The 60,000-nt window shown below is 42.8% G+C and overlaps 4 protein-coding genes, 1 long non-coding RNA gene and 1 pseudogene across 5 annotated transcripts; 4 read left to right on the forward strand and 2 right to left on the reverse strand.

Moving 5' to 3' along the window:
• The first annotated feature begins 8,705 nt into the window (after nucleotides 1–8,705).
• LOC136532595 (uncharacterized) lies at nucleotides 8,706–10,244 on the forward strand. The gene is made up of 3 exons (XR_010778261.1): nucleotides 8,706–8,778; nucleotides 9,801–9,864; nucleotides 10,231–10,244. It is a non-coding gene; the product is annotated as an uncharacterized lncRNA (long non-coding RNA).
• A 2,624-nt stretch (nucleotides 10,245–12,868) lies between these two features.
• LOC136532596 (E3 ubiquitin-protein ligase IPI1-like) lies at nucleotides 12,869–20,348 on the forward strand. The gene is made up of 6 exons (XM_066525184.1): nucleotides 12,869–13,317; nucleotides 16,204–16,373; nucleotides 16,930–16,988; nucleotides 17,865–17,893; nucleotides 17,971–18,364; nucleotides 19,586–20,348. The coding sequence occupies exons 1-6, from the start codon at nucleotides 13,128–13,130 to the stop codon at nucleotides 20,049–20,051; spliced, it is 1,308 nt and encodes a 435-aa protein (XP_066381281.1). The 5' UTR covers nucleotides 12,869–13,127; the 3' UTR covers nucleotides 20,052–20,348.
• Nucleotides 18,371–19,579, reverse strand: LOC136532598 (uncharacterized). The gene has a single exon (XM_066525186.1). It carries the CDS (start codon nucleotides 19,226–19,228, stop codon nucleotides 18,674–18,676), a length of 555 nt encoding a protein of 184 aa, XP_066381283.1. The 5' UTR covers nucleotides 19,229–19,579; the 3' UTR covers nucleotides 18,371–18,673.
• Nucleotides 20,349–21,452: 1,104 nt separating the features above from the next.
• On the forward strand, nucleotides 21,453–27,239 carry LOC136532597 (gamma-tubulin complex component 4-like). Its single transcript, XM_066525185.1, has 16 exons — nucleotides 21,453–21,708; nucleotides 22,387–22,678; nucleotides 22,852–22,988; nucleotides 23,194–23,292; nucleotides 23,731–23,851; nucleotides 23,948–24,220; nucleotides 24,382–24,462; nucleotides 24,544–24,627; nucleotides 24,764–24,850; nucleotides 25,043–25,098; nucleotides 25,193–25,378; nucleotides 25,573–25,798; nucleotides 26,021–26,109; nucleotides 26,502–26,655; nucleotides 26,781–26,903; nucleotides 26,993–27,239. Exons 1-16 carry the CDS (start codon nucleotides 21,536–21,538, stop codon nucleotides 27,056–27,058), a joined length of 2,247 nt encoding a protein of 748 aa, XP_066381282.1. The 5' UTR covers nucleotides 21,453–21,535; the 3' UTR covers nucleotides 27,059–27,239.
• Nucleotides 27,240–29,205: 1,966 nt separating this feature from the next.
• LOC136532599 (uncharacterized) lies at nucleotides 29,206–31,984 on the reverse strand. Its single transcript, XM_066525187.1, has 4 exons — nucleotides 31,385–31,984; nucleotides 30,207–30,403; nucleotides 30,021–30,101; nucleotides 29,206–29,770 (listed from the first exon to the last, which is right to left on the reverse strand). The coding sequence occupies exons 1-4, from the start codon at nucleotides 31,497–31,499 to the stop codon at nucleotides 29,600–29,602; spliced, it is 564 nt and encodes a 187-aa protein (XP_066381284.1). The 5' UTR covers nucleotides 31,500–31,984; the 3' UTR covers nucleotides 29,206–29,599.
• A 7,926-nt stretch (nucleotides 31,985–39,910) lies between these two features.
• On the forward strand, nucleotides 39,911–52,920 carry LOC136532600 (uncharacterized; annotated as a pseudogene).
• Nucleotides 52,921–60,000: the final 7,080 nt, after the last annotated feature.

Consider the following 60,000-nt stretch of genomic DNA (forward strand, 5'->3'; position numbering starts at 1 on the left):
AGCAGCTCAAGTTGTTTCTAATGAAGCCTCCGATCATGACGGCGCCTCAACCAGACAAAACCCTACTGATCTACATCACCACCACTTCTCGCGTTGTTAGCACAGCTATCGTCGTTGAACACGAGGAAGCCGGGCATGCCTACAAGGTACAATGTCCGGTCTACTTCATCAGCGTGGTCCTTAATGAGTCCAAAACTCATTATCCTCAAGTCTAGAAGCTACTATATGCTATTCTGATCACGTCGCGCAAGCTTTGCCATTACTTCGAGTACTACAAGATCGTCGTGGTCACCGAGTTCCCTCTGGGGGACATTCTCCGCAACAAAGAGGCCAACGGCCGCATCATCAAGTGGGATGTCGAGCTCGGCACCTACTCCATTGAATTCAGAAGCAGGCCTACCATCAAGTCATAGGCACTCGCTGACTTCATCGCTGAGTGGACCAAGATTAAAGTGCCCATCCCCGCTACTTGCCCTGAGCATTAGGTGATGTACTTCGATGGCGCCCTCAACATCAATGGTGTCGGTGCGTGTGTTTTATTCATTACGCCGACCAAGGACAAGCTCCGATACGTTCTCCGAATACATTTTTCAGCCTCCAACAATGCCGCCAAATATAAAGCATGTCTCCACAGACTCTGTATAGCCGTCGAGCTCGGCATCAAACACCTCATGGTGTATGGAGACTCCGCGCTGGTCATCAACTAGCTCAACAAAGACTGGTCCTATTCTAGTGAGAAGATGGACGCATACTACGCCAAAATCAAGAAACTCGAAGGGAAGTTCTACGGTATCGAGTACCACCACGTGGTACGAGATCAAAATCAGCTCGCCGACCACCTATCCAAGATAGGCTATTCTTGCTCCGTGATTTCGCCTGGGGTCTTCGTTCAAGATCACTTTATGCCATCCATTAAGGAAGAGAAGGAAGTTTAAGAAATCCCCCTTGCCGAGCAGTTGGTACTTACAGTACCTTCGCTGGCCGCCGACTGGAGGGAACAGTTTATCAAGTACCTCACCAGCGCTGACGTACCCGCCGACAAGACCGAAACCGAACGCCTAATCCGTCGAAGCAAGCATTACGTACTGGTGGATGGGAACTTGATGAGGAAAAGCAGCAAAGAAGGGATACTGCAGAAATGCATCACCCAAGAAGAGGGAGTGAAGCTACTTCTCAAAATTCACACTGGTTCCTGTGGTAATCACGCGGCCTCAAGAAACCTGGTCGACAAGGCTTTTCGAGCTGGTTTTTATTGGACCACGGCCATCGCCGATGTAGAAGACCTCGTCCGACGATGTGAAGGATGTCAATTTTTCACCAAGCAGATACACGTGTCGGCGCAGGAGTTGCAGACCATCCCAGCTTCTTGGCCTTTCACATGCTGGGGACTAGACATGATCGGCCCTTTCAAGCTAGCGCTAAGTGGTTTCCGGTACATGCACATCGTCATTGACAAGTCTCTAAGTGGATCAAATACAAACCGCTTGTTTTGGCTACCGCAAAGAAGGCAGCCGAGCTCTTTGAAGATATCATCCATAGATTTGGTCTCCCGAACTCCCGAACAGCATTATCACTTACCTTGGAACTACATTCATGGGTCATCATTTTTGGGACTTCTGCGAAGACTGATGCATCTCCGTCAAATACGTCTCCGTTGTCCATCCTAGAGCCAACAGCCAGGTCGAACGGGCGAACGGCATCATCCTTGATGCCCTCAAAAAGAGACTATATCAGAAAGAGGAAAAACATCTGGGCAGATGGCTCAAAGAGCTCCTAGCTGTGGTCTAGGGACTGCGCACTCAAGCTAGTCGTAGCACCGGTGTGTCTCCATATTTCTTGGTCTACGGTTCAGAAGCCATACTTCCAGTGGACATTACCTTCCAAGCACCTAGGGTAGAACATTATAATGAAGAGCAAGCCACAGCTGTTCGGACAGAGGACGTCGACAGGGCCGTGGAAGAACACCTGATCACTTGCATCCGCATAGCCAAATACTTAGAAGGCTTGCGATGATACTACAATCGCAACATCAAAGGTCGTTTATTTGCTGTCGGTGACCTCGTTCTCCGTAGAAAATAGAAAACCGAAGGGATGCATAAGCTCTCCTCCCCCTAGGAAGGGCCTTATGTGGTCAAAGAGGTTACTCGACCAGGGTCTTACCGGCTATGTGACTTAGATGGAATTGATATCCCCAACTCATGGCACATCGAGCACCTCATACGTTTTTATCCTTGAAATGCTCTATATATGTACTCTCCACTCCATGATGAACAAAGTTTTTGTCGCCATAATTTGTCTCTGTTATTTCTCCATTATGGTTTAATCTCCATTTGCGGTCGCCAGCTCTAAGCTACTCCTTAACGAACTCCACTATGTGATCTCCATAAATGCTCCATCACTTTTCTCCAAATCTCCAAGATATTTCACCAACCACCGAGCAGCACATGCTCTGCACTGTGTTCTTTGGAGAAGACCCAGTCTCCGATCTCTCCCTACACGTGCTACGGGCTCCGTGCTCTACGTTATGGGTGGTCCGCTATGGTTCCTTAGTCACGCCTGTTCCTCCTACACGTGCACGGGCTCCGCACTCGACATTATAGAATATGGGCTAGCTAAGGCCAGGGGCACAGTAAAGAACAAACTGCTCGGATGCTACTTATACTATGTATAATCGCGTTAGGGTTAACACTACATCTATTTTTCACCGAAAAGTGCTGGCAAACTGCTTAAACATGCACACATCACTTTACAACATTTATACACATGCATAAATGATTTTCTGCGCCCTCGTGCATTTTAACTGTCCTCTCCAGCTGGTACAATTCACTCTCCGAGCAGGTCATTATGTCTGGCCCTCTCCATCCATCTCGCCGAACAGGTCGATGTCGCCGACTAGTTTCTTCACCACGTCTTCCACCTCATCTTCCAGCTGCTGATGCTCCATCACGCCTGTCCCTCTAGCGAATCCAGCCCCTATTGCTTGAAGGTCAATGGTAGGGTAATGGGTCCGGACCACCGCTAGGGCATGGGTCATGGCAGAAATAGTGGCGTCACGTTTATAGCTCTTGAAGCTCTCCCATACCGCCTTGCACCTGTCGACGAAGGTGTCCGAACAGGGCAGCCTGTCGTTGGGCTGAGGAGCTGCCTCCATGTCGACGCAGTTGAGCGCCGGCTTGATTCCAGCAACTACGGCATCGAGCTTACTCCTCTGGGTTCTGGCCTCCTGCTCTAGCACGTTGAACTATGCCTTGGTCCTCCGATGATAGTCTACATGCATCACAAGGATCCATCAAACAAAAGAAATCACTCCAGCAACAACTCTGACCATGAACTACTCACCTTTTAGCTCCTCGGTTAGCTTCTCCGCTCGCCCTGACTCCTTTGCCTTCTCCTCTCGGAGTTGCCCAACGGTTTGGCGCAGCTGGCCGAGCTCCACATCTTGCTCTACAAGCATAATGGTCATCAACAACAATATGACTATTCAACAATGCAAAGCAAATTCGCTGATACACCGTACCTTTTCTCTGCTCGGAGATGTTTTTGAGCTACTCGGATGTGCATTCCAGCTGCTCAGAAACACTCGTCAGCTGCTCTAAGATGATGGCCAGCTACTCGGACCTACCCCACAACTGCTCGGACATAGTCACCAGCTGCTCGGATAGGATGCCCTTCTGGTACTCTAGATCCCACGCGTTGGATTCGACAAGATCACGCTCGCACTGGGCCCTATGGACGTTTTTCTCCATTATCTTCACTGCCTCCATCAGTTTTTCATTCTCCTCGATGAGGGGCTCCATCCACTTGATCAGCTATCACCGTTGTTCGGCAGTTCGAGCTATCCCCTGCAAAAGCAACAAGATTATGAAGAACTCTAATATCCAATGTCAAACACGAACATTGATGATGCCATGCTAACCTTGATCTGCTTCACCACTGTGGAAAGGGTGGATTCCAGCCTCCTGAGCTCCCTGGTGGTGTCCTCCTCCTCAATGACCACCACTTCATTGCCCCGCTTGAGGAGGATTTAGATGGCTTGAGGTCGTGGCTCCTCATGTTCAATCTCTTCCACCTCGTCCTCTTCCTCTGCAGCTGGTGGTGCCACCTGGGGGCTTGGTGGCCGCACAACACATTCGACCACACCCTCCGATGCCTCAGGGAGCACCGTCTGCTCCTTTGGCACCACCGACTTCTCCGCTTCATACTCTGGCGCGGCATCGACAACTCTAGCATCCGCCTCCAAAGACCCGGTGGCTTCTGCCGTCGCCCCGGGCATCGCTGCCAACCCGTCTGCCATCGGCGCCAACCATTCACCGCCGCCAAGTCCACCAGCAGTGGTGGTTGACTCCTTAGGCCGCCGAGCGCCCGGGGACTCCAGGACAGGATCTGTCGGCATCGCCTCCACGCTAGGACCAGCCACCGTCTACTCGCCAATCTAGATGAACGGATTCAATTCCTCTATATGCCTCGCTCTACATCAGATCAGCTCATCAATCGCCAAAAGAGATAAGGATATGACAACAAAATAACTCCAAGGCAAGGATACTTACGTGTTGGCCTGCCGGTACACTTTTCTAAATCGGCGCTGCCTACCCGAGCCCCTAGGTGCAGCCCTAGGGTCGACTCTCGTGCCCTAGGGTGGAGGTCTCGTGGTCTCCGCCGGTGGCCTATCCTCCGCCCGTCGCTCCGAGACTCCCCTCGCCTGCTGCTCGGGGACTCCCTCTGCCCGCTGCTCAAGGACTCCCTTCCCTCCCTTCGATTGCTCCTCCGCGCGGGTGTTGCGCGGAGGCGCTTTAGTGCTTAGAGGAGGAGCTGTTGGAGCCCCATTGTCATATGACCACTTGGACATCGCCGCACTCTGCGTCCGAGTGGTCCGGTCATCGCCAAGCGAGATGCCGCTCGGTTTGCACGGAGCGGCACCCGCCATCTTCCTCTTCTTTCGGGCCAGCTCATCTACCGCTGCCCTCTTCCCCCGGACTTTCTCCGACACCAGGGGAGGACTCTCCGTCCAACCAGCATCCACGCCTCTAGACTTCGATGAGGCACTGACGACACCTTCCTCAGGCTGAGTTGGTGGCTAGGCATCTACCGCCTATGGCCAATCGCCCCTCGGCACGCCCGAGAAGTACACCGCTTGCTCCTACGAATGGATTTTTCCATAAGTGAATCAGTTCACTGCTCGGCAATGGTATAGGATAAAAAAGGATCAGGAACAAACAATTGAGATGTTTACCTGAGGAGGCGGGTTCGTGCAGTTAAAGGGTCTCGTCTGCCCTGACACGCTGAATGAGGCAAATGGAGCGAATAGCTCTACGGCCGCTCTAGCACATCGTCCCTCGATAGCATATCCGTCCTCTCTCGGGTGCCGTCGGTGTCCCCCTTGAAGTCAAAGCCCACGTGGGCCCTCTCCTTGCAGGGCTGGACTCGGCGCATTATGAAGCTCGCCGCCACCGGTCCGTCGTTTGTCTTTATGCCCTTTATCAGGCTGAGGAGCTCCCTCACCTGCTCCATGTCAGCACTGCTCGACTTCTCCGACCAGCTCCTCTGGCTCTCTGGGACGTGGTCGACGTCGCAACAGATGGCAGGATGGCTCTGCTTCATGTAGAACCACCTGGTGTTCCACCCCTTCAGCGACGTGTTCAGCGGTACAGTGAGGTACTCGCCTGTCATCCCGTCGCGGAGTTGTAGATAAACGCCACCAGCCACCTTGGAACCGCCGCCACCCTTCTTCTTCAGCTAGAACCAATGTTTTCCTAAACGGTAAACGGTCTTTACATGGTCGCCCTTCGTTTAGCGTTTAGGCTGTTTACACAGTGTTTAAACGAAGTTAAACGGTCTAAACGGTTTTGTACTTTAAAAAAAATACATATAATTATATATGTGCATGTAAAAAATCAAGTATTCTAGCATTTATACATATTTATCCGAGTAAAAATTAATTATTTTGGTATGTATATATATATTTATGCATGTGAAAAGAACCAAATATAGATATTTATGCATGTAACATATCAAGTGTACACATTTATAAATATAATAAACTTAAGTATACAAATTTATCCATACAAAACTGAACTAGATTTACCTCGTGTTCACCTAAACAGCCGTTTAAACAGCTGTTTAGCCCGTTTAATGTTGTTTATCTCCGTTTCGTTTAGGCCGTTTAGACCGTTTTTTCCGTTTTTTGACCGTTTAAACAGTCAACCATTTAATTTCCGTTTACCCCCTAAACAAAATAGTTTACCCCCATTTACCGTTTACTAGCCGTTTAATTGGCCATTTAGGCGAACACTGGCTAGAACAAATGACGGAAGATGTTGAAGTGGGGAAAGACTCCGAGATACGCCTCACAGAAATGGATAAAGATAGATATGTGCAATATGGTGTTTGGGTGAAGATTGCACAGACTAACTCTCCAAAACTCCAACAGGTCCCTCAAGAAAGGATGGACGGGAAATCCTAACCCGCGCCAGAAATAATCCTAAAAAACTACAGCTTCATCGGCATGAGGCATTGGGTAGGGCTCACCGCTGGCTGGTTGCCATCTGGCGGTGACACGGTCCAGGAGAACGCCCGCCTCCACCATCCTGTTGAGCTTCGCCTCCCCCGTACGCGATGGCACCCACTCATCGTCATGGTTGACTCTGGTGCTCGCCTTCTTCGGGTTACCAGCTCTCTTTTTCGGCGCCATCTCTCAGATCTGGTTTGGGATTGGCGGTGGATGTGCGTGTGAATATGAGTTGGGAAGCGCGAGAGTTAAGGAGGAAGATGAAATGGCAAAGTGGCAAAGGTGGGAGCACGGAGTACGGCGACACAATTATAAAGCACTCCCCCACTCTCCGTATTCAAGGGTTTTTGGGAAATCGCTCCACGATTTGTGCCTCTCCGAATTCTCCGAAGTGGTATAATGGGCCGTTGCCTGGGCTGTCGTGCAACTGCAAGCCCATATCGCCCATTTATCTCCGTAATTTGTTACTGCTCACCAAATATTCGCCGACTTCTTCACCATTAATTAAGGCTCAGTAACCGCTACTGTACAACCATTACTCCGTTTTTTTTCTCCACGGTTTGATTTCTTCGATATTTTCACTTGTGGCTCGGGGACTACGTCATCAATATGACTTGGTACCTCACCACACTGGGGACTTTCTTCTGGCTGCTGTTGTTTCTGACCCTAGCACCACGTGACTACGTCACCTACTGTCAGGCTCGGAGAATGGGCACACTTCACCTTGAGGTGAATGTACGTTTTTCTATTCAAGGCTCCGCCCGGGGACTGGCTACCTGCTTGGCTGATCTTCTGCTTTTCTTCTACTTTGGAGCCTGGCACCACGTGACTACGTCACCTACTGTTAGGCTCGGGAACTAAGTGGGCACACTTTACCTCGCGGTGAATGTGTTTGCTTTAATCTAAAAGACTCCGCGCCTTCTGAAGTTGAAGAAGACTATCTCCCTTTCTCGTGGTCAAACTCTAAGTGGGCACACTTGGTCCACTACGAGAAATTTTTTAATTTTAAACTTGAGCTCCTTATATCCTTATGGCAAGCCTTACTTGGGATACACTGCTCGGCGACGGTTCATGCTGCTCGGCGATGGTTCACGCTGCTCGGCGACGGTTCACGACTGCTTGGCAACTCATCACAGTGGTCGGATCATGAGTCTGACTACTCAGCTTTGTTCCTACCTGCTCTGATAAGCTCAAGACGGCGTTGCATAACGGATATAAGGTGCTCGGGGACTAGCTGTGGGAGGTACGACCCTATATACCCACGGCAGACCACATGGGCTACGCCCCAGGGTGGCCCAACCCATGAGACGAAGCCTTGCGGACGAAGCCTTGCGGAGCACGACACTGCTCAGCGTGTCCCGTAAGACACTGGAAATATATCATGAAGATACTACAAGATCTGTTAGGATACGTATGATCCCATGATTCCTGTAATTTGTTATTACTTTTCGGTTATCTATCTAACCGACTTGTAACCCTGCCCCTAGACTATATAAGGCGGGCAGGGACTCCCTCCAAACGTACGCAATATCATACTATAGCCAATACAATCCAACAGACCACAGGAGTAGGGTATTACGTCATACTGACGGCCTGAACCTGTCTAACTCGTGTGTCTCTGTTGCCTTCTTGTTCTCAATTACATGCATATCTGCCGATCAATCTACCTTTGTGGCATACCCCTCGGAGGACTGCCGATGATATTCTATCGACAAAGGGTGTCAGTGGCAAGCCTTACCCTCGCCTGTGTAATGCGAGGAGACCGCGACTCGAACCCGGGACCTTCCGGTCACACGCGGTAGCAATCTATTTCAGAATGTTTCAATTAGTAACATATTATGTATATAAATGGTTGGCTCCACTAGAGAGGCTACATTTTGAAATATGGTTCTTTATTCCTTGCATTTCAAACATGGTCGCTCGATTTGGTGTCCTGGACAGACCAGGTTCATTCAGTTCATTGCTCGATTCATGTAACAGTGGAGTTGTGCATATGAGTCTATCTGTTTTGGCGTATGAAAGCCAGCTTTGATTTCTCAAACATAGCATGCATGAATTCTAGCATCTGGACCCTTGATTTAGTCAATTTTTTGTGTAGTAGTTTACATTACCTTTGCTTTACTGCAATTAATCCTTTTGTGGATCTGTAAATTTCTTCTCAATAAAGCCAAAGCATTCTCTATTGACTAATAATCCTACGACAGAGAGGCGCGGACCGCGGAGGATCAGCCCACCAGCCGAGGAGCGGACATGGGCAGGGGTGGCGCGCGTTGGTATGTCAATCTCACGTCTGTTCGTTTTCTGCTAGCTGATACACATGGGCATGCTAGGTGCTGGCTGGATCAAAGCCTGGCGCAGCTCCGTACTTGACTATGAGATAGAGGAAGGATCTCTCGTGTGTTTGACTGCTTGGATAATTTAACGTTTTAGGCTGCACCTTTGATTTCCAAGTTTGACTGAGAAAAATAACTCTGCAAGTCAACAGATTCATAGACTTAGATAGGAACTTGTAAGTGAAATATTGTGTTTTAATTATCTTCATATTCTATTGTGTCGCAACTTCATATTGCGCGGTGGTTAAAATCAAGGAACTTATCTAGAATGAGCTGCTTCCAATTCTGTTGTATCGCAGCTTTGTATTGCTTCCTATTCTATTGTGTCGCAGCTTTAATTATATTGCGAGCGTGGTTAGCTTTAATTATGAAGAGTACTGTGTGTTTGGCTTTGTCCTCTGTAGATTAGCCAACTATTGAGATGAGCCGTCAGAGATTTGGAGTGCATGTTCGTGGAACTAATGAATTGTGATATAATTAATGGTCAAATCACCATGTTGTGTATTGTGCCCATGGATCTTCTCTTTTAGCTCTACAATCTCATGCACTCCGATACTCCTACTGCCTTCATACTTTTTATTTGTTCTAGCTGTTACCCATATTACTCCCCAGTAGAAACAGTTGATTAGAATATCCCCTGGTACCTTCATGCAGTGCAGGGACCTCCAGGATTATTCCTAACCTACACAAATGCTTTCTCTGAATATATCATGTAGTTTTTTTTAACGCAATATATCATGTAGTTACCTTTCTGAATTTCTCTATGTGGCTGACAAATCTTTCAAACAGACGCTCGTACAATGTTGTTTTCTTGCCACCTTGAAATAAAATATTATGCGTTTCACCGCCTAAATATACTTGTTGTTGGCTTCTAGAGATTATTAAAGTTTATTTGTTTCAGCTAATTTACATATAGCAGTTCGTGTCTCTTTAGCCCTTCCTGAATTTTACAACACTCAAAGGTATAGATTGATGCAATCTTGTGGGCTTTGGCATCATGGAGATGCAGGAAATCGCCCTCACAAGGTGTCTTTGTGTTGTATCCTTGAAATAAAAAGGTCAATGAAGGATGGAATGTCTTTTGAAGTGTTCTGACACAAGTGTTGAACTGTTGATGTAATGGGAATGGTAGCCAACGCTTGTCCATCCTGTTATTTCAAACACATCATTTAACACTCCCATGTTGATCCTGGTACAACTGTACTCCTGCATCTTATAGTTAATCAAAGAACCTGAACTTTTTAGTAATCAGCTTAGGTTTCCACTACCTTGTTCAATTGTGAGTTTATGACACCCACAGAGGATGGCTACTAGCCCTATGTGCCTCCAAAACTCAGTTACATATGTGCTCATATATGATATATCATGTCTACAGTGTTGATTGCCCTGCAGGGAAATAGCAGCTGAATCTGTCTACAAGGAGAGATGTATCACTGTAGACCATGAGGATAGTTGGACCAAGTACATGGCCATCTACAAGGAGAGATGTATCACTGTAGACAATGAGGATAGTTGGACCAAGTACATGTCGATTTCTGGTTCTGCAGAGGATGAGCACAACATTATCGCCCTGCAGGGTAGAAGAGTAATATTGGCCCTGATCAGAAGTGCTACTTACAGGTGGCCCGCTGCAGCCACCGCCGCTGTGCTGCTCTGTACCTCTCTGTTGTTTGCTCCTGCTGTGATTATTTGGTTTGCATCAATACAATTGCTTAATAGATGCCCCTATTCCTTCTGATTATAAGACGCAAGGGGTCTACTATTACTCTTTCCCCTCTCAGTTCTTTGTTGATGCTTGGCTTATTGCTCAGCAACTAACTAAATGAAATATTACTGAGAAGGGACTGATGTTTCCCCAGGATGTCATGAATTATTGCGCGATTGAGTAGTGCAAAAAGTCTAGGGATTCTAATTATTAGCTTGGTGTATGTGTATTAAAATTTTCCGTCGTAACGCATAGGGATTTAACTAGTAATGCTAACAAAATGTGATATGGATATCGTGTGAGGCGTGGAAGACGGAGCTACCAGCCAGGGGGTGGCCTTAGAGGGTGGTGTTTGGATTCAAGGGGCTAAAGTTTAATCCGTGTCACATCGGACGTTCGATGCTAACTAGGAGGACTAAACATAGCTAATTATAAAACTAATTGCACAGGAGTAGACTAATTAGCGAGACGAATCTATTAAGCCTAATTAATACATGATTAGCACATGTTTACTGTAGCATCATATTGTCAAATCTTGGACTAATTAAACTTAATAGATTCGTCTCGTAAATTACCTTTAATTTGTGTAATTAGTTTTATAGTTAGTCTATATTTAATATATCATATTAGTGTCAAACATTCGATGTGACCGAGCTAAATTTTAGCGTGTTCTGTATTCGGGTTCAGCTCCTCCGCCTCCTTGGGACGCAAGTCAAATCCATGACAATCGCTCAGTTCGCTGGTCTGAACTGAAAAGTTCAGCCGGCTGGTTCCCCTCCCATTGCACTGTTTATCAAACCAGCCAACCGTGTTTCTCTCTCACAACAATTCAGCCGGAACAGTGTTTTCAGCTAAGTTTCAGACCAGCGAACGGGGCCAATGCCGAGACCTTTTCTTTTCTTGAAACAGTATCCCTCGTTTGACCGTGCCGGTTATACTTTGGGCATCTTTCATGTGCGTGCTTCTGAAATCCGAGCCTACTGTTGTCCTACAATTTTAGCCAGCTAATTTTAGCTGCTAGGTATCCAAATAGCCTAGTTAAAAGACCAGCTAAAGCTACTTCAATCCAACTAAAATTTAGCTAAGTCTATTAGCTGAAGGATCCAAACACCCCAACTAAAATTTAGCTGAGAGAACTTTTAGCTGGCTAAAATTTAGCTTTAAAACTTTAGCTAGCTATATCCAAACGAGCTCTAGGTTAGGAGTATACATTCCATTCCGATTAAATTAACTCGCATATTATATATATATTCTTCACGTATCTAGAAGGCTAAGGCATAAAGTGTGCCAGCCTCAGCAAATATACATATATTGTTACATGTATAAAAGAATCGTATATTCTATCAAGTAGATATAGTTCTCGCAGGTTACTTCGACTCTAAATCATGGCTCACTTCAGTTTTTTCATAAGTTGTATTTTCTCCAATTTTAGTCGAGTTTACAAAAAATGTATATATTAACATCTCTACATGCTTAAATAAATGCACCATCTAAATAAATTTCATTGATACAAAATAATAAAGATGTCTTCAATTGCAAAAATAAGTGGTCACCGGTCAGACTGTTTATTGAGCCATTCTATGGCCTAAACCGAAGAGTAACCATGGTTTACCGTTAAACATTGTTGAAATACTGGCCAAAAACACTCGTTTAGGCTAATAGTACTATTCAAAGCTAATAACAAAAACTGATCATGTCTTTTGCAAGACATAAAGTAGATATAGAAAACCCAATTATTAGTACATATATCAATCTTAAAATGTTTTTTTCTAAATGACACTTCACACTTGATAGATGTCATTTTTTTTAAAACAAAATTTAGAATGTGAAAACCAGAGGCCGGTTGCTACCTTATTGCACCAAATTTCAAGCCATTGGTAAAAAGGCCAAGGCAAACACTTTTTTCTTTGGTAAAAGGATATCACTAATTGATTTAACAATGTATACATATTTTCCCCCATTTTTCAGTTCAAACAGAATTTGGTTTTTGCATGCAACACATATATGTAATAAAAGTAAAATTCAGTTAAATATAAACCATGACAGCCATACGTCTGCAGCTAATATTCGGTTATACGAGCTTATACAAATTACAAAACACAAATACTCCTGAGTTGGTTTACGTAATTTTTTTTTTCTGAAGTAAGAAACGGTACCAAGTAAAAAAATAGTCCGTAGTACTGTACAACCAACCGTTAGAGTTGTCATAATACCAAACTATACGAGGTGTTCATCGCAAAATATCCGTCTTATTCCCCTGCGCCGCCCCCTGTTTTTTTCCAGCCCCCCTTTTTTTTTCTCTCTCTATCTAATTTCTCGTGGAGGCGAGCAGATAGACAGGAGAGAGAAAGCAACGCAAGAAAGAGAGAGAGGGACACAGGAGGCGCTCTCGCGATTGGACAGGGCGCGAGCACCCCGACGGCGCGCGCGATCCCCGAGGCACGGGGGTGACAACCTCGCCGTCGCCGTCGCCGGAGCGGCCGTTTCGAGCTCCGTCCCGCCTCGGCCCGGCTCGGATTTGCTGGGATCCGGCCAAGAAATCCCGCGGTTGGTGAGGAGGGAGAGGAGGGGAGGAAGGGAGGGGATGGGTGTCGGTGCGGAGCCCAAGGAGCAGGCGGCGACGGCCGCCGGGGCGTCGGCGGAGGAGGACGAGGCGGGCGGGAAGGAGGACAAGGCCGCCGCGGTGTCCTGCTCGATCTGCCTCGACGCCGTGCTCTCCGCGTCCGGGGAGAGGTCCACCGCCAGGCTGCACTGCGGCCACGAGTTCCACCTAGGTAATTGTCCCTGGATCTGTCGGTGGATTGTTTGTTGCTTGTGGTTCAATTGCGGGTAGGTGCTATTTTTGGGTTGGACAGGCAAATTGGATGTGGGGACCCTTAAATGTGGCCAAATTCGTGAATAAATGGTTTAATTTTGCGGAATTAGGACCCGTTCACAATTTATAGCTGCCTCCGTGCTGAATTTTGGGCTAAAAGTTCTAAAGGTCGGATCTTTTCAGCTATATAGGCATAGGCTTCTGTTGCATGAACATGTTTCGTGGATGAATTTTTGCTATTTTAGCTGGCTGCATATGTCGGTACTGTTTGTGAGCTAGATTTGATGCCTGAGGATGATTTGGGAGTGTACACGGTTCTGAAATTTAGGTCAAGGTTCCTAATGTCTTATTCTTTTTTGTGTAACCTTGAATAATTTATGGTGACTTTAAAGGTTTGATAGAGCGGATTTTGTTCTCTATTAGTCTACTTGATAAAAGTCTCCAATTTTTGGGAACAATTTAACATTGGGAGGATGATTTGGGCAAGTACACCAGGTGGTTATTGCCAGATTTGTGTAACTTGTCTCTGGTTTTTGTTTACCTCATTAAAAAATCAGAAGTGTACCTGTTCTGAGTTTGTTTATGGTATAAGTTGAGCCTGTTTGGCGTGACTTTGAGGTTAGCAATGGGGAGTTTTCCTAGAAATTTTGGGGTCTTGAGCTATTTTATTGAACTTCGGTATAAATTCGGATTTTGGAGTTTGTTGGTTCTTCAAAGGGATTTAAGCACGTTTCAAATGCAAATATTGAAACTTGGGCAAAACTAAAAATGACACAAATTTGAGTTGTCAATTTGATTATCTCATTGGACAGTCTTTGTTGTCTTCTGTAATGAATTTAAGCTCATGTACTCACCTATTATATTCCCTTTTGTGCTAGATTTATAATTATGTGCAATTTGAATCTTTAGTAAATACTCCCTCCATCCCAAATTATAAGACGTTTGACTTTTTTGACCCCAAGTTTGACCACTCATCTTATTCAAAAAATTTATGTAAACATAGTCAAATTTAAGTCACTCTTGAAGAACTTTTATTAATAAACCAAGCCACGACAAAAGAAGTGATATTTTGCACAAATTTTTGAATAAGACGAGTGGTCAAACTTAATGCCAAAAAAGTCAAACATCTTATAATTTGGGATGGAGGGAGTATTAGGCTGTCAGCTGTTTTAAGATGGCCAGTAAGAGGATTAGAGGAACTTTGCAGGTTTGTTGTTAACTTACCCTTAGGGATTGCTTGAATATATAGACTATAGAGATTCAGGTAAAATCCTTCCTGATATGTAGGGACATTGGACTAATATCTAGCGCGCACAAAAGAATTTGTGTATAGTCTTTATATTACTGAACAAATATTTAGTTGTTATCTTGATAAATGGAACCATGTGCTTCTTGTATATGCTGTATTCTCACTAAAGTTCATTTTAGTGGTATCGGTCTTCCTCAGCTTTGTTTTTAGCTCAACATTCCCTCATGTCACAAATATAAGTCATTTTGGACATTGACATGGTATACATGGTAGATCTCTGATATCTAAATAAAAAAGGATTATATTTTATGGAAGTATATTTCATGATGAACCTACTAACATCAATCCTACCTTGTCAATCTATCTAGTTCTTTATACATTAGTGGTCAAAGCAAAGTTGAAAGGTTTGACTGACAAGAATCTTAAAATGGCTTATGTTTATTATAGGAGGAAGTATCCATATGGTTGTAATTGAGTTCTGATAGGGGGTTTGCTACTTCCGTGGTTTTCTGATGAAATATTGCTTTCTCTCAGTTATCTACAGCATTTATACTAGGTTGAGGATGGTTTTAGATGCTTCTGAATGTTTATGCCTATTTTTCTAAATATGGTCTTCAAATAGAGATTGGAATTTCGAGAACCCATGATAATGCAACATGCTTTCATGTATATCCAGGGGCGAATTTAGGGGGGTTTATCGGGGTTTGTCGACCCTGACAAAATGTATAAATCCTTTAGCAAAATACTATTGAAGTTCAAGAAAATCTATATCATGTAATGAAGCTGACCCTGATGACCCTGACAAGATTTATAAATGCTTTAGCAAAATACTGTGTATATCATTAATTCTTTAGCTGGTACGCAGCTTACAAAAGTTCACGCGTATTGGGTATCTAATCTTGATTTGAAATGTTTGACTTGATAAATTAAGTTATGGGAGATAAAATAAGTATTACTTTTCCAAGGCGTTCGATGCGGCTTCTGCCTGTTCTTTGAATATACAATTTGCTGTTCTTTAGCAAGTAATTTCTGGTTTGCAATGTCACTGTTATGAACCTTAGTTCATTTGGGGATAGGGAGGATAACCATTGCTAGGAAGATGGCCGGGCAAAGTCGGCGTGGAGGGAGACTAGAGTATTTGGGGGAATTGGGAATTGGATTGTTTGTTCTTCATTGCTTGATTCAAATGAGGGCTGGTACATGGATTATATAGGCACTTGGCCTGCTAAATAAAGGGAAATAAACTCCATAATCCCCTAAATCTTGTCTTCCCAGCATTCTGATCCGCAGCTGCTCCTTGCTGTTGCTGACCAAATCTGGCTGCGGTAATTGCGCCCCCTCTGGTCACCATGCAACCCCCGGCTGCCCCACATGACAGTCACTGTAGTGAGATTAGATGCTGAATTGCTGATGGAGAATAGTTCTTCTCAAGGAATGTGCTTATTATGTGGTGTGAAGTTGTGCTAGTTTACTTTATTACCTATTATGCTGTCTTAATAACCTACTATTGTGTGAACTAATCAGGATCAAAGCAGTGCTCTGAATTTTCTTTGCTTGATAATCTTTGGTATGCTAAGTATAAGTTTTTTTCCCCAGATTGCATTGGATCAGCATTTAATGCCAAAGGGGTTATGCAATGCCCCAACTGCCGCAAAATTGAGAAAGGGAATTGGCTTTATGCAAATGGTTCCCGATCTGCACATGATGTTAGCATGGATGAGTGGGTCCATGATGAAGACCTTTATGATGTTAGCTACTCAGAAATGGTATGTGACTGTGTCAACCATACTCTTAAATTATTTGTTCTTGTTAAAGAAACTTGACTTCTTGTTAGTTTTTGTGTTGGCTACATGCCTTTTTCTACTGAATTTTCCTATATTTCAATGTGTACTCCTGATGCTTGATATGATTCCTCATGCCAACATGCAAATGGTGGAACTGACCATACTTTTCTTTTGGTGTACTTGTTATGCTACATGAACCAGCGACTTCTACTAAGATCAACAGCTTTATGTAGCATATTTAGTATTCTAGAAACAATGCTTGAGTTAATTCAGCAATGTTCTTGCTGCATGAATAATCCTGGGACCAAACACTGTCCCTTATTTAGATAATTATTATTATAATGCATGTTTATGGTTCCTTGTTGCTTTTTCGTTAAAACATTTATGCGTCTCATATAAATCCTAGTTTGCTTTACTCTAATAAACAACCCTAGTTTAGTTTATTTTTGTCGATTCCTCATTTGCTGGCATTGTTTTACTTGCAGAGGCAGTTCTTGTGCATGATTATCCTGATAATTTATATTTCTGTTTTGTGCAGCCACTTCGCTTCCATTGGTGTCCATTTGGTCGCTTAGCACAACTTCCATCTTTATTTGAGTATGTTCTGCTTCACATGATTATTTTTTACTCTTGTTTAACATTCTGTTCAAGGATTCCGTGCACACAGTTTCATCTGTCTAATTGATTACAGGCCAGTAGGTTTAACATACAAACCACATTGTTTACCTACCTACCTTTACCTTGTTATAGATTCATACACATGACTCATATCATTTGTTCAACTTAAATCACCCATTTGGGATTTGCGGATGGCGATAATAGGTGCTTTACTTATGTAGGGTGTATTGAAGAAAACAAGTGAGCCAATCCTAAGATCCAGTAGCATCGATAATTTATTTTCTACTTGTAGCCATGCGAGAAAAACTGATGCAGGGCAACCCAGCTATTTGCTTTTTTTAAGCGGGAAACTTGACTATTTGCATTTCAACACAATCCTGAACAATCTGCAATAATGAATTATTTTTTTGGCAATGTCCATAGTGGCATTCTTGCCAAGATAGAGTATACATGGCCCTTTTTTTTCCTCAGAAGCATAGTTCAAGTAATGATTGACAATCCATATTGCCATAGTGCTTCATGTGTAATACAAGGAAATTCTCGTGGAGGATACTCAGTGATTTTTGCAGGAAACTTGATTATTGGTGTTGATATGCAATCCTGAACAATCTACAATATATTGCCAGATTCCACAGCTGCTAGTTTGACAGTGCTTGGTTGAAAATCATGTATCAAGCACTATGGCAATATGGAATCTGTACATGTAACGTGTTTGTTCCAGTTATCTCCTAAGATCATATCTGATTTATCAACAAACCTGTCTATCTGTTCTCTTGCTGTGAACCCCACTCTTTTCCTGTTACCTGTTATGGAAAAATTAGTGCTATTCACTTACACCTTCCCTTTTTCTGTCAGGGAAGGAGAATCATCACCTCCAATTACATGTAAGTTCTGATTTGCATTGAGAAATTTGTAGTAAAATTGAAATTATATTGAACATGTTTGGATATTGGTGTTGCAGTTCATGACTTCATGGGACAACATGTGTTCACGGAGCAAGTAGCTGTATCTGCTGCACCAGGGACAACTCATCCTTGCCCCTATGTGGCATACTTGCATCCTCTTCCACCACTGACGTCATCATCAAGCTCCCATGTCCCTGAGAGAACTATGGATCGTCCTGCATACCATGATCATTGGAACCCCATGGCTGGGCCATCAGATGTTAGGCCCATGCAAACAATGCAACCTGCTGATTTCCATCATAGCCATTGGGCACACGTGCCCCATTCTTATGCTCAACCCAACAGCAATAACGAGCAGCCAGGAATCCCTTTTGGAACAAGGGCTGCACGGGTTGATGGTGATAGCCAACGTCGAGCATCCGTTGTTTCTCCATCTTACTTCAGTAATGGGTAAATTATACTTATCTCTCGTGAGTTATGCTACGACTTTGCTATGAAAATATGAAATTCTGAATTCATGCATTGTACTCTGAGAAGATGCACCATTTTTTAGTAAAATGAATCTAAATAAACAGTGAAAACCTGGGTCTCTTAGCATATATCACCTGTGTGAATACAACAACAACAACAAAGCCTTTTAGTCCCAAGCAAGTTGGGGTAGTCTAGAGTTGCACGGTTCAGGCACGTCAATAGCTGCTTTCCAAGCACTCATGTCCAAACAAAGATCTCTAGGTATATCCCAACCATTCAAATCTCTTTTTATTGCCTCCCCCATGTCAGCTTCGGTCTTCCTTTACCTCTCCTCACATTAATATCTTGGCTTAGGACTCCACAATGCACTGGTGCCTCTGAAGGTCTCCTTTGGACATGGCCAAACCACCTCAACCGATGTTGGATAAGCTTTTCTTCGATTGGTGCTACCCCTAGACGATCACGTATATCATTGTTCCGAACTCGGTCCATCCTTGTGTTACCAGAAATCCAGCGCAACATACGCATCTCCGCAACACTCAGTTGTTGGACATGTCGTCTTTTTGTAGGCCAACATTCTGTTCCATACAGCATAGGGGGTCTAATCGCCGTTCTGTAAAACTTGCCCTTAAGCTTTTGTGGTACCCCCTTGTCACAGAGAATGCCAGATGCTTGGCGCCACTTCATCCACCCTGCTTTGATCCTGTGGCAAACGTCTGCATCAATATCTCCATCCTTCTGTAGCATCGATCCTAGATAACGGAAGGCATCTTTCTTAGGCACCATTTGACCTTCCAAACTCACATCTTCCTCATGTGCAGCGTTGCCAAAGTCGCATCTCATGTATTTTGTTTTAGTTCTACTTACTCTAAAACCTTTGGACTCAAGGGTCTGCCGCCACGACTCCAGTTTCCTATTTACTCCTGTCTGGCTTTCATCAACTAGCACTACATCGTCTGCAATATATCACCTGTGTGAATATTGTTAAAAAATTTCTTGTGCATATTTCTCGATGTTAGATTAGTGCCTTTGCCTCGATTGCATTACTCAATTTCCCTTTGTTTAACCTTTACCTGACATAATAGGTTGGGAGAATAAATCTAGAACAAAAGCTATACTGTTACAACATCAACGCCATACAGTCTAGCATCTTATTCATCTCTGTGAATACTGCTGTTATAACGTTTTTCTTGTTTGCAGATCTGGTTCCAGATCTAGACCTCCCAATGTTCCTCCTTTGATGCCTCAATTCATGAGGGCTCATGGCAGCATCAGCGAACAGTACCAACAAAATTCATCTTCTAGCCTATTTGCTGGGGCACATAGGTCAGGAGGCATGCGACCTGCCCCAACACCTCTACCAGAGAACCTCACCTTTTCCTTGTTCCCGCCGGGTTCATCTGGCCATAGTTCGATGGAGACTGACGATGTGGGAGGAAGCCGGTTCTACGCCTGGGAGCGTGACCGGTTCGCCCCATACCCGTTGATGCCCGTGGACTGCGAGACAAGCTGGTGGACCTCACAGCAGCAGTCTCATAGCACATCAGAGCCTACATCCGCTCCAAGGAGGCTGTTTGGGCAATGGCTCGGCGTCGGCAGGTCGTCCCCTGAAAATAGATCACCCGAGGGGTCTTCGTATCGGCAAATGCACTCACCTCGGATGTAGACCCTCGCTGCTATAGAATCCAAGTTAATTTGGAATCTGAGTCGCTTGTAAGAAATGATGTGAAACCCATTGTATTAAGTTAAGCCGGGCTGCGCCGTAAAACTTTGGGACAATGTCCGAGGGGCCAGAAACAGGAAATGATCCGGCTGAGAGGATATTTTGATTTGGTTTATGTGAATTCCATCTCGTACATATTTGAAATCAAGTTGGGATGTTCGGAGCTTCGAAATGTGATGTAATTTCGTATGCTGCAATTCTGCTGATTGACGGATATCAAATGATTACATTTCCGTTGCATGGTACCTGTTGAACAGTATATGTTTCGTGTTCGTATCATAATCATAACATGTGAAGACCTACCTTTCATGCAGTTTCCAACAAAATAAAATAAAAATTTGGTTAAACACTCTTACCATCGATTTGCAGTTGGTGGCATTCGTTGTGTTAGCATTGTGAAGTGTTGAATGCTGCGAGATGCAGACATTAGTAGTGTCCACCTAGGTAATCTGATTGGAATCGCCACACAGAAGGCCAGCAATTGGGGCATGGATAGCACAGAAAATACAAAATACTTCCATCATTCTAAATTATTGTATTTAGGTGCACTGTGCACATCTCTAGAATAGTTAAAATAAATTATAATTTGGAATGAAAGGAGTAGTACTTTAAGTACAAATTGGTTGCGGAGACATCTCTTTACGTTATTATTGACAAAAAGGTGCAGTTGAATTTTCACATGAAGATAGTTGAATTTAAGGCCCTGTTTGGTAGGACTTTTTAGGTTCTGACTTCTTCGGAGGAGTTGGAGCCATTGAAACTAGAAATACTGACTTTATTGGCTCCTAGCTCATTTCAAAAAGAGAGAAAAACGGTTTTTTTTGTTACAGTGCAGGATATTTTCTATAAGTCCGAACTGTTTTGTGAGAATAAGCTCTCCCAAATAGCACCTCACTATTTGTAGTGAGGTTGAGCTCAATAGCATTTTTGAGGAAAGACGTGCGCCCTTGTGTTACACGAGCTCGTGTATTTATTTTTGGCGTACGCAACATTACAAATGCATCATGTATGTTTATGTTGTTACAGTGCATTTGATGTTTTTCCCCTAAAAAGAAGCAATTCTCGTTTTTTAAGGAGCAAAAAATTTTAAGTTTAACCAAATCTATAAAAAATACTAACATATATGATTCAAAAAATATTCGAAGACATAAGTTCTGATATTTTTTTTATAAATTTGATTATTTTCTAAATGACCTATTCAATTTAGAGTTGCTTTTTTTTTCACGAGGGAGTAGTTAACCGCATATTCATATCCGCACGGTTAGAATTTTTCAAAAATCCATGGAAACGAACTAAATTCCGCCGTCCCCGCCCTTTTCCTTGGTTGGTTCTCTTCTCGCACTATCCCCATCACTCTCTCCTCGTGATCTTGCGGAGCGGAAACCCTAGTGAAACCCCCGCCGCGGGGGGGGGACCGAGCCGTCTCGATGCTGCACGAGCTCCTCCTCGCGCTGCTCGGCTTCACCGGCGACTTCGTCCTCGACGCCTCCCCGCCGCGCCGCCGCGCCGCGTCCCAGGAAGCCGGCGGGGATGGAGACGGCGAGGTGGGCCCCGCCTTCCGCCTCGCGCCGGACCTCACCTTCCTCCAGCCATCCGAGAGGTAACGGCAAACGCCTGCACTCGCCCGCGGACGCGAATCTGTGGCCGTGCTGTAGTGCTGTGTGGTGTCTGTGATCTGCGTGGGGATGGGAGATCTTTGTGCTGGTGTGGGTGGATGCGGAGTTAGGTGTGGTCGGGTGCCACCGAGTTCTGGAGAAATTTATGCAGAATTTTACCTTTTATTGGTTGTTCTTGTGCATGCCTAGGCACACTTTCGTCATTTGATGTTTAATTGCTCATGAAATTATGGCCATAGCCATCCTATTTAAATTTTAAACCATAGCATGCTTTGTGAAATTTGCAATGCAATCAATACACTGGTTGAGTCGATCAGTCTGGCGATACACAATCTGCATTTTGCCATTATCCCATTAGAAGGGCACACATTTCATGGTAAATTTTAAGATCAATACTTATATCCTGTCTTCTGCTCAGGAATAAGGTTTCCATTTTTTGTGCCTGACAAGTGTAAACCGCAACACTGGATACACTAACAAAATTGATACTTACATCCACTAGAATTCACTTTCACAGGCTCTGAAGTTCACTCTGCTCAGATGTCTTAGTGAACATGCTAGTGCCTCTAGCATTGTAACGAATATATAATATAACATGATTTACCTAATCGGAGGCTCTGAACTTCACTAGATTGCTATGCTAAATGGCTTTTATTCTGCAGGACTGCTATTGAGAGGCTCATATCTCTGGGATTTTACTACAGAGAACTGAACCGCTTTGCAACCGAGTCTCGTGACATGAGCTGGATTCAGTCTTCTGTAGCTGTTTCATCACCTCATTCTGATAAAACTCAGAAGGGAAAAGTGAGAAAAGGGAGTGTGTACAGGAGGGCAATTGCCAATGGTATTACAGAGATTCTGTCAGTGTACAGATCAGCTGTTCTACAGGTCGAGCAAAACGTGTTGTCAGATCCGTTGCCTATCCTTGCGACAGTAACTCACGGGTTAAACAAGGTATGTCCATAAACATCTCTGAATAGCGTTTTCTGTTTACAATTACCATCTTCTAATTGACAAATCTATGTTGTATTTCTGTAGTATATGTTATCTTATGATCTTTACTGTGCTTATGTGTTTGGTTATTACTTATTGGCATTTACCATGGTCGTTGCTGCACTAAATTGCAGTTTGAGGTCCTTCTGCCTCCACTGTATGAGCTTGTTATGGAAATCGAGCAGAAAGACATCAAGGGTGGACAACTTCTTAATCTTCTGCACAAACGGTGCCATTGTGGGGTTCCAGAACTGCAAAGCTGCATTCAGAGGTATAACTTTACCATTATTTATACATGTGACAATTAAAGATAATAGAACTGCCATTTTGATTTCTTTCATGCTTTGCATGGAAACTTCTGTGCTTCCATCTTCATTGCAGTTACTTTGCAGCGTGTTCTCAATTCTCTTGCATATGTCCTAACTGTTGAATTTTATTTGTTCATTTTCTTTTTATACTGTTTTAAAAAAGGATAGGTTACTTTGGCATGGACACCAGGTCATGTTCAACCAGCTGACATCTTGGATGGTTTATGGGATTATTCAAGATCAGTACAGTGAATTTTTCATTAGAAGGTACATTCAATTTTTTTTTTTATTAGAAGGTCAGCATGTCTACAGGGCTCCTATTCATGCTATTTCGTTCCTGCTTCTGATGTCTCATTTCCAGATTTCCACTTGTCAGTTGTAATCCGGTAGATATAATGCTAATGCTCCAAGTTGAGCTTCCCAAGTTCACATTGGTTGCAATATGATACATTCCCTTATAGATGACATAAATTTTCTTTTGTCCCACACATTGCAAATATTTTTTTCTGTAGTGTTTTTAATACAGATCATTTGCAGTCTAATGTTGTTGGTTTGAGGGATACGACAAATTGGGTGATGAATATAAAATTCACAATTGGAGTGGAATCCGTTACCTTTCAGATGACAAGTAGTCCTAAGTGTTGAATGTTAACTCATGGTTTGATCCTAATATATAAAACTTGAGCTTCTCATCTTAATTTTCAGGCAAGACGACAGGGATGGGGAGAATGAATCATCTCAGCGTGATGTTTCTGATAAGTTTAAGCAGAAATTAGCTAAAGACACATCCTTGGCTAGTTGGCATACAGGATTTCATGTATCATTGGTATGCTTATATTCTTAAAATGAAGTGCCTGTGTATTATGTAGTAACTTTTAGCAAGGATAGTCATATCCTTTGTTTTTGACCCCACACTTCACAGGACATGTTGCCTGAGTATATCCACATGCGAGTTGCAGAGTCCATTCTCTTTGCTGGCAAAGCAATAAGGGTGCTTCGAAATCCAAGTCCTGGTGCTACATTGCAGGAACCTGTTAACCAAAGCCAGAACTCTAAAGGATCTCATGGAATGCTAAGCTTTGTAGGAGGTTCTGGCGCTCCAAAAGAATTGCCAAGCTTCTCTAACATCAGCGCAGAAGAACTACTGCCACAAGCTGAAGCCGATAAAATTGATGTTATGCTCAAGGAGCTAAAGGTTAGTTGTCAACTAGGCAACTTCTGCTGGTACTGTACTGTTTATGTTACCACCATCTTTTGTTGCATGCGTGTTTCCCTGCTGTATTACAAATCCTTTTTATGCTATCTTCATAAAATGGATATACTGATTTGGGCATATGGTTGCTTGTGTTTCTGCAGCATTCTTCTGAATTTCACAAACGGCCTTTTGAGTCTGCTGTCGGCTCAATACGTACAATTGCAGCTAATCATCTCTGGCAGGTACTGATGTTTCAAAGCATTATATATTGTATCAATATTTGATTGCAAAGGAACATCACCCACTGTTAATTTTGGTAAAAGCTAGTGGTGGTACGTGCTGATCTCAACGGTCATTTGAAGGCATTGAAAGATTATTTTCTTTTAGCAAAAGGTGACTTTTTCCAGGTAAGCATGACATATGGCTTTTCCTTTCCTTTACATGCGCGTTTCTCAATTGTTGCATTAAGATCATTATATAGATTTTGTGCAAAATTGTTGTTTGGCTTGTTTTCTGACACGAGTGATCATGCTTCTCACCTAGTGTTTTCTTGAGGAAAGCCGCCAATTACTGCGTTTACCGCCTCGTCAATCTACAGCCGAAGCAGATCTCATGATCCCATTTCAGCTGGTGAGTAACATGTTCCCTACTTCCCTTTGTGTTCCAAAGTTTTTATGATACACAATCTTATGTTCTCTTGCTGTTGATGTTATTTTCATCCACTTACCTTGTAGCTGCTGTAGTTCTCTTATGTGTCGTGATGACTTATCTCAGCAAATAGATTTAATTGTAGCAGTGGTAATTTGCTGTTAATTCCTACAGGCTGCATTGAAGACTATCGGTGAGGAAGATAAGTACTTTACCAGAGTCTCATTAAGGTCGGCATTTCAAATAGGCTCACAGTAATTTATTTCAGGGCCTGCCTAGTGGATAGCTCTGCGGTTGTCAACTGATTTTATTTCTATTTTGTAGGATGCTATCATATGGTATGAAAAGTAGCACATCTCAGAAAGATCTCCAAAAACCCAATGCTTTAGAGCTTTCTTCACAAGGAAAAGCTACATCGGAATTAGCACTTGATGGGTGGGATAGTATTGCTCTGGAATATTCCGTCGACTGGCCTCTGCAGCTCTTCTTCACTCCTGATGTTCTGTCCAAGTAAGTACCGTAGGACATAAGCAATTCTCAATCTCAATAAAGCTACACTCCTTTTGGGTTACACGATTTTGTTCTGAATGTACACATATTTTAAAAACGTTACGAAACAGGCTCTGTTGGACTCAGAGTTCACAGTTCTTTTACTATTTGCTTTCCTTTTTTTTTTTTTGCTAAGATGTGTAAATGTTATCCAGGTATCGCAAGGTTTTCCAGTATCTCATCCGATTAAAGAGGACACAAATGGAACTTGAGAAATCCTGGGCAGCTGTAATGCATAAAGACCATGCTGATTTTTCTGATTACTGCAAGGATCGGAAAAATAACTCTGCAACACAACTGCGTCGACAACGCTCTAAGCCTTTGTGGCGAGTAAGGGAGCATATGGCATTCTTGATCAGAAACCTACAATTTTACATCCAGGTAAAAATAAGATATGCTACCGTGTATTTATCACATTTTTTTTCCTTTCCTTTTTCCATATGTTTTTGGTTCAGTGGTTGTAGCATGTGAATGGATCACACTGAAATTGGATTCTGCTCTTGATGACATCAATGCTGGACATTTCTTATGTTATCTGTTTCTTGTGCTTTGTCCACTCCAATGAAAATAACCTTGTCCTTCCAAATTGAGCTTACTTTTCAGGTTGATGTAATTGAGTCGCAGTGGAATGTTTTACAATCTCACGTGCAAGATTCACATGATTTTACAGAGCTAGTGAGCTTTCATCAAGAGTAAGCAACTAATTTTCACTTTATCCTGGACAATCATAAAACTTGTTTTTTGCTGACAGGAATAACCTTTTTCTTTTTTTAATTTATTTTCAAAATGCTTAGATAAATTATGAGTCAAATTTACATGAGTTTTCTTTTGGATGAATACTTGTGTTTACTGATCCATCCATCATGCATTCATCTAATATTTCAATAGGATCTTCCGTCTAGTTGCATTGTTTTGCTGTGCAGTCTTGTTTAATAAACCCTGGCATTTAATTTCTACTATTAGAGAATTCTTTTTAACCTGGTGTAAATGGATATATTCACGGTGTGTTACCTTGTTTTGCTTGATTATATTCACATCGCTAAATTAGTTTCTATTGATTACTAATAAGGCTCTTGCATTACAGATATTTGTCAGCACTGGTTTCACAATCCTTCCTGGATATTGGATCAGTCTCTAGGATACTGGAGAGCATAATGAAGCTTTGCTTGCAGTTCTGCTGGAGCATCGAACAATATGAAACTCGCCCAAATATTTCTGAGATTGATCACATAACTGAGGTATTTATGTTCCCTTTTACCCAAAAAACTTGAAGATACCAGTACATAGCATAGCATTAGCATGCTGAAAAGTCTCAGTCCTAGTAAACCATACTTCATTCTTGCCATGATTTGATGATAACCAGGAGTTCGACAAGAAGTCAAATTCGCTGTACACTATCTTGAGGAGTAGTCGCCTTGCCGGTAGTCAAAGAGCACCTTTCCTGAGGCAATTTCTGATGAGGCTAAACTTCAACTCTTTCTTTGAGGTAACCTCCACCCAACTAGGGCACGTTTACTTATTCCAGTAGACATGTTTCTTTCTCCTTAATTCGATGGATTTTGTTTTTGGTAACAGACCACCGCAAGGGGAGTGATGAATTCAGGAAGGCTGCGCCCGAGCACTGCAGGTGCTCAGCTATAACAGGGACTGTTGATGTGCGCCTTGGTCTCTCGAGTTTTACAAGGGAGTGATGGTATGATGGTGGTAGTGCCTGCAAGAGACAAGGGAGGAGTTTTTGTAGTTTATGTAAATTAATTATGATCGGGTGCTGGTTGTCTGTCATGGAAAAGTCGATTGCAGATGATTCATGCTTGTGCCGTTGTTGTGTTCTTCTGTGCTTCCGTTTGTTAATGCTATCCAGTTCGTGTGGCCTCAATTGCACGTCCGCAAACTGTACACTCATTCACCGAAGGAGATCTGGTCGACGATACAGTGAAATGTAAGTACATGTTCCTTGGAATGGGCTGCTGCCACTCCTGAGCTGCCATGTCTATCAATTACTACACAACAGTTAGGAATCTTCTAGAAGATTTTGATCCTTGCCGAGGTAGTGGCCAGCGATTGGAGGTGCTTTGTTAGCACCAAGCATGGTGCCGGTTACACTGCTGGTGTGCTCCGGAATCCGGTTCATTGGTCTGCGTGAGTGCTCGTGCTTGGACCTGATCCGTCTCCAGCTTGTTTGCTGATGCTTCACACGCCCAGATGCCCCTTTTCAAGTATATATATGTATGATATAGATAGCTCACATTCACAAATCGACTTGATCTCAAGTTTTGAACCTGAACGGGAGAGAAAAAATGTGTGTAGCATGACTCAGTTTTCATAAGAACCTGCAGCTTTTTCTTAGTTATAAACTACCTAGGGCAGGGAGAAGAGCAATGCGGTCTGTAACCTCATCTCGTCGCTCTTTTCCGATCACTTGAGCTACTAGATGTTCTTGTCAATCAGCCAGTTCGCTTATTGGTTTCAGGCAGGACTTATCAACCAGCCAACAGTGTTTTCCTGTCACAACAAACCAGCGCCAGCCGGGCTTATCAACCCAGAAATCAACCAGCGAACAGGCCGAATAGCTTGTTGTCCACACGGCATTTTATAGGCAGCCCAGAAAATCAATCTGCCTAGCTGTGGCTGTCCCACATTATATTTTTTTTAAAAAGAATTAAGGAGCACTGACAATTGTAACAAACTCAGGAGTTACTAGTTACTCTTTGTTTTTGCATACCACATGGTATAAAAGACAGAAGATATTGGAACGATAAATAATAGCACTGATAAATCAATGGTAAAATTAAATTTTGAGGGCTTTCACAATTCCTTCAAACCAATACAGGAAATCCAATTCCCCTAATTTGACGGTTTAGGTTTAACAACGGCACCCTTCTGACCGCTTGTATCACGAGTATCATTTAATAATATCACATAAATCATATGGATAGTATGGGAAAAAAAGGCCAAGATGGACTAGCAAAATACTTGCATTTAGTATTCTATGCTATAGGTCAAAATTTAATATTCAACCTTTCTCAACCATCTTTACTCGTGCGTCTAGTATTCTCCTAGGTCAAAATTTGATGTTCAATCTACCACAAGCTTCGTGGCCTGTCTCTTCGGATCGAGAAGTTTCTAGAACTACCCTACCATGCTCTGGACATGAAGAACATCACAAGGCGTAACCTCCTGTTTTGCTTCTTATCTTGTTTCCTGATTCTTCACATGCCTATATGGCCCTAGAAGGAGTGATTCCATCCAAATATAGGAGAAGGGTAATGCAAGTTACCTCGCCTCTTCGTTCTTTCTATGCTCATATAGCTACTTGTTTGCACCGGATTTTGAAAAGATCCGTTAAAATCCAAAGTTTGGGAGATATCGTGAAGACCGCGTCGCCTTTGGTATCGGCTCTTACAAGTCAGGATCGGAATCAGCTAGATGGATCCAGAAGACGGTGACGTCAGCACCATCAGCTCAGGCATGGAGGAGCCGGACTTTGTTAATACTATGAGCTCTTGCGTTTGTACCCTTATTTTGTATCGAAATTGTGATTTTGCCCCTATTTTTTTGACTTTGTGAATTTACCCCTACTGTGCCGTTCACGAAGCACCGGTTTGCCCCTGCTCCGTCATCCACCCCTAACGGTGTTAAACTTTGTACAAAAGGACATAAATGCCCATACGATTTTGCCCCTGTTTGTTATGCCTAATTGTGATTTTACCCTGATTTGGAATTAGACTTTTTTATTATATGCTAACAATTGATTAAATTTGGTCAAACATATTTGACACAACTTGCAATTATTTGAACTCAGATTTAATATTGATAAATATTCAAAATTTTGGGACCAAAACGTTCATAATGATGACAGATGTAACGAGCCGTGTGCACGAGCCGACAGGTCGGCCCCGTGGTGGCTCCTCGCCGTCAGTGCGGGCGCGGGAGGGCGACGGCTCCGGGTCGTAGGCAGCACCAGCACGAGGGAGGAGGAGCGGCGCCATCCGACAGAGATATATACCAAACTGGTAGAGTTATATACCAAGAATTCGATCTCTGCCCTTGAACCAAACTAGTAGAGTTATATACCAAGAACAAATTTGATTAGGGTCGACTAAAATTTTTACATGCAAAATTCAGAGAAATTTGGCAAAGAACAGAGCTACTCCAATCAAACACAAGGCTCTGCTGAACTCGTTAGCTGGCTGCTCTGCTGGCCTGAAGAAACAGCGGCGCCGGCGGGAACTGCACAGCGGGCGGGGACGAAGCTCCGTGGGTGGCCGGGGATCCAAGGGAAACTGTAAACCACCAACCTGAACAGCTCCTTCTTTCATGGACACGGTAAAGGTGTTGCCACTCCCTTTTTTGCTGCAACTGCAATTCAAAGCTGAGTCAGAACTGGAAACCAAAATGCACTTACGCACAATAATTTGTACAGCCTTGTACACCCTGTCTTATGTGAAACTATTGTAGCCTTAGCTAATTGCTTGTGAAGCATAATTATTTAAAGGTACTCCAAGCACATGACCACTTTGCACAGGCACATATAAGACCAAGTGTGGTGAATCAATACATGAAAACCTATGAATCATGTGCCTAGAATGGTTGTAAAACAAACCTGGTTGTCAAGCCGCACATTGAGAGCATCAATACTGGTTATGGTCCCATCATTTCCAGCTTCCTGAACAACTGCTTCTAACTGCCACAAGAACCATTAATGGTACAGTTTTACATGAACATATAAGAAAGTTGACACAGCGTACATAGCATCAGATTGAACTATACAAAGCAAGCTATCACATACCAGCCCCTTGTAGTATGCAACTTGTGGCACAGAATACTTTGTTCCGAGCTTCGATTCTTCATCGGCAATGTTATTCACTACTCCATAGTACACCATTCCATCATACTGGTTCATGCATGCTGGCAACTCAAACTGCAGGTATGCTAACTCCTTGTTGAGCTTGAGAAGTGTATCGTTGAACAGCTGATGATGAGTAGCTGCAAGCCATGGGACAGGCTTATTGTTTGACCATCCATGAAACAGTAAAGTCTGGAAGCCAAGAGCAGTGTCCACTTTTAATACTAGAGGCTACATGCATGGAAGTACTCAAATGGTGAGTTTTTACAGCAACTAGGAATAATAACAGCAGGATCAGACTTGTAAACACCACACAGCATCGCATAACGAAACTAGGATTCAACCAACCATGCTTTTATTTAGATTTCATCAGAACCCACCAATTAGACAGCTAAAGATGCATATACCACATTTTGGAGAAAAAGCACTAGCGACAGAGCAGGTTGGGTTGCTATAGGAGCATTTCTCCGAGTAATTTTTGTCGCAAGTAGATATAAGTTTGATCCCACTCGGCCAAATCCTCACTTAACCAGTCTTCCATAACTTGTCCTAGATACATACATGTACATGGTTTGGCCAATCAACCAGACCTCAGCCAAAATACAGATAACTGGAACTCTTCTTCTATCTAGGCCAAAATAAAGTTGGGTTCACAGTCGGGTAAGGTTATTGTTAAAGACAGCCAGACGATGCAAGTATGCAGTGATTATGAATTTATGATAGGCTTATTGTTTGATCATACAAGAAAGAGTAAAAACTGAAAGCAAATATCAGTATCCATTGTAATGCCAGATTCTAGAGTGCACATCAGTACTAAAAAAGCAGGAATCAAGGACAATAACAGTAGGATCGGAGTCGCAAACAACAGGCAGCATGGCATAACAAAACTAGGATACAGCATACAGCCAACCATGCTCGTATTCAAATTTCATCAAAACACCACCAGTTAGACAGATAAGATGCATACACAACATTCCAAAGGAAAAGCAGTAGCGGCACAGCAGCAGTCCGGTTGATCTGCTAGAGGAGCATTTCGTCGAGCAACTGGGCTGCCGCGAGCGGAGATAATAATAAGACATATGGATGGCCGTGGCCCGTGGGTGAGCAGGCAGATGGCGTACCGGGGTTCTTGCCGGAGATGGCGGCGAAGACGGCGCGGAAGTCGCGGTCGGAGAGCGGGCCCCGGGTGAACAGCGCCTGCAGCAGGGTGTGGTGCCGCCACGACAGCGGCGCCATGCCCTCTCGCTCGCTCAGCAACCGGCGTCGTCGGGGTCCGGCAACGGGAACGCAAATCGGGGACCTAACCTACTCCGCCGCGGGATGGGAGACGAGAGGTCGGAGTGAGGGAGGGATGAGGAGAGGGCGGCGGCGCCTGGGGTGGAGGGCGCGCCTGGAGGAGGGTGGCAGCGCCTGGGGTGTAGAGCGCCTCGCGCTCGCCGGAGGAAGCCGCCTGGATAGGAGCTCGCCGGAGGAAGCTCGCGCTCGCGTGGAGGGGAGCTCGCCGGAGGAAGCTCGCGCAACCCTAGCCGGCAACGCCGGGACGAGCGGGCACCGGAGTGTGGCGGAGGGAGGAAGAGACGCGCCGGGGGGAGCGGGAAGGAGGGAGGATGAGCCATGCCGGGGGAGGGGGAAGGAGGGAGGAGGAGCTGCGCCGCCGCCGGCAGCTGCGCCTCTGCCAGGCCGCGAAACCATGTGCGGGCCGCAACTTGTCGTCGGAACGGGTCGAGCGAACGTGTGAGAAAGGAGAAAGGGACGGAGGGTATCATTGTCTTTTCATACAGGTGTTTTTTCTTTTTTTCTTTTTTTTTACCATTTAATCGAAGCATTTTAGACGGTGTTACAAAACAGGGGTAGACGGAAGCTTCGTTTGAAAAAAGCGAGGGTAAAATCACAAAGTTAAAAAAAGAGGGACAAAATCACAATTAAAGTACTGGACAAGGGCAAGAACGTAATTCTCCCTTAATACTATGGTGACGACAACGACGACATCGGCTATGGGCATAAAGGAGTCAGACTCTACTAGAAAGAGAAGCATGGAGTCCAATTTACTGGATTTAGGTTGTTTTCTTTTCATTCAAGAATTGTTTGGTCTTGTTCGAATAGGACTCATTAAGCCCAGGGTATAAATATGGACTCCGACTATTGTAATCAGACATCCAATCAATCAATACAATTTTTGGCTTTCACGCCAAAACCCTAGGAGTCACTACGTCACATAGGATTTGTAGGGGCGGCTCAAGACTATTTGTAGGGACGGTTTGGCCAGCCGCCCCTACCAAACCGTCTCTATAAATCATGCATTTGTAGAAGCAGTTTCCAGACCGCTCCTACAAATCGATTTGTAGAGGCGGCTGGTGTTATCAACCACCCCTACAAATCGATTTGTAGGGGCGGCTATAGTACCAGCCGCCCCTATAATATCTGTTTGTAGGGGCGGTTCAGTCTTGAACCGCCCCTACAGTACATTTTTCCGCTAAAAAAATTCAAATTTACGATTCAAATTCGACCAGAACATACATGTCCCTGTTTGTTTCCGCATATTCCCGCGTTCGCGTTGCGAGTGAGCGAGATAATCCCGCGGAACGCCCCGCGACCAACGCGCGAACAGGAATCGCCCGCGGCATGGAACGCGCAAAACTTAACTACGACCCGCGATTCGCAAAACGCAGCCTCCGAACCGCGTTCGCTCAAGAGTATTATATAAGCTACAAGCACAAGAGTATTATATAAACTACAATTACAAATCCAATTCACAAGAATATATACAATCCATCATTAAATAGACATAATTCACAAGATAAAACTAATGTCAAATTCCATACACATTGTTATCAACGGCCTAGAGCTAGCCTTTCAGTCTCACGAAAGTATTGGTACTGAGGATTTCTACCTAAGTCAGACTCTCGGTCATGGTAGGTGCCTTTGATGTGTACAATCTGGTCCAATATAAAGTTGCAAAGGTCGCCGATGAGCTCTAAGAGTTGGTCATCCTTGTATGGGTCTCTTTTCATTTCTTTATCTTCTTTCCACTACAAGAGAACAAGTTTCGGTTTAGTATTTTATACCATGTACGAAGTTTTTATACTACGGGTGAAGAGGTTCAAACTTATCATTTGTCTCCTGTAGGCACCGGTGTTACTCATCATAGAACATACATAGTTCCCGAGCACGCCACTGCAGGGGCAGCTCCATCACCAGCCGCCCCTATAAAAATTTTGTCCCGTTGCTACAAACGTTTTTTTGTAGTAGTGAGTAGGAGTAACGTAGTTTCTCGACGAATTCTTCGGTTTGTAGGGCTACATCGGTTTTCGATCTCCGGCTTATTTGTGAGTACCGTCACGGCTGTACTTTATCTTGTGAGGCTGCATCGTTCGATCTCTTGCTTGATTTAGTATAAGTTAGTTATCGATTTGTATCTAATTAAGTAAGGCTGCATCTTTTGATCTCTTACCTGATTTGATATTAAAACACCAGTTATCGAATCTATTAAGATCAACAAGGCTGCATCTTTAGATCTCTTGCTGTTTTTAGAAGATTCAACTGTTATCGATCTTACTATATTTAGTATTTTACTGGATTTAGTAAAATCACCAATTTATCTGGCTAGATCAAGATCCATCGTCTCTTATCATTCTAATCTGTCGTTTTGCTGTACTGCCACATTTATTTTATTCCTAACGTTAGATTCGTTATCATCAGTCGATGTATCTTGGTTCTAGTCAAACATAGTGCGCTTTCGAGGCCTTACTTTGTTGTAAATAGATCTATCGGCCAGTAGTCTTTGGTTTATCGGCCTGCTATCAACACTGTATCGTTTGACCTGTTTGATAGTGACGTTGGATTAAAGATTATTAATCTATGGATTTATTTATTAGGAAAGTAAGGCATTGTTTGTTCACTATGCTCTCATTGGCTCTATAACCGATGGTCGGTGCTTCAATGTTCTACAGCATGTTTTCGTGAGTCTTTTTCGTTATGATTAGATCTATCGGCTTGATGGCTTTATTTTATTGCCTTTGCCAACGCTGCATCAATCTGACCTGTTTGGTAGTGATAATGGATTAAATCTGGAAGCCTTTTTATATGAAAATAAGATGATTGTTCGCATGTTGTAATCCGATCTATGCTCATCGGCTCAATGACCTGTATTGCGTATTCTCTGTTTTAGCCGATGACACCTTTTTACATTGCATACATTATTAAAATTGTTGGATATCGGCTCTCTAGCCGATGGCCTTATCATGATCGGCTCTTTAGCCGCATATTGAAACTGTCTTGACAACAACCGACGTGTTCCACCTTAAATTACTGATTATCTTTTTCTTGTCAATTACAGGTTAAATTGACTGGCATGCCCTTGATCCCAAAATCGTCAGTGCACTGAAGCTAAGCAGATCTTTCAGGCTTGTCGTGTGTCATGTGCAGTGACCAAATTTCTGCGTCGACACTACTACAACTAGACGTCAGATGTTCTTGTCAATATAGCTTGCCAATTTCTTTGTGTAAACAGCTGAGGTCCAGATGCAGTTTAATAGGCAGCCCAGCTCAGCAATGCTTGCTAACCTCTATGCATTCCATGTGCTTTCTGTTGTACCATTTCATCAATCCATCAACAACCAAGATAATTTTCAGGAAAAAAATGCAAAAGACAAATGGGTCAATGATGTTAATATAAGAAGCGCTAATAGTTGCAAGAGACGTGGGTGGGGGGTCACTTAGTTACTCTGTTTTTTTTTCATGCCATTGGGTTTAACATCCTGTTATAGAGAAACAAAAGATAAGACAACAAACAAGAATACAAATAAATCAAGGAAACAAGGTGTATGTACTATGTTCTTAAAGCTGTCTATAATTTACATGACTATATTGCGTGCGGTAGCTCCGTCACAAGTTTGGAAATCCTCTAGGACAACCTTGATCGTTGCTGGGGTAGTGTCTAGCGACTGGAGTTGTTGCCGGTGAATGAACTTGTTTGGCACTTGCACAGTTCGTACGGCAGGGCATAGGCTCATCGGTCCGGGTTAGAGGAGTTGCTGTTGCGCATGGCCTACGCGATGGTTTGGTCCATCCCCAGGAGTGCTGTATAGTACTAGCAGTTACTCGAGGGGGAAAGTTTCTCAATTGTCCATTTTCACAAGTTTCTTGTCATGTCCACATTGAAAGTATGATTAAAAATTCAAACTGCGAAGCACAAATGACAAACTTGCAATTTAAATAGCAATTAGTGGTCCAATTAACTTTTGTGCGCCCCCACTAAAAGGTCGTCTTGGTTTGCGGATATCACCCTGCTAGGCGACTCCATCACGGTGCCCCAGCCTCAGGTGGTGGTCCGAATTTTTTATTTTTCAACTCTTTTTTAAAAAAATATTCACAAATAGACCCCTGACCTCGGCGCCATGGCTTTTGGCTCCACACGTCTCGGCGCCATGGCCAATGGCGCCGAGGTCTTGGCGAGGCGTCGGAGGTGGCGGTGACCTGGCGCCGACGTAGACAAGGCCTTGGCGTCATAGATCTTGACGTCGAGTTCGGCGCCGTAGATCTTGGCCCCGAGCTGTTACCCTATGGATCTTGACGTTTGAAATGAAATAATTATAATTGTCCCGAGGAACATGCAACAACACCATTGTGGTTTAGCTGGTTAGGAGGCGCGTAACTTAGCTCAAAGGCCTCGGTTCGAACCCTAGTGCTAAATCTTTTTTTGCTACATTTTTAGAGCAAGCATAAATGTATGCCAAAACCAGTTTCCGGTAACAGTCGAGTCGTATCTTTTTAAGCATAATTTGCTCAAAACTGATGCGGATCATCGCTAAACTGCTAACAACACACACAAACGCGATGGCTGGCAGGCCGGCATGGAAGGAGAACGACTTGGACTTTATATTATCGTCATGCTCATTCAGGGTCTCGAGGAGACGATCAACAGGCCGCTCTCGAGAAGATTCAGCGCTGGGGTTCGAATCTAGGCTTTTGAGCTAAGTAGCGTACGTCATAACCAGCTGAATTGCAATGGTGTTCTTGCATGTTTCTCGGAATAATTATACTTGTTTCATTTCAAACACCAAGATCTGTAGGATAACAGCTCGGCGTCAAGATCTACGGCGCCGAGCTCGGCGCTAAGATCTATGGCGCTGAGGCCTTCTCCACGTCGGCGCCAGGTCACCGCCACGTCCGACGCCTCGCCAAGACCTCGATGCCATTGGCCATGGCGCCGAGACGTGTTTCCTCGACGCCAAAAGCCATAGCGCCGAGGTCAGGGTCCATAAAAAAATCAAACCACCAGAAGCCTATTTGTGAATATTTTTTTTTTAAAAAAGGATCGAAAATAAAAAATTCGGCCGGGATGAATTGAAGCAAGCATCCATGCATGGCTATGTCGGATGCCCCCAAACGAAGCTGTCCCTCTCCGATCTTGGATGGCTAGCTCGATCTATGCAGGATCGATCGGAGCAGTGTACAGTAGTCCCCAATGCATGATAGATGAGTCTCTGCTGGCACGTCGATCTACGAAAGGACCATCACATTCACATATATAGGAGCGCAGCATGCGTACGTCCACACAAATCCAATTAATCATGCACCCATGAAGCTAAGATCTCCATCGAACTATGCACGGATGCTATGCATCGGTACATACTCCCACCGCTTCAAATTATAAGTCGTTTTAACTTTTTGGTTCAATCATTTTATTATGTATCTAGACATATTATTATATCGCGATGCATAGCAAAATCGATATAAAAAAGTCAAAACGACTTATAATTTGGAACGAACAGAGAATCTTTTTACTTCATCGTTGATGGACTGTACTTGCGTAGCTAGCACTTGAAAGATGGATTGATGGTAGGTACCGATGGATCTAAGCTATTATTATCAGAAACGACGACTTGTATACATGCTTGATCCATCCATTGACCATCGCCAACAAGCCCATGGTCGATGGATAGGACATGTGTGGATGAACTAATTGCTAGGCACCTAAACTTTAGTCTAGTAAATTTAAATAGGAGAACTAATAGGCGCACTAAATTTTAGTTTAACTTTAACTAGTTGCTAGCTCACTAGTTGGCAAAAGCAAGCTAAACTAGACCAAAAGCTGACTAGGAACATGAAAAGATGTAAATGTCATTCAACCTACCCCTTTCTCTCTCCTCCCTCCCATGCTAAAAGGGTAGCGTAGTCTATTTAATCAGGAATTACCTAAAATCTAGTTTGCTTCCAAACATCACCCAGCTAAATTTTAGGTGACTAAACTTTAATTAGTCCAACTAAATTTTAGTTCTAGGTGATCCAAATATACCTTAGGTGCGGGCGGTCAGCTTCGTCATATCTACCCATATGGGCACATATATATGCCCGTTGGGCTCATGACGCAAGCTAGATAGCTAGGTTTTCTAGAAAGATAAAAGAGCTACTACTCTCTCCGTTCCAAGATATACGAAGAGTCATCTTTCCAGGAGTTAATCAGTTTTAAGTTTGATCAAATTTATATAAAATGTATTAACATTCATGATACCAAATTAATATTATTAGATTAGATTAATCATGGAATATATATGTCCATAGTGTTTCTATTTTAAGTCATAAATATTAATAATATTTTTTTATAAATTTAGTCAAACTTAAGAAAGTTTAAATTAATTCAAATCTAGAATTTTTTTTTTCTGTAATGGAGGATGCAGTAGATTTGTAGCCAAAAAAATTAAGAGTTCGGTAAGGTTCAGTCGTTGTAAATCTGGAGATGCAGTTAGGTGAAACTTGCCGCGTCCTGTAGAGGACGGGTTAGATTCATTCTTGGGTAACACACCGGCCCAGCCCATGGTCAGGTCAGCTGTGTTCGTGGGCCCGTGGTGGACTGTCGTATATTCATTTATAACTCGCTAACTGGATCCATGTCCACAACTCCAACCAAACGTTAACAAAGCCCTACGTTTCTATCCAATATGGCCCATATTTTTATGTAGCCAGCTTCATTTTTCTTGCAAATTGGCCCATCATGCTACTTGTGTTCTTGCTCTATTGCCCGCGGCACAGTTAGGTACACGATCAGGGGCGGATCCAGATCCAGTGGCATATCCTAGGTCCAGCCCAACAAGACTACTACCGCTTTTTGTAAAAAGAGAGAAGCCAGCCCTGCAGCCAGCACGCAAGACGACTCCAGAACACTCGACGCACGAGACCGCGACTCCACCGATTCACCTTGTCTTTAATTTGGACCAGGATTGGGAAAAATGAATAACAATACTCCATCCGTTCTAAATTATAAGTCATTTTGATTTTTTTACATAGAATTTGCTATATATCTATATATACGTTATATCTACCTACATAGTAAAATAGATATACCAAAAAAGTCAAACTGACTTATAATTTAGAACTGAGAGAGTAATCCTCTATGAATAAATATAATTAAACTATTCTTGAAACCAACGTGCTTTCTGAAACAAGATCCCAACAAAGTTTCAGTCACTTAGTCTATAAAAAAAACTTAAGAGGCTAACAAGATGCCAAGGTGTGCCCTCGCCCCTCGGCACGTCACGTCCATTTAAAATTAAAGACTTATATTAGTTAATATCAAAAGTAGATCTATTTTGTTCTAGACCAGAGAAGAAGAAGAAAAAGATAAGAAATGAATCAGACTCTGATGTGTTTTTGTGTACTGACACATACAAATTTTCTTCTCTTTATTAATTTATTTATTTCTACTTCTTTTAGATTTGGAACATGTTTCATCTCTTTGAGTTAGACTTGATCACAGTTCTATGATTTGAGCATCTGATGAGAAACAACATGCTCTATATATATGGGCAAAATTGGCTGACGGACATCCAAAGTTGTGGTCGTTTGCTAGCGGATACCCAAAGTGGAGCTGCTTGCTAGAACATACTCTGGTTTGTTGCAATTTTGCCACAGGACACCGCGCCTCATATTTTATTCATTTGCACCGGTTGAGGAGAGAGAAATTTTCAATATTGACATCCGGTCCCCCTGAGCCATATTTGGGTCCGACCCGAACCTCGTCTGGTTAGACCAGATAATAACTGGCCCGGACCCGACTGTTAGGGTTACAGCGGGCGTCACTTTCCCCAATCCCACTCCCGCCGCCGCTCACTCCACTCTAGTGGCCGCCTCGATGCCGTCCACTCCACTCCAGTGCCCGCCGCCATTGACACCTCTAGCCTTGGCCATCATCCACCATGGGGGCTGAGGATCTGCAGCACCCCCGTGACCCGAAGATGAAGCCCCCCAGCAGAAAGAACGCACATTGCCCAGGTTCTCCGCCTAGGGTGCCTCAATTCAAATGGATTCCAAAAGGGTGAGATTTCTTGCACCCGTACTTTTTCAATTTATATGCCGGCAGATGCGTTAGAAAGGTTGCAGTTTCAAATCGTTTAGTTTGGATCTGGTCTTTTTTTTTATTTAGGATGGATCTGACGACCGCCTGTAGGTTGGCGATTAGAGTACCTGCCTATGTAGAGCAAAGACCAGATGGGCTCGATGATTATCATGTAACTGCTAATTTCATGCGTGTGGTGGACAAGGATACCTTCAATTGGATGGGTTTTTATGATTTGCTTGCTGAGGAGATAGTTCATGGTAAGGATTAAGCACAAGAGGTTACTTTCTTTGACAAAATCAAGGATGAGACAATGCACATAGATTCTGATTCTGCTCTGCTACATGCATTTGATGTGTATTGGGACAGTAGAAGGCTGCCACTAACTGTAGAGGTTGTTGACACTGGTCCTTGTTTATTACAGTCTCAAGTTTCTAATGCCAATGCATCTGGTGGTACTCAGTCTCTTATTAGCACACAATAGAGTTAGGTCATTTGTTTGCCAATAGCTATGATTCTGCATGTTGATAATCCAATAGCTGTTCATAATGATGAAGCTGATCATAATCCAGAAGCTGTTGATAATCCAGAAGGTGATGATAAATCCTGAGGTTGATACTAATCCAGAAGGTGATGATAATCCTGAGGTTGATGCTAATCCTGAAGGTGATGACAATCCTGAGGTTGATGCTAATCCTGAAGGTGATGATAATCCTAAGGATGATGCTAATCCTGATGATGACTGGGGAGAGTCTGATGAAATTGAGTATGTAGGAGTAGATGATGAGAAAGAGAAGTACAAGGATGTGCTCATTGATGATGCTGCTGAGGATGGCTGTGATTATTATCCTGACAGTGACCCAGAAGATGATGACCCACTAGGTGTGGATGATGAGAGGGGCTGTGAGGGTGTGCTGCATGTGACTGACATAAATAACCCTAAGATAGTTGTTGGTGTTACTTTTGAAGATGGTTTCTGTTTTAAGAGGCACATTAGGCAATATGCTGTGCTTAATGAAGTTGAACTTGCAGGTCCTTACAGTGAGTCATGGTGGTACAGAGCACATTGTAAGGCCAAGAGGTGTAGGTGGAGGATTCATGCATCTCAATGTCAAGATGGGAGGACATGGCAAGTATGTTTGATGTAGTTATTGATTCATTGTTAGATTCAGTGTTCATTTGTTGTTTACTAACTATTGACTTTGTTTCCTTGTTTGATTGATGGGTGCAGATTAAGAAGTTATCACATAAGCATAACTGTGCCAGCAAAAGCAAAGTGCAAAGGAATTGCATGGCTACCAATCACTGGGTCAAGGATAGAGTGATAAATTGGCTTAGGGAAGATCCAACTCTTGGGCCTAAAGTTTTGAAGGGCAAGTTAGAGGAGAATACTGCATCTAGGTGAGCTACTATGTTGTTTGGGACTACCAACAGATGGCCTTAGATGAGATATTGGGTGGCTAGGAGGATAGCTTTGTACATGTGTTTTCTTGGAAAAGAGAAATTGAGAAGAGGAGTCCTGGCAGTGTTGTAGAGGTTGAGTGGGATGTTGTGAATAGGAAAAGAAGATTCAGTAGGATGTTTGTAGCACTGAAGCCATGCATTGATGGCTTCCTTCAAGGTTGCAGACCTTATCTTGGCATTGACTCCATAGTTTTGATAGCAAAGTGGAAGGGGCAGTTAGCAGCTGCAGTAGGTATTGATGGGCACAACTGGATGTTCCCAGTGGCCTTTGGAGTATTTGGCATTGAAACCAAGGACAACTGGGAATGGTTCATGAAGATGCTACACAAGTGAAAGGTCCTTGTTTGGTTTTGGTAATTGAGTGACAACTTAGGTGGACTAATTGTGTTTATGTGAGATATACAGGTGATTAGTCTATAGGTACATGTGTGTGAGCAACATATGCCATGAAGGTGAAAATAGCTTGGAGATGTTGCAAAGCTCACACATGTGATGATGAAGGAGCTTAAATGCACATGAGACATGACATTGAGTCATGTGATCAAGGTGGAGAAGATCAAGACAAGACCTGGCTTGATGGACCAGTTGCAAGCGTGAATGGCAAGTTGAAGGCTTTGGAGTGATGGACCGCGTGGCGGTGAAGCTTGAGCAAGACTTGGCGTCGATGGACGATGGCAACGGTGAAGAGCAAGTAAAGTCAAGATCGATGAACCAATATGATCACGTGATGATATGAAGTGGATCATATCATTGTTGATCGTGTTGGTGCATGTGTTGCATCGACGTTGGAGGAGATGGAATGGAATACGCAAGGCAAAGGTATAACCTAGGGCATTTCATTTCACCGGTCATAGGTGTGTAGAGAAGTTTATGACCGGGTTTAGGATAGATGGCCGTACTATCAAGAGGAGCAAACTTGTTTGCATATCGGTCATCAGTGCCACTCGAGTAATCTAACTTTGCATCATCGCTAGGATCGAGTGGGGTGGCAAGTTGAGTGGCTAACATCCGTTGGGAAATGATTGTGAAAAGCTAACACATATACACATGGTGGTGTACACTTGGTGGTGTTGGCATATTTACAAAGAAGATGGAGTTGGAGTTGATGTGAATCAACTTGGTGAAGAAACTCCACCGGCGCCCTACACAGAAAAGAGGGTCTCACAGAGTGCACTGGACGCTGGCACTGGAAGTGATCGGACGCTGGCAGGGCACGTCCGGTCAGGCTGACGCATGGTGATGCAGGAGCTAGAGTATGACCGGACGCTGGGCTGTGTCCGATCACGTGCGGTACCTTACTGTAAATGACCGGACGTTGAGGGTCCAGCGTACGGTCAGTTGAAGCTGCCGCATCTGGTCAGAAGATGACTATTGAGATCGGAAGAATGCCGTTGAACGTAGGTGACAAATGGCTATCATCGAGCGACCGGACGCTGAGGTCTAGCGTCCGATCAACACGACCGGAGCGTCCGGTCGACCCGACAGTTGCCCAGTGAAGGAGTAACGGCTAGTTTAGCCCTTGGGGCTATAAATAGAAGTGGCCTTCGGCCATGGCGGGTGCTGAGCACCTTGGGGGACTTTGTGTCTATGCTTGAGAGTGCTTAGGAGCCCTCTATCTCACACATACTTGATAGTGATCATTCGATTGTGTGAGTGAGCGATTCTAGTGCGATTGCATCATGAGGTTGCATCGAGTGGCACTAGGTGATCAAGTTGCAAGCCGGTGGTGCTTGTTACTCTTGGAGGTTGCCACCTCCTAGACGGCTTGGTGGTGGTCTCTGTCGAAGCCCGCAAGAAGCTTGTGCGGCGCTCCAGAGAAGAGCTTGTGAGGGGCATTGTGCTCGCCCCGCGGGAGCCGTGAAAGCAACTTTAGTAAAGCGTGTCATTGAGCTACCCTCATTTTTGGGGTAGGTTCTTGCGGTGCCTGACGTGCGGGCTTGGCGGGTGATGCCAATTAGCCATCGAACCACCAAGTGAGCGGTCAACACAACGGGGACTAGCGTGTTGGCAAACACGTGAACCTCGGGAGAAAAATCATCGTGTCAACCTTGTTCTTCCCGTTGGTTTGCATCCCCGTTACATAAGCTTGCGTTTACTTTCATATACATTAAGCTTGTGTTGTTGCTTTGTAATTAGTTAGCTTGTGTAGCTTGCTAGTTACCTTCATGCTTGTGTAGCATAGAAGTAGCTCCCTTATGTGGCTAATTTGATTTGTGTAACCTTGTTAGTCACATTACTTAGTTTGTGTAGCTAAGTAATTGCGCTCTCTAATTTGGCATTGGTTGCCTTGTTATTGAGTATTGCTAGTGAGCTTAGTTGGCTTTGTGCTTTTGCTTACTATCATGTGTAGGAGCTCCCTTGTAGCTTAAAGTACCAGTGGCATATGTTTGTGTGACCTTGCTTCTAGAATTGGTTAGGAGAGCTCTAGCTAGCCCGGCACCTTTGTTGCTTGATTAGTATCTTTGCAAGGTGCTAGTGAATATAGATAGAGGGGTGTAGTCTTAGTTAGACCGATAGTTTTAATTCCGCACTTATTTCGGTTAGCCAACATGATTAAGTTTTAAAAATGACTATTCACCCCCCTCTAGTCGCCATCTCGACCCTTCAAGTTGTATCGGAGCCCGGTCTCTCTTTTGTGGTCTTCACCGACCCGAGAGGATGGCATCTAATGGGCTAGATGTTTGTGAGGCACATATTTTTTGTGGCACAAACTTTGCACTTTGGAAAAATCACATGCTTGATCATTTTTGTGTAAAGGGACCTAAATTTTGGTGGGTTGTCACTAGTGGTCTCACCCATGTCTTGGATCATAGAACTCTAACCAAAGCTCAAAGAGTCCTCTATGAATTTGATGCACATGCTTGTTATTTTCTATTGGATGCTTTACATTTTGATTTGATGAAGCAAGTAAACTACAAGGGGACCACTCGTGAGATATGGGAGTCCATCAAGGAAACCTTCAGTGATTCCTCCACATGGGATGATGGCAAATTCAAGAAGGAGGATGAGCCCAAGAAGGAGGTGCATGAGTGCGTTGAGCATAACCATAATATGGTGATTGTGAAAGATTGCTCCACCTCATGGTCAAGTGATGATGATGATCGATCAACTACAAGTTCACTTGACAAGGTTGATGATGGTGCCACAAGTGTTGTAAGTGATGATGCTACCCCATGCACACTTGATGGTGATGATGGTTCATGCTCAAGCCATGATTATGCTACTACAAGCCCATCCACTACACCACATTGTCTCATGTCACAAGGTGATACCAAGGTATCAAATGATGATGTGGTTGATCATGTTGATTCATATAATGAGCTTGTTAGTAGACTTGCTAGCATGACCATGTCTTTAGAAAATGAGAAAGCTAAAACATTGAAATTAGAAAATGAAAACTCATTTATAAAGAACTCTTGTGAAGAACATAAGAAATTACATAATGCTTATAAATCTTCACTTGATGAGCTTAAATTGAATCATGAGACACTACTTGCATCTCATGATGAATTATTAGAACAACATGCTTCTCTCATTAAAGTATTTACAAAGAAACTTAAAAACAATGAGAGTTCATCACATGAGTCAATTGATCAATCACATACTATCGCTAACCCTTGTGATGTAGGCAAGAAGTATATATCCACCTCTTGTGATGATTTATTAGATATGCTATGCTCTTCACAAATAGATGCTTGTTCTACTTCTATGTCTTATGAGACTAACCTTTTAAAGGAGAACAATGAGCTCAAAAGTGAAGTGAAGAAATTGAGCAGTAAGTTAGAGAGGTGCTACAACTCAAAAGTCACCTTTGAGCATATATTGAAGACTCAAAGAAACTATGGTGACAAGTGTGGCCTTAGCTTCAAGAAGAAGATGACAAAGGGCGAAAGAAAGAGAGAAAGGAAGATGAAGAAGCTACAACAAAGAAAGCTCTCTCATACCATGTGCTACCGGTGTCATGAAGCGGGACACCTTGCAAATGGTTGCCCAAACATTGAGAAGCTCAAGAATATAAAAGAAGAAGAGAGGCTAAAGCATGTCAAGTGCTTTAAGTGCCACACTTGGGGTCATCTTACCTCAATGTGCCTAACCAAGCAATTGGTGAAGCAACAAGTGAAGCCTCAACCAAAGCCACAAGTTGAGCGAGAGAAGACACCCCAAGTTCAAATCAAGATCAACCATAAAGATGGTGGTGACTTGATGATAAAGAAGAAGAAAACAAGAAGGGGTGAAAAGGCAAGGCATCCAATGCAAACTCAAAATGCCAAGATGATGAGCAAGAATGAAGATTATGCTCACATCAAGTGCTTCAAGTGTGAAAATATGGGACACTTTGCCTCCAAGTGTCCTACCAAGCTTGAGAAGAAGGCTCAAGCAATCCATGAGAGGCAAGGCAATGAGAAGCACCACATGAGCAAAGAAGAGAATGCTCAAGCAAAGAAAAAGTGCTACTCTTGCTGGGAAAGGAGACACATGGCACATTCATGTCCCCTAGGTGACATTTCTAAGCCTATTTCAATTGTTGATAATAATAATATGCTTAGGAAGTATGGCAATGGTACCTCATTGGTTGCAATTGCAAAACATCCCGCTATTCATACTAAGGCTATGCCTAAGTATGTTGCACCTAACTTGAGAGGACCCAAACTTGTTTGGGTACCATCAAAAAGTGGATGATTGATTATAGGTACCATCGGCATTAGAGACTTGATTCAATTGATCTCATATTGTTCATCATATGTTGAATCAAGTTATGAACTTTAGTGCACATCATTATCCCAATGCCATGACAAATTGAATGAAGTCTAAATGTGCTACAACATACAAGTGTCTTATTCAAGTTGTGGTGATTTATTGGATTATTTAATGGCTTGCAAATATTTGAGTTGAAGCTTGCTAGTTGGATGATCATGAGCTAACCAAGGTATATCTCTTGTTGATCATTTCATTTGGATGCATATAATTGGATAAATATGCAATGTTGCTTGCTATAAGATGATTGAATGGATAATTGCCTAGTAATCAAGTTTGGATTGATTTGTATTGGATAAATTCATAAGATGACATTTAGTAAGTGATTTGAATGTATATATGTCTTATGGAAGTATTCAAATAAGTTAGTTTCAAATTTGATTCATACATGATGAAGTATAGCTCAATTGCTTGAAATCTGTCCTATATTGAAAATCTAAGCTAGCTGTGATCATAGCCATGTTTGAATGATCAAAACCTATTTAATTGGCATGAAAATTGGTGTACATGCTCTATACTTATTGTATGAGATGATGTAGAAATTTCATGAAAATTGGATAAGAAATGCTTCGGTTTTGAAGTGGATCTTGTCAGCTATAGTGCAGCAGTTTTCAGCATATAGCAGTGGAGGAAGAATTGAAATATGGTAGCAATATAGAAGTCAAATGAAGCTCAAATTTTTACATCTTCTATATAACTTAGTAATGCACACCTCCACCAAATTTCGTGATATTTGGATTTGTACTTTGGGAGATATGCTTATGTCTTTGGAGAGTACAAAATCTGCTAGAAAAGTGACAAATATTGGATTAATCTAGAGTCACTTTGATTGAAAGGTCCTTAAGTTGGAAACATGTTTACAAGTGTTTGAGGTACCTAAGTTTGGTTTTGAGATGATCTAAAAGCATGACAAGCAAAGAGTACAAGGCTATTTGATTGTGGAGTGTACTTTGCATACATTTGGTACTCAAATTGGAAGATCAAGATCAAACTCAAGATGAAGTTAAAGTTTAAGTTCTAGTGACTATTGGAAATCATTTGGTAGAAACAAAAGAACTTAAACAAGAAGAAAGAAAAGGATTTAAAGAAGGAATCAAGGTTACTCATCAAGTTAAGTCCATCACTTGGATCAATCAATCAAATCATTTCAAGTGAGTATCAAGAATGGTTCTTGGAGAGAGGTCACTTCTCCCTAGTGTAGGAGCTTGCCGCCTATGAGTAGGTAAACCAAGTGTGGTACTTGGAAGGCTAACATGGAAGTGGTGATCTGAGGGACATTTAAGATGCTTAGTTGAAGCAATCAAAAGGATTGATCAAGAAAAGCAAGCAACACCCAAAAGAGAGTTAATCATGGTATTTCAAGTAGTATTTTCACATTGATGCTCTCATGCAAGCAAAGATCAAAAGATGAAGCAAGTCAACCACAACAAGAAAGTGCACTTGATCATTAGTGGTATTCATTTCATATGGGTGAAGAAGGGAATTCAAATTGGTATCTATTGGTCTTCATCAAGTTTATAATTGGACTTCACATTGCGAATTGGAGTAATGACTTGAAATCTATGTGACTATCATCTACTCCAATATAGCAAAGGTATCATTGAAATATGCATGATCATTTTATCCCTTACTAGTATGTGGTTAGTATATATAGTACATGCTTCATAGGATCATGTATAACAAATGAAATGTTTAAATTCATAGCCTACCACTATTGTTTGAATGATTACTTGATCTAGTGGTTAGTACATGAATTTGTTCATGAGCTAGTGAACCCAAGTACTTGACTTAATTTGGATTGCTAACAAGTGACAAGTACAACATTGGTAAGATAACCCTTGCAAGAGGTGTGAAGAAGCTTGTCATTGGTTCAAACTGAACTTGGAAGCTTAGGCAAATCATTTTAGTTCAAGTCAATCATAGAAGCTCATGACAGTGATAAGAGTACAAGCATAAGACAACAATGCAAATGAATATCTAGTTTGTTTCAAATGGTATCTAGACTCAAGTATTTTATCAAGAATCTACAAATAATGTCTAGATCAACTCACAAGTGATATCCTATAAGTGGTACTCATGAAGATAGCAAATGTTCAAGAAATGGTCTTTATTGATAAATCAAACAAGTGGTTCCATACTAGAAGATTCTTTCAAATAGTATTCACTTCCTACAAGTGGTATCTATACATAGTATCAACCATAAAAGACGATGGTTCCACAAGTGATCCTTAACTTTAAGTGATCATCAAATAAAAAATGCATCCCTCACCGACAAGAGCTTAAGTGTAAAAAAAGGATGACCCATACATAGAATGATAAGATACAAGTAGTACAAGTTAAAAGTTCAAAATGGTATCTACAAGTAGTGTCATTCCAACAATCAAGTAATGTCCATCAAAAATGTAAAATTCAAGTCTCAACCATCTACCCCAAAGTGCATACCTTTGCATCAATAAGAAGCACACCTTTTATGGAAATTGATGACAAAGGGGGAGAGATTGTACAAAGATATGAAAGCTTGATTGAATGAGGGAGAGATTGTACAAGGGGGGAGATGAGATATAAAAGAAATAGAGGTTGGACATGGACATGGACAAAGAGGGAGCAACATTCAACAAAAGAGATTGATCAAAATTCTTGGACAAGAGAAGCACACAAGTAGGGGGAGCAAGCTCATGAACTTGGATTGATTGCATTTGAAATGTGCATATTCATGTGCTTGCTTACATTGCATAAGCTTTCAAATTCAATATGCATGCTTGTGTGGTGTATGCTAGTTGTAGAACTTGAATGATGATTTGATAACTAGCATGCATAGGATGATAGCTAGACACTTAGTATGCTTTTCAAGTAATGCTAGTACCTTGCTTTTAATGTTGATCTCACAAGGTATCTAGTGTTTTTATTGCCAACTGATATCTAGCTAACCATGGTGCTAAGGATGAACTTAAAGGTGCAACTCCGATTGGTACACGCTTCAAAGGTTTATTCTATACACCTTAGCATCATTTAGTAGTAATTACTCTCCCATAATTTTAATCTATGCATATGTGCGAACTTCAAATCAAACATTCTAGCACATATGTAGGGGGAGCTAATACTACCATTTTGGGTTTGTGGTACTTGTCCAAAATTATTTTCACATGGTAAAATTGCTTGGGCAAGCAACATGAATCCAAAAGAGCTTAATTTCCATATCTTTGTAGAGTTGTCATCAATTACTAAAAAGGGGAGATTGAAAGGTCCTTGTTTGGTTTTGGTAATTGAGTGACAACTTAGGTGAACTAATTGTGTTTATGTGAGATACACAAGTGATTAGTCCACAGGTACATGTGTGTGAGCAACATATGCCATGAAGATGAAAATAGCTTAGAGATGTTGCAAAGCTCACACATGTGATGATGAAGGAGCTTAAATGCACATGAGACATGACATTAAGTCATGTGATCAAGGTGGAGAAGATCAAGACAAGACTTGGCTTGATGGACCGGTTGCAAGCGTGAAGGGCAAGTCGAAGGCTTTGGAGTGATGGACCGCGTGGCGGTGAAGCTTGAGCAAGACTTGGCGCCGATGGACGATGGCAATGGTGAAGAGCAAGTAAAGTCAAGATCGATGAACCAATATGATCATGTGATGATATGAAGTGGATCATATCATTGTTGATCGTGTTGATGCATGTGTTGCATCGACGTTGGAGGAGATGGAATGGAATGCGCAAGACAAAGGTATAACCTAGGGCATTTCATTTTACCGATCATAGGTGTGTAGAGAAGTTTATGACCGGGTTTAGGATAGATGGCCGTACTATCAAGAGGAGCAAACTTGTTTGCATATCGGTCATCTAGTGCCACTCGAGTGATCTAACTTTGTATCGTCGCTAGGATCGAGTGGGGTGGCAAGTTGAGTGGCTAACATCCGTTGGGAAATGATTGTAAAAAGCTAACACACATACACATAGTGGTGTACACTTGGTGGTGTTGGCATATTTACAAAGGAGATGGAGTTGGAGTTGATGTGAATCAACTTGGTGAAGAAACTCCACCGGCGGAGTGTCCGCTCGTAGAGTGCAGACAGTCCGACGGTGCCACCGGCGCCCTACACAGGAAAGAGGGTCTCACAGAGTGCATTGGACGCTGGCACTGGAAGTGACCGGACGCTGGCAGGGCACGTCCGGTTAGGCTGATGCATGGTGACGCAGGAGCTGAAGTATGACTGGACGCTGGCTGCGTCCGATCACATGCATCCGGAAACGTCCGGTCAAGGTCGGTACCTTACTATAAACGACCGGACGCTGAGGGTCCAGCGTCCGGTCAGTTGAAGCTGCTGCGTCCGGTCAAAAGATGACTATTGAGATAGGAAGAATGCCATTGAACGTAGGTGACACGTGGCCATCATCGAGCGACCGGACGCTGAGGTCCAGCATCCGGTCAACACGACCGGAGCGTCCGGTCGACCCGACAGTTGCCCAGTAAAGGGGTAACGACTAGTTTAGCCTTTGGGGCTATAAATAAAAGTGGCCTTCAGCCATGGCAGGTGCGGAGCACCTTGGGGGACTTTGTGTCCATGCTTGAGAGTGCTTAGGAGCCCTCCATCTCACACATACTTGATAGTGATTATTCGATTGTGTGAGTGAGCGATTCTAGCGCGATTGCATCATGAGGTTGCATCGAGTGGCACTAGGTGATCAAGTTGTAAGCCAGTGGTGCTTGTTACTCTTGGAGGTTGCCACCTCCTAGACGGCTTGGTGGTGGTCTCCGTCGAAGCCCACAAGAAGCTTGTGCGGCGCTCCAGAGAAGAGCTTGTGAGGGGCATTGTACTCGCCCCGCGGGAGCCACGAAGAGCAACTTTAGTAAAGCGTGTCATTGAGCTACTCTCACTTTCGGGGTAGGTTCTTGCGGTGCCCGACGTGCAGGCTTGGTGGGTGATGCCAATTAGCCACCGAACCACCAAGTGAGCAGTCGACACAACAGGGACTAGCGTGTTAGCAAACACGTGAACCTCGGGAGAAAAATCATCGTGTCAACTTTGTTCTTCCCATTGGTTTGCATCCCCGTTACACAAGCTTGCGTTTACTTTCATATACATTAAGCTTGTGTTGTTGCTTTTGTAATTAGTTAGCTTATGTAGCTTGCTAGTTACCTTCATGCTTGTGTAGCACAGAAGTAGCTCCCTTGCGTGGCTAATTTGATTTGTGTAACCTTGTTAGTCACATTACTTAGTTTGTGTAGCTAAGTAATTGCGCTCTCTAATTTGGCATTGGTTGCCTTGTTATTGAGCATTGCTAGTGAGCTTAGTTGGCTTTGTGCTTTTGCTTACTAGCATGTGTAGGAGCTCCCTTGTAGCTTAAAGTACTAGTGGCATAGGTTTGTGTGACCTTGCTTCTAGAATTGGTTAGGAGAGCTCTAGCTAGCCCGGCACCTTTGTTGCTTGATTAGTATCTTTGCAAGGTGCTAGTGAACATAGATAGAGGGGTGTAGTCTTAGTTAGACCGATAGTTTTAATTCCACACTTGTTTCGGTTAGCCAACGTGATTAAGTTTTAAAAAGGACTATTCACCCCCCCTCTAATCGCCATCTCGACCCTTCAACAAGGCTATTGGTTTCCCACCTGGTCTTTTTATTTCAAATGATGCAGGCAAAGAAATAGATAAGGTAGTTACCAAAGTCTTCACAAATGGTGTAGAGCACAGAGAATGCATGAGGCATCTTGTGAAGAATTTCCAAATGAGATTTAGGGGTGAAGTGTTTGAAAGGAACTTGTGGTCTGCATCAAGGTTCTATAGGCAAACAACCCATGATAGACATTGGAATGAGATGCTTAAGGCATGCCCAAAGGCAACAACTTGGCTGATGGACAATCATAAACATCTATGTGCAAGGTCAAAGTTCAGCACAACATGCAAATGTGACTATGTCACCAACAACATAGCTGAGACCTTCAACAGTTGGATCAGGGAAGAAAAGTCCTTACTTGTTCTAGAACTCATGGACAAGATAAGGCAATTGATCATGGAGAGGTTTTGCACAAGAGGGCAGTTGGCCTCAAAGTTGTCTGGGTTTAAGGTTTTGCCTCATGTCATGAAGGAACTACACAACAAAACAAGAAATCAAAGGTACACCATTAACAGGAGTGGCCCAATGGTGGGAGAAGTAGAAGGTGTGAATAAGGACCTGGTTCCATGGAGGTTCATTGTTGATCTAGAAAAGAAAGAGTGCACATGTAGAGGTTGGCAGTTAACTGGTTTGCCTTGTGTGCATGCCATAGCTTTCATTGACACAAGGAGGGTAGAATTGGAGGACTTTGTGGACCCTTACTACTCTATAGAAATGTTCAAAACAGCTTATGCAACTGCTGTGCCACCTATGCCAGACAAGGAAGAATGGGAAAAGGTGGACATTGGCTTCAAACTCCTTCCTCCTCAATGTAATAGAGTAGCAGGAAGGCCAAGGAAAAGAAGGATGGTTGATGCTGAAGAAGGTGGGTCAAGCAGCAAGGGCAAGAGAAGGTGTAAAAGGTGTGGTGGATTTGGCCACCTCCAGAAAACCTATAATGAAACTGTCCAAGACCCTGATGCACCACCACCTGCACCACCAAAGAATAGGAGGACTTACAAGCCAAAAGTGATTGAGATTATAGAGACCACAGATGATCCATCTAAGAAGAAGAAGAGGAAGGCCTCCTCCAAGAGGAAACAACCCAAGAAGAAGAAGGCAACTCATGTTGACCCTACACCTCCTAAACAAGCTACGCAATGCGTGATCCATCTCTTGCCTTCATTTTTCACTTAGTTTACTACATCTTAACCACATGTTTCATGTTGCAGGGTTCCAAACTCCCTAGTCACTAGGACCCAGGCCAAACACCAAGTGGCAGATAGCCCAAGGCCACTGACTAGGAGTTAGGCTAGTTCATAGCTGATATCCAATCCAAGAGCTGGCATTAGGAGCAAGAGGGTCCTGATGGACTTCTAGGCACTACAAGCAACACTGAAAGAGAAGAAAGATTTTACGACTTCTGTGACTTCTGTGCTTTTCTGTGTTTTTATAGCTTCTGTGGCATATGAGCACTACCAGAACAAACAAAGACAACTGGAGGGCCATTTAGCTTGAGAACTTGTAATGTATTGAACTTGGTATAGTAGTGAACTGGGTATTGTAGTGAACTTGGTATTGTATTCTAGTGAACTTGGTATGCTTGTTATGCCATCTACCTTATGATGCTAATGTTGCTTGTTGTATTGAAGTTGGTAATGATGAAAATGTATTAAACTTGGCAATGTCAGATAACTGCATTTCATTCATTTCACAAACATTACAAAGCCAAGTTCATGCATTGTTATACACCAACATGCACATGGCAACAAAGCTAAGAACTCCTACAAACACACTGGCCACATTCATCCACCTATTCACTCTCTGCTCTCCAACTATTCTACTCATAGCAGTCGTCTGAGTAGATACAACATTGGTCAGGTTCAATAGAGAATTGTCCAAAGCCTTCAAGCCTACCCTCGCTGCAGCAACATCCATGCCATCTCCTGCGCTCGATAGCTTCCACATGAAGAAAGCGCACTGGTCGTTGCCCTGTTCACGCCGAAGAACACAAGATTGGGATGAAACTCTAGATCAGGATTTGAAAAGGCCAAAATGGACAATAAAGAAATGAAAATAACTCACCCAGTCCTGATTCCTGCAAATATAGAAGTGCTTGTCTAGGTTATTTTGGGTTCTAGAGGTCCGTTCCACAACGGTCGCCATCCTGTAGAAAGGGCACAGTGGTTGTGCCTCTCTCATTCCACGCGAAGCTGTCGAGGACGAAGCGCCCGAGCCTGTCGCCATCTTGAACCGGCCTCTGCTTGCCCTTTCCTATCGACGATGCCCGCCCGCCAACGCCGTGCCCGCCTGCCCGCCGTCGCTGCCGCTTCCTTTATCGCGGAGACGGGGAAGGAGAGTGAGACGAGGTCTGGGCCGATTATTATCTAGTCCAACCAGACCAGGTTTGGGTTGGACCCAAATGTTGCTCAGGGGCACCGGATGTTTATATTGAAAATTTCTCTCTCCTCTACCGGTGCAAATGAATAAAATATGGGGCACGGTGTCCTATGGTAAAATTGCAATAAACCAGAGTGTGTTTTAGCAAACAGCTCCACCTTGGGTGTCCGTTAGCAAATGACCACCAATTTGGGTGTCCGCTAGCCAATTTTGCCATATATATGTCGTGTGTTTTTCTCGTTAGTTTAGCAAGCTGATTTGATGGGTGCTTAATCCTACTATATATTGCTCGCTCGTGTCGGTGAACATTTTCCAAGGACAAGAAAGACCCCATGCACATGCATGGACCTTGTATGCAATGTTGCAGCGTGGGATATATATCATCTGATGACAACACATATATATGGTTCCTTGCATATATGGACCGTGAAGGGATCATGACACCTAATAGAAGAGAGTAAATTATAATTTATAAAAAAGAAAAAAAAGTCTAAATTACTGTCAACATGTTTGGCCTATGTTCAGATAACCCTCTAAACTAACATTTAATTCAATCTACTTCCTCCAACTATTTAAGTTGATCTAATTTACACCTTAGTAAGAATTTTGTTTTTTTCCTCTATGTATAAATTGCGTTTTAGTTTCAATTTTTTTGAGGTGAAAGGTTTTCATCATTATGTTTTGTATGATATTATATCTCTAGTGTTAATTCATCACTAAATTTCCTAAGCTATCAAAAAAGTGGCAAAAGTTAAGATATATTTTTTTAACATAACTTATGATGTCTTCTATCACATCACAAAAAAATTATATTAAAACTTAACTTATACATAGACAAAAAATAACAAATTTAAACTAGACCAATAAAATAGTTGGAGGAAATAAATTGAACCAAATGTTAGTTTAGTGGGTTATCTGAATAGGCCAAACTTGGAGGAAGTAATTTGGATTTTTTTTCCTTGTAAAAACAAATGGCCTCTAATTCTACTTATCAAAACCTATGCAAGATTTCTATCTAAATGTGCAACTAGGTTTTGTTAAGTGTTGCTATCTTACTGCAAAAGACTTACGCAATCTAAATTTTAGTCCTATGAACTAGCCTAACAAGCTAAACTAGAAAGGTAAGCACACAACCTATGTAAGCAAGTAAAGTGGGATGCTTAAATGTGATATCAAGAAGCTCATGCTCCTCCTTGATCCTCGTTGGAGCCACTCACAAGGATACCCGACCCAAGCTCCCAGTGGGGTAACTCCGTAAATAGCCCATGGTCCTTCCTCACGCGCAAGTGGACCCCGGTGGCCATCTTCCGTATCGCTCCCCACCGTCTTCACTATTGTGTTTAAGCCAAAACATCGTGGGTCAATGCATGGCCCTTTCGTACATGCTCAGCGGCCTCTCCACACATTGAAGGATCTCGCAAGACTACAAGGCCCTAGTGTATTAGCAATGGTGCATGCAAGTACCACTAGTAGAGAAATGGGTTGCAGTCCCGGTTGGAAACTGGCTTTAGTCCCGGTTTCTCAACCGGGACTACGAATCCGGGACTAAAGGTCCTGGCCTTTAGTCCCGGGTCACATAACCGGGACTAAAGGTCCATCCTCAGGAGAAAAAATAAACGAAATTGTAGGGAGACCTCTCTTGCGATGTGTGAGATTCGAACCCAGGACCTCTTTCCTCGCGCATAAACTCCTTACCAATTCAGCTGTATGCCACATGTGACAGGGTCCTGGACACTCTCCTTTTGAATTGACCTATGGGGTACCTTTAGTCCCGGGTGGGAAACCTTTAATCCGGGTTGGTAACATCAACCGGGACTAAAGGTTGACCTTTAGTCCGGGTTGGTAACACCAACCGGGACTAAAGGTGGCTTGCTGCGAAAGCGTGGACAGGGGCATTTAGTCCCTGTTGATAGCTCCAACCGGGACTAATTCTTCCTTTACTCCCGGACGCAAAAAATACCGAGACTAAAGCCCAAAATCGAAGTGGATGAAAGGTCATTTCTCTACCAGTGTACCGGGTGGTAAGAGGTATGCAAGCCTCAGTAAACACTTAGCGTAAACCTAGAGCAAGCACTAAAGTGGTAGTCTAACTAGCCTAAACACTTTACAAAGCATCTACACTAATCACATATGTGATCTTTAAGCACTTTGGTGACTAAAGCAACTAGAGAAGAGCCTCAGCCTCCTATACCTTCATTAAGCTCCAACACACCCCAAATAGCCAGCTATGGGGGTATATTAGGCTCCCCTCGAAATATAGTTGTTGGGCAAAGGCTGCAACTTCTGCAGACTCATCGGAAAGATCCGGTCGGGTTACCGGAGACATCCAGTGCCTTGCCACGTTGAATAGATGTTGTCGATCGTTGCTAGCCTGTGATTCTTTCTCCAATGTTACTCCGGCGCTGTCACCGGAGAGATCCGGTGACCACCAAACCTTCTATAGAACTGCTGGGCACCGATGCTTTCTCTGATGCTACTGTCCCGATATCACCAGAGTTATCCGATGGGTGAGAATTGTTTTTGCAGAATTGTTTCACGCTCGCTGCATTCTCCAATGCTTGGCAACGCCACACCGCCGGAGCTTTTCTTTCCGGTGGGTGCTTGAAGACTGACTGCGGGGTCCTCTCGACCGTTTTCTTCAGTGCCTCTGTCTAGGCAGCAGCGGAGCTTTCCGGTGCTTGCGATTTGATTGGTTTTGCTCTAGGGATGTAAGTTCAAATTACTTTGGGTTATTGGGTCGATTGAAAAACTTGTTTAAATGAGCTAGAATGGCATTTTACCTAGTTTAAATGAGGAAAGAAATAAACTAAATTTTATTTGACTGTAATTTGTTATTAGCTGAACCAAAAAGACACCATTAGGTAAGGCAGATCTAGGAAGTACTACTAGATGGGGTTTTTCTCATCACCTTGTATCTCTAATATCTAGTTTTAATCTTTGTAGAAGGGGCTTCGCATTTCGAACTGCGGTAGGAAGGCTCGAGCCCAATCGACCCGGTGCATGTATGGCGCAGGTTTTGGTCTTGATGGTTATCTCAGCTGGTTAGATGGCTGACTAGGATTACTGATTATTAAACCATGTTATTAAATGGACTGTACGTACTGGGCTAAGTTTTGGCATTGCTGATGGAAATGACAAACAAGAGCGCACCAACCGACCAGGTTTCATTTGTTTGAGCTTCTTCATCAACTAACGATTCAACGTCGTCTCAGATTCTCAGTATCTCACGCTATAAAAAAACATCTTTTGGACACTCCTTCGATCGATGGCAGCACAAGACATGTTTATATGGAAGCGTGTCGAAAACGTTTTTTATATATACAATTAGTTTTAAATTAACTAGTGATGAAGCAATGCAAGCTGGTTTCATATGCTTAATACTACTATATTGTTAGCTCGTGTCGGTGAGTACGGTCACGCGCTTATAATAATAAAACACTCTAACAGCACGTGTATGGTTTGGAAATCTCCTGCTTGTTAACTGGCAGACAGTGATGTAACTTGTACCTAGCTACTTCCTCCATTTCAAAATAGAGGACACTGTTTATTTCTCGGTGCAATAATCTGATTTATCTTTTTTTGTGTGTGTGAAAAAAACATGAGTTCCTGTAGAAGGTCCACTCATTGATTTCCGTGTTGTTTCTTGCGGGAGCACCGTACACATACTGACACGGTATTCAGAAGATTTGCAGAGGTTCTCAGGCTTCATACATGATTATCGAATGTGAGGCGCTAATTTAAGGAAACACGGAAACGAATCTTCGAGCGAATCCAACGTCCACCGGTGCGTGCGCAGCTACACCCGGTAGCAGGAAATCATGATCACACACACACACACACTGAACGTCGCTCTGCTCGTAACAATAAATCATGATCACATCACATCAAAATACTTTCAGATATGAACTTAATTATTGATACTAGTTTCTACCATAAAATGAGATAGATAAAATGTTGAGGTAATTGTAGATCAAAGATTATAATACTAATTAAGCAAAATTCAAAAAATTTAGTAATGCTAACAGCTAACTTACTTAGAACTTACCCAAGCCCCTCATTCTGCAATTTGACCTCAGCCTCTTTGCACTTCACTCAACACGTACTTGATCTTGACATCATGCCTCTGTTATTACAAGAAGGAGAGAACCTTTCCAATGTGTGGAGGTATATAAATGCAGTTTCGTGCCTATTCCATATATACCAGAAAAACGTTGAAACTATTTACAACAACACAAAAAGATGTATGCATAGCATGAACACACACTATCTATTTGATTCAATTTCAAATCCCTCTTGGTACCAGCTCACTAATAAATCACGAGAAATAATGTCATGAGATTGGACAAACATAATTGTCTAATAACTACAAGACTAGATAACGCAAGTGTTTAAATATTTTAGGAGCCATGTAGAAAGTGCTCAGCCCATGTGGTGATTTCATTAATTTTTTAGATTTGCCAACTAAATCTCTTGGATGTGCTCATAAAGATAGGATGTATACACACGTTCATATCACGATGAGTGTGAATGCATGTTTATGAGTGCTCATGTTTTATAATGTGATTTTCAAAATAATACCCAACCATATATAGTGTATCCTATTGTATACAGAGGGGCACATACAATGATACTCCTAAAACAATTTCCATTGGCGCCTTGTTTAGATGCCATCCAAATTCCAAGTTTTTTCACTCTCTCTCCATCACATCAATTTTTAGCCGCTTGCATGGAGTATTAAATGTAGGTAAAAAAATAACTAATTACACAGTTTAGTTGAAAATCACGAGATGAATCTTTTGAGCCTAGTTGGTCCACGATTAGACAATATTTGCCAAATAAGACGAGAGTGGTACTATTTATCGGGTTCAAAAAATTTGCAAAGTGAACAAGGCCTGGTGTCCCTTTTTTTTATAGGAGTCGTAGTGGTAATTGGTTTCCACAAGTATAGCAAGCTAGAGGGGCTCTCGTCAAAGCCCACTACTAGAGATAGCTTTCTAGAAGCGGACGACATAACAACTTGACCTAGTTCACTTGAATTTATCAGGCGGTTTATCAGCCATACTTCAGCTTATTCTCTCTCACAGAACACTATTGAATCAACCGAAATCAGCCGTGAAATGTACCAGCCAAACAGTTCCCATCCCTAATGAAAATGTCCCTATTTCTAACCGTGGTTGACATAAGTAACTGCTATTAAAAATGGGCATTTTCGCAGGCAATCGCTTCAGAAGACCGACCGTCGGAAATGGATGCATTGTCAGATGCAGTCGTTTATGTGATCCACCACTGAAAACCATTATCACCGAACATTCAAAAGAAATGGTTCTGATAATGATATCAAAAAACAACTTAATGGTGGGATGGTAAAGATGGCTTAAGCGAGAGAAGCGGTCCTAGCTTTGAATTCTAGAAAACGCACACGCATTTATTTTGACAAGAAAAATTGCCGCCTGACTTGCTATGCGTGACTGAGAGGTTGCTCGGTGGGAATTACAACACACTATTTAAATGGGTAGATCTATCCATATTGGAATTACAATCGCATTTTGGGATAACGATTTCAATTCGGGACATTTAGTAGAAATAATTGTGGGGCTCAACCGATTCTGTAACTATAACATATTAGGGTCCTGTTCAGTAGAACTTTTGTGCTTTTGATTCTCAAAGGAGGTGATTACTGTGCTGAAAGTGATTCTCAAGGATAATGATTAAAAGTGACTCTGTGCAGAAAATGAATGAGAGAGCTAATCTTTCATTTTAGATATAATTGCTTCATGATAAATCACCGTATACATTTGACAAAGATCCTCTTGGAATTGGCCTCGGAGCGCTGCTCCAAGCTCTGCCAAATAGGCCGTGAGTACTACATTTCAAAAGATTTAGAAAGACATAATCATCAGCCTGTTCAGCTGGGCTTATACGATCGTGGATTATAAATTGTAACAGTATTTTTCTCTCACATCAAATCAGCCAACAGTAAATAATCCACGATCGTTTACGACGAAACAAACAGGGTGCATAGCATTTTCTGCGGAAGGAAAAAAAAAGGCACGTGTACTTGAGAAATTCAGAGAAGGGGGCTAGTCTATCTAGTGTCTAGTACATGCAATATTATTTTGTTAGCTAACTATGTAAGCTTGTACTGAATGAAGTCATGAGATATATAATCATATATATTGTCTTGCATGGTCAA

This window comes from Miscanthus floridulus, unplaced genomic scaffold, assembly GCF_019320115.1.
Source record: "Miscanthus floridulus cultivar M001 unplaced genomic scaffold, ASM1932011v1 fs_664_1_2, whole genome shotgun sequence".
NCBI classification, from domain to species: Eukaryota; Viridiplantae; Streptophyta; class Magnoliopsida; order Poales; family Poaceae; genus Miscanthus; species Miscanthus floridulus.

Bases quoted from the DNA above. Each gene is read 5' to 3' on its own strand.
- LOC136532598 (XM_066525186.1), bottom strand. From the start codon at position 19,228: ATGAGATGCGACTTTGGCAACGCTGCACATGAGGAAGATGTGAGTTTG.
- LOC136532597 (XM_066525185.1), top strand. From the start codon at position 21,536: ATGCTGCACGAGCTCCTCCTCGCGCTGCTCGGCTTCACCGGCGACTTC. The intron at 24,221-24,381 runs GTTAGTTGTCAA...GTGTTTCTGCAG, and splicing joins TTATGCTCAAGGAGCTAAAG to CATTCTTCTGAATTTCACAA. The intron at 26,110-26,501 runs GTAAGCAACTAA...CTTGCATTACAG, and splicing joins CTAGTGAGCTTTCATCAAGA to ATATTTGTCAGCACTGGTTT.
- LOC136532599 (XM_066525187.1), bottom strand. From the start codon at position 31,499: ATGGCGCCGCTGTCGTGGCGGCACCACACCCTGCTGCAGGCGCTGTTC. The intron at 30,102-30,206 runs GTATGTGATAGC...TTCTTGTGGCAG, and splicing joins TTGCATACTACAAGGGGCTG to TTAGAAGCAGTTGTTCAGGA. The intron at 29,771-30,020 runs GTTTGTTTTACA...TTGCAGTTGCAG, and splicing joins ATGTGCGGCTTGACAACCAG to CAAAAAAGGGAGTGGCAACA.
- LOC136532596 (XM_066525184.1), top strand. From the start codon at position 13,128: ATGGGTGTCGGTGCGGAGCCCAAGGAGCAGGCGGCGACGGCCGCCGGG. The intron at 16,989-17,864 runs GTATGTTCTGCT...TTTTTCTGTCAG, and splicing joins CAACTTCCATCTTTATTTGA to GGAAGGAGAATCATCACCTC. The intron at 18,365-19,585 runs GTAAATTATACT...TCTTGTTTGCAG, and splicing joins CCATCTTACTTCAGTAATGG to ATCTGGTTCCAGATCTAGAC.